This window comes from Cydia amplana, chromosome 1 (assembly GCF_948474715.1).
Source record: "Cydia amplana chromosome 1, ilCydAmpl1.1, whole genome shotgun sequence".
NCBI classification, from domain to species: domain Eukaryota; kingdom Metazoa; phylum Arthropoda; class Insecta; order Lepidoptera; family Tortricidae; genus Cydia; species Cydia amplana.
This window is the reverse complement of record NC_086069.1, coordinates 15774053-15846141: the sequence shown is the minus strand read 5'-3', so window position 1 is coordinate 15846141 and position 72089 is coordinate 15774053. Positions and strand designations below refer to the sequence as shown.

The 72089-nt window shown below is 37.1% G+C and overlaps 2 protein-coding genes across 2 annotated transcripts; one reads left to right on the top strand and one right to left on the bottom strand.

Annotated features, from left to right (window-relative positions):
• Window positions 1-33813: 33813 nt before the first annotated feature.
• On the top strand, window positions 33814-56540 carry LOC134648989 (uncharacterized). The gene is made up of 4 exons (XM_063503667.1): window positions 33814-34573; window positions 39713-39865; window positions 55778-55961; window positions 56177-56540. Exons 1-4 carry the CDS (start codon window positions 34040-34042, stop codon window positions 56455-56457), a joined length of 1152 nt encoding a protein of 383 aa, XP_063359737.1. The 5' UTR covers window positions 33814-34039; the 3' UTR covers window positions 56458-56540.
• Window positions 56541-61484: 4944 nt separating this feature from the next.
• LOC134648961 (acylphosphatase-2-like) lies at window positions 61485-69645 on the bottom strand. Its single transcript, XM_063503632.1, has 3 exons — window positions 69530-69645; window positions 63580-63706; window positions 61485-61623 (listed from the first exon to the last, which is right to left on the bottom strand). The coding sequence occupies exons 1-3, from the start codon at window positions 69591-69593 to the stop codon at window positions 61509-61511; spliced, it is 306 nt and encodes a 101-aa protein (XP_063359702.1). The 5' UTR covers window positions 69594-69645; the 3' UTR covers window positions 61485-61508.
• Between the last annotated feature and the right edge of the window lie 2444 nt (window positions 69646-72089).

Sequence of the window (72089 nt, the reverse complement as noted above, 5' to 3'; positions counted from 1 at the left end):
AACCTTTTGATTTATAATTGTCAAGGCAGTCTGCCTGTCACCGTGATAATATCAACATCTTTGTGCTTTATTTATTAATTAAAATAATTTATTATATAACGTGTTTCCATCATCTCATCATCTCATAATACAGTCCACCCCATTAGCTATCAGTCAGTCATTAGATAGCTAATGGGGTGGACTGTATAATATATATATTATCCCAACACATACACTCTATTGACTACTACCGTGCTTATAAAATAAAATAAAGAGTGCCAATATAACGCTAAAAATAATGTTGCTTTGCAAATAAATTGAAAACTATCAATATTATTCTTGCCTGCGTTGAAACGCGCTTAACGTTGCCGGCGCTCGCGTACCGAGCGCCAACGCCATCTATCGAGTGTTATTTCGCGAAATCGGTTCACGCTCTTAGGAATAAGGGCTCTTAAAAGTATGTAGAACTATTAGGATTCACGAGTATCCAATCTTAACTGATATTTTTATCACTGGCTGTAGTGTTGACGAAATATAAAATGAGCCGATCTCTCAAATAAGTTCGAACAAGATCGGCTTACTTTATATTTCGTCAACTTTACCTTTGTTTCCAAGAACTGTGAATTTTAACTGTCATAATAAAATAAATACATACTGTAAAGGTCTTCCAAGATTATTTTCTCGTAACAGAACGGGATTTGGTTGCTGCTCTCACCAATCCATTCAAAAATATACAAGTGTATACAATTATACATAAATGTAGGTACTTAATGCAAAGAAATATTGTTTCGATGAATAGATACTCTCAGTAAAAATCTATAGATGAGGCCATAGCTGTTAATAAATAATAACGGAGAGACCGGAATTTGCTCGGAAAATATATGAAAACTCAAAAATGCGCGTTTTTCCAGAGATAAGACCTAGCTAGATCGATTTTCCGCCCCCGAAAACCCCCATATAGGTCACTTCATCGAAATCGCTAGAGCCGTTTCCGAGATCCCCGAAATATATAAATATATATAGCTGGTCAACCAAATCTTGTCAGTAAAAAAAGGCGCGAAATTCAAATTTTCTATGGGACGATATCCCTTCGCGCCTACATTTTTCAAATTGCCGCCTTTTTCTACTGACAAGATCTGGTTGACCAAGTATACAAGAATTGCTCATTCAAAGGTATTACTTACTTACGTACTTTGTAATCTCTATACTATACGCCTTACTAACTCTATGTGCTTTAAAGTGAAAAAACAAAACACACCGACAGTGAAGAACGGAATTCTTAATTTAAATTTTTACATATAAACTCTAATAATAAATATGATTCATACTGAGCACATTGAGATATTCTTTTGGTTGGAAAGCCCGTTCGAAATTCAAACTTATTAACATTTTAACAAGGTTGTATTTTGTAGACCTTTTTCTCACTCATACTTATAGTAGACTATTCAGAAAAAATTTAATATACCACAAAAATAAGCAAGCAGAATTAAACTTTGTGTCAAGCACATAAGTCATAAATTGTAAATGCCAAAGTTGGAAGTTAGGATCTTTCTCGCCAAAACTACTTCCATATATGAAATGACCAGTGTTAGCTAGTAACCTTAACCCTAATAAGTAAGCGATTTTGACTTATTAACAATGTTAGTGGTGGTAGTTGCTATAACTGTTCCAAATTTCAGCTATCTACGTCAAAAGGTTGCTGAGAAAAACACATTTAACTGATTTGCAAGACCGATGTGATCCCATAAGTGTACCGCGAACAAAGTTTGTGCGGTACACTAATAAGTCACGGCAATACAAAACTCTTTACCGAATATGTTATCTAATACCTTTAAACGAGCAATTCTTATATATTTATTTATTTATTTATATATATATATATACATATATATATATATATATATATATATATATACAGCGTGGAATTTGACGACGGACCTTTACGGATATGGGAGATAGTTTAGCCTTAGCTCTATATTTTCTCCATAGAAACTATGTTAATTTGGACAACCGTTTCTGGATTATGATTATGACCTTTTAAACATCCATGCAAAAAACTTCTTTGTTCTAACCCTAACAGGTGACAGGGTCAATGAACTTACTTGTAAACAATTGTTAGACGACGAATTGTTAGGTAGGTTTTCTTAGGTCTTCTGGCTACTCGGTAAGAATCGTCGCAGGATTTATGTAAACGATTCCAAGCGTGCTCCCCTTGGTAAGTTTTTGGGTGTAGTATGTACCTATGTAATTTCTCAATATTAAATAGTACTAACGACAATAAACAGTGCAAATGGTGACATTGACAATCACTCAAAAGTACTCAATCGTCATAAACAATAAAAAAATATCCCATCAAAAACATGACATGTAAAAAGGTGCAAGTCTCGCAAAGCTTCTACTACAAAAAAGTTTTGAGATGTAATGTGAAACCAAGTCCAATTATATGTATTACAAATTAAAGATATCTTATTGATACGGTTTTAACATCCCCTGGCACTGATTAAAATAACCGACTTGGTTTCACATTACATCTCAAAACTTTTTTGTAGTAGAAGCGTTGCGAGACTTGCACCTTTTTAACCGCCTTCAAAAAAAAAGGAGGTTCTCAGTTTGACCCGTATGTATGTATGTATGTATGTATGTATGTATGTATGTATGTATGTATGTATGTATGTATGTATGTATGTATGTATGTATGTATATTTGTTCGCGATTATCTCGCGTTTGGCTGAACCGATTTTGATGCGGTTTTCAGAAAAGTGTTTCTTACATTCTGGAGAAGGTTTTAGTATACATAGATCTGAGCTGATGCTGAACCCTGGCTGTACCTAGTGGAACTCGGGTTTGGTGCAACATAGGCTCACGCTGTTTTGGTCATCCGACACGCCTTGATGAGCACTTGGGAGAGCAGTACCCAAGATAGGGCTGATGCTGAACCCTGGATGTACCTAGTGGAACTCGGGATGTACCTAGTGGAACTCAGGTTTGGTGCAACATAGGCCCACGCTGTTTTGGTCATCCGTCTCACCTTGATGAGCACTTGGGAGAGCAGTATCCAAGATAGAGCTGATGCTGAACCCTGGCTGTACCTAGTGGAACTCAGGTTTGGTGCAACATAGGCCAACACTATTTTGGCTATCCGTCACATCTTGATGAGCACTTGGGAGAGCAGTACCCAAGATAGAGCTGATGCACCAAACCACCCTGGCTGGCAGGGTTCGCCCTGGCTGTACCTAGTGGAACTCAAGTTTGGTGCAACATAGGCCCACGCTATTTTGGTCATCCGTCACATCTTGATGAGCACTTGGGAGAGCAGTACCCAAGATAGAACTGATGCACCAAACCACCCTGGCTGGCAGGGTTCACCCTGGCTGTACTGTACCTAGTGGAACTCAAGTTTGGTGCAACATAGGCCCACGCTATTTTGGTCATCCGTCACATCTTGATGAGCACTTGGGAGAGCAGTACCCAAGATAGAACTGATGCTGAGCCCTGGCTGTACTTAGTGGAACTCAGGTTTGGTGCAACATAGGCCAACGCTATTTTGGCCATCCGTCACATCTTGATGAGCACTTGGGAGAGCAGTACCCAAGATGGAGCTGATGCTGAACCCTTGCTGTACCTAGTGGAACTCAGGTTTGGTGCAACATAGGCCCACGCTATTTTGGTAATCTGTCACATCTTAATGAGCACTTGGGAGAGCAGTACCCAAGATAGAGCTGATGCTAAACCCTTGCTGTATCTAGTGGAACTTAGGTTTGGTGCAACATAGGCACACTTTGTTTTGGTTAACCGACTTGTCGTCGTTTGCCTATGTTGCAGAGGTCCACTAGGTGGGTCGATGAACTTTTTTCTAACTGCCTTTAAAAAAAGGACGTTCTCAGTTTGACCCGTATGTACGTATGTATGTGTGTATGTTTGTTCGTGATTATCTCGCGTTTGGCTGAAACGATTTGGATGCGGTTTTCAGAAAAGTGTTTGTTACATTCTGGAGAAGGTTTTAGTGTACAGTACATGGATGGTTTGAAAAACCAATTGGACCCGGTAGGTGGCCATGCTATCGGTATTCGGTATACCTACCAACAAATTTATGTTGCTAAAACCGATTTAGATAAAATAGTGGGAGTGGGAGTCGGACTCGGACTGGGACTGGGAATGGGAGTGGGAGTGGGAGTGGGAGCAATATACATACAAATCGTTTAGCACCAAAACGTCATATTGTGTGTCGCGAATGTCGCGATTATCATCGAGTTAGGCCATCACCAACATTAGTAGACTAAATAGAGAGCCTAACAAACTAGTATTTTAGCCCAAAACCTAAAATAAATGAAGTACCTACCTATCACTAAAAAGTAAAAAATAAAATAAAATAAATAAAAAATAATTAAAAAATTAAAAATAAACAAAAATAAAACCAAAATAAAATAACTTAATATAATATCTTTTTTAAAAAAAGGGAACCGCCTTCAAAAAACAACCCACTGAAAAATACAAAATAATTTTTATATGGAACCCCTTTACGTGTCCAGTCCCTATCCCACGGCGTAAAGCAATTTTTTGCCAAAAAGTAATTAATACCTAATAATAAGAAAATTAATAATCATCCGGGTAATTACTTAGTTTTTGAAGGCGGTGCCAAACCAACAAAAACAGTCTTTACTACCAATCAGAAAAACAATACGAGTACGTAGTACTTAACCTACAAGAACTAAATTAATGAGTAAACTAAGTATGTATTTATAATGCAAGTAAGTGCAGCGTTCTTCGTTGTATAAAATATCGGTTCTCAAAAATTTTGGTTTGGCACCGACTTCAAAAACTAAGTAATTACCCGGATGATTATTAATTTTCTTATTATTAGGTATTAATTACTTTTTGGCAAAAAATTGCTTTACGCCGTGGGATATAAAATTATTTTGTATTTTTCAGTGGGTTGGTTTTTTGAAGGCGGTTCCCTTTTTTTAAAAAAGATATTATATTAAGTTATTTTATTTTGTTACATGTAATGTTTTTGATGGGATCTCATCTCTTTTTGTAGGCAGTCCTTCTTTTCGGGTCTCATACCCATACTATGTATACACATATCATAACTAAACACATCTTCATTCATACTCACATCGTACATCGTAGTGTACCTTTACTTTACCTACTATTTGTAGGAACTGAAACAGTAACTTTGTAATAGCATATATTTTTATGGGATTACAAACTTACTTATGCAGTTTTTAGATCTTTATAACGTGATGACTGATATGGCAATATTTTTAGGTTTTCTATGGTTTGATAAGCTGAAAACTACTTATCTTTAAAATTTGAAGCTTGTGGGTATGCTAGAAGTACCTTAGAATTATGATGATCGTGAGTGAGTGAATCAGTGTCGAAATTTAGGAATTTTGACATACAGTAATTCTTAAACTACAAATTCAAATTGAATGTTTTTGAGAATATATCTTAAGAATATTAAGCCCTATAGATTACTGAAAATTCAGGGTTCTAGCTTCAGCCAGCACAAAATTACAGGACGTCGAAAATGGCCTGAAACGCTTCGAGAAAAGGATGGTACGGCCGTGCCTCTTTGTTTTGCTCGACTTGGCGGGGGCACTGCCGTGCCCCCAGATATCGTAACCTCTTTTACCACGAACATGGAGTAAAAAAAGGTTTGACATGTTTCATAAAATTGTTTTCGAATAAATTGAAACCGTGGCCAGGTTGAACAGGATTTTATTTCATGTAATAATTGTGTTTGATTATAATTTTGGTTTAAAACGTGCATGAGAAATATAAAATACTAAATAATTGAATTTCCTATAATTAACGAACCTCTTTGCGTGGTTGAAAATCAACACTATGGATAGAATGTAATTGTCATTAACCTTACCTAATGTCATATTCGATAAAAATGCCTTTGTTGATTGTTTAAATTTGCTTTTATCATACGCGACATTGAACTATAATGCGGCTGATTCTTATAAATAAAGAAACATATCTGGGCATAGGACGCATCACACTGGGCGTAGGACGATTTTACGTGCTTTGGGTCGACTTTTCGATTGCTGACAATCAGCCCATTGTACCACGAATAAGCTCGGAATGACCAACAAACGTTGATGATGAGTTGATCAACTGCATGGCGGCTAGACTAGAAGAACGAATGCGGTACCTATTCTGAACGGAATCCAAAGGTTAATGCATACACTATGTCATACTCGGGCACGGGCTGCATCATTCATTGTAAGAGGTGGAGGATCATTTGAACGCCGTATGTGAATTTGAAGATAGTGTTAGATATGGTTAAAACTAATAAAGATCTTAATTGATTTTAATATTTTCGCACTTATTTCATGAATTTAAGAATTTGACATATTTAAAATGCGTCATTCACGCATTAGCGTGATTACGTCAACGCTCGGAAATAAACAGCGATTCCACAGTGGTATAGGGTTATCACCACAGTTGAAAATTAGTGAATTTGTTATTTTTAATTTTTATTTAATACATGATTCTGGCCCTTACTAATCTATTCTATATCACTTAAACGACGCTATATTTCCGGGAAGGTCCCTCGTTACCTTCCACCCTGTATATATATAAATATATATATATACCTATATACAGTGTGGAAAGATAAGTCGGGACCTGGAGGGAAACTACCTTAAATCCTTAAGCTGGCTCATTTTACTCAAAGGAGACATTCCTTTATTTTTGAAAAGAAACAAAACTGCATTCAAAGATTTTCTAAAACTCGCTTGCCTCGCCCGGGACTCGAACCGACTAAAAATTCCAATAAATAAAAACTCGCAATTTTATTCTACTAGTCGATACAGTTAATGTTAATGATAACATTTCTCCAAGAAACATTAGGTCTTAAACTCGTCTGTCGTACAAAATATCCATAAAATCTAATATTTAGTACTCAAGATTTTTTTAGACAAGCCAAATTGAAGAAAAAAAGAAAAATACTTTGAATGCAGTTTTATTTCTTTTTAAAAATAAAGGAAGTTATTTAAGTAAAATGAGCCAGCTTAAGGATTTAAGGTAGTTTCCCTCCAGGGCCCGACTTATCTTTCCACACTGTATATATATATATATATATATAATATATTTCGGGAATCTCGGAAACGGCTCTAACGATTTCGATGAAATTTGGTATATGGACCGCCATTCCCATTTCGGGGCGAAAAATCTATCTAGCTAGGTCTTATCTCTGGGAAAAAGCTAATTTATGAGATTTTATATGTATTTATTACTAATTATAACTCGGAATAAGCTTCACTCAGAAAATTTGGTTTTACAAGACCTTAACTTTAACTTTTTTTTTTCGTCATGTTTGTCATGATTTGTTCAATAAAGGTAACTTTAAGGTGACATTTTAACATAACTTTAAGGTAAAATTTTTCAAGACTTACAATTTATAAAACATATTTTTTGACCCCTTCTTTACAAAGAAAAACCGATAGCAAGTTAACTGTGATGTATGTACTTATGTAGGTAGGTATAAATATCAGTATAATATGTACCCACCGTCAATATATATAATAATTAACAGTCTTGCATGAACGCCACTGTGTTTCATTGAATACATCCTAACTGGCGACGAATTGGTGAATTTCAGTTGAAATTAGTGATGATGCCTACGGAAAGGTACACGAATTCGATCTACATGGTCCAGGAAATTGGGACGCGTACGTACGGCTCGTGGAACAGTATATTTTACTGAATGAAATAAAAGACGAGTTCCGCGTGGCCACGTTAGTAACGCACGTCGGCTCTGCGACCTACGAATTGATGTGTGATCTGTGTGCACCTGATCATCCAGAAACGAAGGACTTCAAAAGCCTAGTGGAGCTGGTAAAAAACCATTTGGACCCAAAAATATCTGAAATAGCCGAGAGGCATATTTTTCGACAGCGGCGGCAAGCGGAAGGCGAATCGGTCGGAGTTTTCCTTCAAAATTTAAAACATCTCGCGACATATTGCAACTTAGTACAAAGCTGGAGGAAAATATACGCGACCAGTTTTTCTCGGGCCTCAGAAGTGAGTGAGGATATGAGGTCGCGCTTGTTGGCGGAACCCACATTGGACTACAAAAAGGCGGTGGAGTTGGCGCTCGCATTGGAAGCGGCCGAGCGGCACGCTGAGACAGCGGCGACCGGCGGCGGCGGCGGCGGGGCGCTGGCGGCAGGACTCGGGCAGGGCGCGGCCGGCTTGCACCGCGTGGGCCAGGCGCCCGCGCCCGGTCGCTACAAGACATATACACACTTGCAACCTGTGCAAGGACAAAGGACACTTGTCTACAGTGTGTAAGAAAAGTGATTGGTGATAGTTCGGACGACGACATGAGTGATGTACAAGATTCTATCAGTAAAAAGTAAAATAAAAGATGGACCTTATCATTGTGAACTTAAGGTTGACACTTGTAATATTTTATTTGAAATTGATACGGGCAGTAGAATATCGGCGATATCAAAACAATTCTACGATAAGTAAACATTTTTCATACCTAAATTTACAAAAAAATTACGATAGGTTCCATTCATATACGAAAGTACCAATAATCCCACTGGGGTACATCCGAGTGCGTGTTACTAGCGGAAGCGAGTCAGCTGATTTACCGTTGTCTGTTATTGATAACAGCGGCCCGCCCTTGTTAGGCCGATCTTGGTTGCGTAAATTAAATCTCGCTTCGATTAAAATAAACAAGATATCTGACAACAATGATCCACTGGTGCTTCAATTAAAAAATGAGTTTCCAGAGGTCTTCGATGACAAATTAGGTACTTTTAAAACAAAAATACACTTGCATTTGAAAGATAGTTCTCCGATATTCTGCAATGCCCAGCCGTTGCCTTTAGCGCTGCGTATGCCAGTCGAACGTGAGCTTGAAAGGTTGCAATCAGAAAATGTCATTTATAAAGTCGACACCTCAGAATACGGGACGCCCATACTTCGTTCCCGTAATCAAGCGCGACGGTTCAATTCGCATATGCGGTGACTAGAAGGTCACTGTAAATAAGGAGTTTCACTATACCCTGCCTACCTGCCTGCCACTATATTGAACAATTGTTTGCTGCTTTAAGCGGAGGAGAAAAGTTCACTATATTTGATTTAAAGAACGCATATTTACAACTGGTTCTCGATGATGACTCACAGCCTCTGACCGCTATAACAACACACGTAGGTACTTTTTTGTACCGACGGGCTCCATTCGGTATAAAGTGTTTGCCTAAATAAAATATTTCAAAAACTAATCGAAGAGACGCTTAGCGGGTTGGAGGGCGTAGTGGCATTTATCGATGACATTTGTGTTACTGGTAGAAATAAAGATCATCACATGAAAAATTTTAAAGCAGTGTTAGCTCGACTGAGGGAAGCGGGGTTGCGTATTAAAGTGAGTTCTTTAAAGACAAGGTTTGTTACCTCGGTTATAGGATAAATAAAAATGGCCTTCATACGTACGGACAAAGATAAAATAGCCGCAATTGAAAATTTACCTGTGCCACAAAATGTGTCACAGCTTAGAGCCACTTTGGGTCTTGTCAACTATTATGCACGATTCATACCCAATATCAGTACTATTTTACACCCACTGTATGCTCTACTTGCCAAGGGAAACCGGTGGCAGTGGTCACATTTGTGTGATTAGGCTTTCAAACAGGTCAAAGGTGAGTTGCTGAACAGTCCAGCGCTGGCACATTATGAGCCTTCGCTGCCGCTAGTTCTCTGCGTGGACAGCAGCGCCTATGGACTTGGCGCTGTGCTGGCTCAGCGGTATCCTGACGGGACCGAGGGCCTCGTGTGCTGCGCGTCGCGCACGCTTAGCGAGACCGAGCGGCGCTACAGCCAGATAGACAAGGAGGCGCTGGCCATCGTGTACGGAGTGAACAAGCACCACCAATACCTGTTTGGCCGTAAGTTTACCCTTCGAAGCGATCATAAAGCGCTCACATACATTTTTGGTCCGAAGCATGGCATACCTCAGACGGCCGCGAGCAGCTTACAGAGGTACGTAGTGCGACTGGCAGCATACGACTTCACTATAGAATTTGTATCGACGGACAAAAACGGTAATGCGGACGGTCTTTCCCGTCTACCGCTTCCTGCAGGGTCGAGGAAAAATGACGAAGACGACGCGGCATATCTACACTTTGTGGAAGAAACTTTCCCTCTTAGCCACAGGGACATGGCGAGGGAAACAATGCAACGTGTACGGGTACATCATGAGCGGGTGCCCTTCGGATACGGAAATCGAAAATGAAAAACCGTATTTCCACCGCAAGGACACGCTGCACATCGATCATGATTGCATAGTATGGGGGTATCGGGTAGTGATCCCCAGCGGTCTACGGGCACAGGTGGTGGAGGAGGTTCACGCCGGTCATGTAGGTATGGTGCGCATGAAGCAGATTGCACGAGGCTACGTGTGGTGGCCGGGACTGGACGCCGACCTGGGGCGGCGCGCGCACTCCTGCACCCCTAGCACATGATTGGCGCGACAGTATCTCGCGGCGAGATAGACTACCCGTCTTTTTCTAACTGTGTTAATAAAAGAGGGACGGGTAGTCTATCTCGCCGCGAGATACTCTCGCGCCAATCATGTGCTAGCCCGGCTGCGACGCTTGCCGCGCTGAGTACCTTTGTGAACTTGACACCCGACCTTGACCAATTTTTTATTTATATTTTTTTTCTTATAGTATTTTGTTGGTAATTGATTGTAGTTAATAGTACATTATTGCAGAGGCCGGGAAAGGGCAATTCGTGGATGAGTTTCGATTTTGTCGGACGACGCGTAGCGGAGTCCGACAAAGAAGACGAATCCACGAATTGCTATTCCTGCCGAGGCATATATAGTGCTTTTCTCCAAATCATGCGAGGAAATAAAGTAAAATAATAATTATTTAAGCATCGAGCATCACTCAAATCGAAACTTCACATCAAAAACAATTTCCCTCTTTAATTTATTTTTAAAAGTTAAAGGCACATACTTATTCTGCCATTCAGTACCATTCAATATTCGTTCATTGAAAATATAGTTGGTCAAACCAAATTGTCAGTAAATAAGAACAAGAAAAACTATACTCATCCTTTTCTTTCGGGTACTGGTGTAAGACAAAGATAGAAACTATAATTGTGCAATATAAGCTTTATGAACACGGATGAGATCCTTAAAAAAAATATAAAAATAATCTTTGATTTTATTAAGCAGTATTCGCACGATCATACACGAGCACAATGGTCTTGTAAGAACGAGACATGTAAGGTCGTTTATATTACTATCTCACTCTATCCTATAGCTTGAAATGATAGCTGATCGCGGGTCGTGTAGACGCGGCCCGCGGCTATAATAATTGGCTGTTTGCGTTTTTTATTTAAAAAAAGTAAAAAACACTACAGTAATAAGTTATTACTGTAGTGTTTTTTTACTTCCCGTCCGCTAGAACAGGACAGCGATAGTTTTATTTTTTTAAATTAGAGTTTGTCAATAAAGAAGTACTTCCGGTACTATTTTTGCTACAATAAGGTGAACATTTCCGAGCATATTGGAGAAAAAGGATTTTATTTGTAGTTGCCCCAAAAAAAAGTTATGGGGGTGAGAAAAATCCCAGCACCCCACTTTTGAAATCTTATACTTTAATTGTTGATCCTGGCTTAGAATCGTTTGTAGTTGATTGTAGTTCTTTTATTTTCATTTGTAGTAGCCAATCATCTCCAAAAAATAAAAAAAATAAAAAAAGCCTTATGAGCCCGTTGATGTCTTTTCCCGATAAAGAGCTTTTTGGTGAAATTAAACACGAGAGCGCGTTTATGTCTTTTACAAGGAAAGGACAAACGGTCCGTTGTACCAAACCGTCAGTCACCGTTAAAGTGTTCTCTAAGTTATAATATAATGGTAATTACACACCATCACTACTAAGTGACGTTGAACAGTCTGTCAAGTGTGGATGCTGCAACTGACCATAAGCTGTGTATACATTAACATTTCTTTTTATTATGACATTGTTTTATTTGTAAATTTTATATTCTTTTTTTTTCTGTTTTTAATGTTAAATTGACGATCTTTTAATGAAAGTTCTTTGTTTTATCCTTGTGTGTAAAATACTGTGTCTTTTTCTTTAAGAAATAAATATATCAAATCTAATGTAATGATCAATCCTACACTTTCCTGGTTGATTATTGTTCAGAATCGTTTGTAGTTATTTGTAATTCTTTTCATTTCATTTGTAGTTGCCAAACAACCCCACAAAATTCGATTTGATTTCACTAGAGAGCTTTTCTCATGACAATTGAATAATATGTGAAAAACTTGGAATATCGTAAGCGTTTATGATGGATTCTGGTTCAGAATTGTTTGTAGTTATTTGTAGTTCCTTTCATTTCATTTGTATTTGTAAACAACCCCACAAAAATCGATTCGATTTCACTACGATAGTTTTCTCATGACATTTCACATAACATCCTCTATTTCCGTCTTTTTTTTGTAACTCATTTTAAGTGTAGCAAATTATTTCTCCGAGTCCGAGTAGTTTATAATTTCGAAAACACTTAACCCCGGTATATAATAGGTACTGACGTATTGATAAGTAATATATTAAAAATATGGTAAAAGTTGTAACCAAATAAGCGGTACATACATAGACTAAACTAATTCGATCTACACCTGTAAATAATCATAAAGGTATCCGAACTATTCAAAATAAAAGGGTGTTCCAAAGGTTTCACGCTAGCCGCGATGTAATAAATGCTATTAATTATATTATGGATAGGCATTACAGCAAACACTAAATAAACCAAACTGTTGGTCTTGTAGAATAAACTTGCAGTATAATGCTCTCGAGTGAACGACTAGGCCGAAATGGGTTTACCCAATTATTTTGTTCTTGATAAAATTAACGATGTATTTTTTTCTAAGCGCCCGTTAAAAAGAAACTAACTAACATAGGAAATATGGGCCCAATTCGGATTTTGAAATAGACATGTGTTAGATATCTTTTAGACATCGCCAAGATACGATAGTGATATGTTTAAGATCTAACCTGTCAAATTTGACATTTGCGCGATTCTGGAGATACTCTTGAACGATTTACACAAGATATGGCTTAGAGATCCAATTCACATCTAATAGATATCTACCTCTATCTAACGTAAATGTGACATTGGTTGCCCGAATTGCGCTGCAAAAGAGAACTAGTTGAGATCTAACTAAACTATAACGTATCTAGAATGGATCTAGTACGTGTCGTCTCTTGTGAATATCTTGAAGTTCGAATACGGCAGTATGAAATTATAGTTAATTTCAACTAAACAAAAACCAATATAGGTGTTACTAATATATGTATAGGTATATAATTATGATAAGTAATAATAATTTTACACCACTGTTACTATTGTAAGAAATTAATTGGGCAATTAAGCTTTAACTCAATCAGTTCTAATATTAATATCTACATAATATAATACATTCAGGAATACCATACTGACTTGTAGGTACTTACCACTTCTGATACGTAATAAAAATTCCTTCTTACATAACAACAATATATTTCTTGATCACAATATTCCGTTACAGTTCAATTTCCAATCACCTCCCTTCACCTCTGCCCGTAACCGAATGCCCGTTAACCGCCATGCCAGTCTTTTTATTCTTTCTTCAAACTACCTACTATTTACAAAGGTTAACTATCAATAACGTTACTTTTAAACTTATTAAATTATAGATTGCAATGATTATTCAACTCTTTATTTCATTAAATATGTTTCAGAAAATAATTAGTAATTTTAATAAATCTTACACTAGGTAAAAGCCGCGAGCCATTGTTCTTTCTTATCTAATTTTATTTGACCGAACGCAATCATAAACAACTTAATGCAAATAAATAATGTTTTAGTGCAACGTGAAAAATGTAATCAATTTTGAAACTCAAATTCATAGATGTACTGATAAACTGATATTCATCATTAAAATATCAACTCAGTTAATATACATATGTAACGTACAATCAAAGATTCATTGATTGATTTATGTACTTATGCAAAATAAGTACCTACCTATTCCGTAAATTTCTACCGGCCCATATCAGGAAACTACTCAAAATTTTCATTTGATTAGATTAGATTAGATTAGATTTATTTATTTCACAACATATGATTACAGTACAAATTACATTAATTAGTTTATTACTTTGCCAGTTTTCAATCAATCAAGAGAGCTCTTACCAGCTGATGTGTAATATTTTTAAAGGTATTATTTTGTAGGTACTGCCAGTAAGTGTGACTAGACAATAACTAGAAATGTTGTGAAGGGTTTGATTATGATGCGAACTTATTAATTTTAGCTATCCTCTTATATTTTTTAAGTTTTTTAACATATACAATATATATATATATATATATATATATATATATATATATATATATATATATATATACTTATATATAATTCTGGTCATCCTATTGAGTACGTAACTTTTAGTTAGGTAATAAAATTAATTTTTAATGTCACATGGCGAAAACACAGAGAAAAAGCGGGTAGAGCTGCACAGTGACAGTGATAATAAACCGCGAGCCATTGTTCTTATCTAAACTTGCAACGCTAAGTGTGAGGCCTGAGTGGACGCTCGAAGCGGTGCGTTCGGCGGGGCGTGCAGCGTGGCGTCGGGCTCACAAGTAATTTGAGCAGCGTGCACTAAGGCCGCTACTATACGCTTGCATTTGTTTAACATGCACGCCGCACGCCCCGCCCCACTGCACGCCCAACTCGAGCGTCCACTCAGGCCTTACACTAATCGATTTTGTGGGGTTCTTTTGCAACTACAAATGAAATGAAAATAACTACAAACGATTCTGAACCAGAATCCATCATAAACGTTTACGATTTTCCAAGTTTTTCAAATATTATTGATTTGTAATGAGAAAAGCTCTCATAGTGAAATCGAATCGAATTTTGTGGAGAAATTTGGCAACTACAAATGAAATGAAAAGAACTACAAATAACTACAAACGATTCTGAACAAGAATCCATCATAAACGTTTAGGATTTTCCAAATTTTTGAAATATTATTGAATTGTCATGAGAAAAGCTCTCATAGTGAAATCGAATCGATTTTTGTGGAGTTGTTTGGCAACTACAAAAGAAATGAAATAACTACAAATAACTACAAACGATTCTGAACAATAATCAACCAGGAATTGATTGAAATTGATCAAGTTTTTTCCTAACTTAGTCCATTCCTTGTGAAAGACATCAACGCGCTCTCGTAGGGAAATTATTTTTTCTCCCGTTATTTTGCTTTTATAAAGGAAAAGAAAACACTAAAATCATTAACAAACGATTCTGTACCAGAATCAATCATAAAAGTAACGAATTTTCCAAGTTTTTCTCTTATTATTGAATTGTCATAAGAAAGCTTTGGCACTAGAATACAATTTAAATTTGTGGGGTTATTTGGCAACTACAAATGAAATTAAAAGAACTACAAATAACTACAAACGATTCTGAACCAGAATCCATCATAAACGTTTACGATTTTCCAAGTTTTCACATATTATTGAATTGTCATGAGATAAGCTCTCGTAGTAAAATCGAATCGATTTTTGTGGGGTTGTTTGGCAACTACAAATGAAATGAAAAGAACTACAAATAACTACAAACGATTCTAAACCAGAATCCATCATAAACGTTTACGATTTTCCAAGTTTTTCAAATATTATTGAATTGTCATGAGAAAAGCTCTCGTAGTAAAATCGAATCTATTTTTGTGGGGTTGTTTGGCAACTACAAATGAAATGAAAAGAATTACAAATAACTACAAACGATTTTGAACCAGAATCCATCATAAACGTTTACGATTTTCCAAGTTTTTCACATATTATTGAATTGTCATGAGATAAGCTCTCGTAGTAAAATCGAATCGATTTTTGTGGGGTTGTTTGACAACTACAAATGAAATGAAAAGAACTACAAATAACTACAAACGATTCTGAACCAGAATCCATCATAAACGTTTACGATTTTCCAAGTTTTTCACATATTATTGAATTGTCATGAGATAAGCTCTCGTAGTAAAATCGAATCTATTTTTGTGGGGTTGTTTGGCAACTACAAATGAAATGAAAAGAACTACAAATAACTACAAACGATTCTGAACCAGAATCCATCATAAACGTTTACGATTTTCCAAGTTTTTCAAATATTATTGAATTGTCATCCATAAAAGTGGCAATAAACATGATATAAAAAACTATCGGGGTATCTCTAAGTTGTCGGTTATCCCTAAACTGTTCGAAAAAATTATCTACGACTCACTGTTTTACATGGGTAAATCAGCAACATGGGTTTATCAATAGACGCTCCACTGAGTGCAATTTATGTCAGTTGATTGATTATGCGACGAATGCAATGGATAAGGGCTATCAGGTAGATGTTATTCATACCGACTACTCCAAATCATTCGATAAAATAAACGTTTACGATTTTCCAAGTTTTTCACATATTATTGAATTGTCATGAGATAAGCTCTCGTAGTAAAATCGAATCTATTTTTGTGGGGTTGTTTGGCAACTACAAATGAAATGAAAAGAACTACAAATAACTACAAACGATTCTGAACCAGAATCCATCATAAACGTTTACGATTTTCCAAGTTTTTCAAATATTATTGAATTGTCATCCATAAAAGTGGCAATAAACATGATATAAAAAACTATCGGGGTATCTCTAAGTTGTCGGTTATCCCTAAACTGTTCGAAAAAATTATCTACGACTCACTGTTTTACATGGGTAAATCAGCAACATGGGTTTATCAATAGACGCTCCACTGAGTGCAATTTATGTCAGTTGATTGATTATGCGACGAATGCAATGGATAAGGGCTATCAGGTAGATGTTATTCATACCGACTACTCCAAATCATTCGATAAAATTTCTCATTCTCTGCTTATTCAAAAATTACAAACTTTTGGAATTCACGGTAATCTTTTGAGATGGCTTACTTCCTACCTGCGCGACAGAACACAAGCAGTTGCTATAAAGGGGTACACTTCTAGCTTTGTTCCCGTATCTTCAGGCGTACCTCAGAGATCCCAGTTGGGTCCATTATTATTCAATATTTACATTAATGACGTTGTTGATTGTTTCAAATTTTCTGATTTATTATTATATACCGACGATACTAAAATATATACTATTATAAAGAATAGAGATGATTGCACGAAACTTCAAGCTGATCTTGATAGACTGACTTTATATTGTTCTGTGAATGAACTGTACTTGAATGTCGAAAAATGCTGTGCTATTACGTTTACAAGAAAACGCAATAAGATAGAGTATAATTATTCTTTAAACAACACAATTTTAAGGGTTGTGTCTGAAGTGAAGGATCTGGGTGTAAATCTCGATAGTGAACTACAATTTATTTCACATATTGACAAAATTTCTGCGAAAGCATACAGAATGATGGAATTCATTTTCCGCCAAAGCAAGGATTTTACAAACCCAAAGACTCTGCAACTTCTATTTAACGCATTTGTTAGGTCAAACTTAGAATACGCGACTACAGTCTGGGATCCTTATTTCAATGTTCACATTCATACAATTGAAAAAAAAAACAAAACGAATTTATTAGAACAATGAAATATAAATTTAAATCTTTTAGCACTAACAATTTAATCTCTTTAAACACGTAGAGAAATTCGAGATCAGATTTTTTTGTTCAAAATCTTACATGGCCTTATTGACTCACCTAGTCTTTTAATTATCTAAGATTTCGATTCGATGTCCTAATCGGTGAACTCGCTCCACAAACCTTTTTGCAATTGACTTTGGGCGCACTACGTATGCAAGAAATAGCTTCTTAGCTAGAGCGTGTAAAACTTATAACGAAAACTTTGCTGATATTGATATATTTCATTTATCATTTTGTTTCTGCAATAAAAAGTACAGTTAATAATAAAAATAATATCCATTAGTAATTATATTACATCATACTTGCCAACGTTTACATGTTGTTGTTATGTGTGTTTTTTCAACAATTTAAGTTAGGTATTTGAGTTTTGCATGTTGTAAATTTATTAGAATAATGTTAAAATAGGTTTAAGTTTAAATTGTATTAATGTTAGCTTCTGAGCAACATAACTGTTATTATTCATTAGTGGAAACTGTGTGAGTTGTGAATGTGTTATCTGATTTACTATATGTGTTGTTTTTGCCTGTTTGTTTCCCAAAGGTTTAAATAAATAAATAAACAAGCTCTCGTAGTAAAATCGAATCGCTTTTTGTGGGGTTGTTTGGCAACTGCAAATGATATGAAAAGAACTACAAATAACTACAAACGATTCTGAACAAGAATCAATCATAAACGTTTACGGTTTTCCAAGTTTTTCAAATATTATTGAATTGTCATGAGAAGAGCTCTCATTGTGAAATCGAATCGATTTTTGTGGGGTTGTATGGCAACTACAAATGAAATGAAAAGAACTACAAATAACTACATACGATTCTGAACCAGAATCCATCATAAACGGTTACGATTTTCCAAGTTTTTCAAATATTATTAAATTGTCATGAGAAAAACTCTCATAGTGAAATCGAATCGATTTTGTGGAGTTGTTTTGCAACTACAAATGAAATGAAAAGAACTACAAATAACTACAAACGATTCTGAACCAGAATCCATCATAAACGTTTACGATTTTCCAAATTTTTTACTTATTATTGAATTGTCATGAAAAAAGCTGTCGTACTAAATTCAAATTCAATTTATTGAAGTAATTTGGCAACTACAAATGAAATGAAAAGAACTACAAATAACTACAAACGATTCTGAACAAGAATCAATCAGGAAAGTGTCGAATTTTCCATATTTTTTAGTTATTATTTCATTGTCATGAAAAAAAGCTTTCGCACTCAAATGGAATGATTTTTTTGGAGTAATTTGGCAACTACAAATGAAATGAAAAGAACTACAAATAACTAGAAACGATTCTGAACAAGAATCAATCATAAACAATTACGATTTTGCAAGTTTTTCACATATTATTGAATTGTCATGATAAAAACTCTCGTTGTGAAATCGAATCGATTTTTGTGGGGTTGTTTGGCAACTACAAATGAAATGAAAAGAACTACATATAACTACAGACGATTCTGTACAATAATCAACCTGGAAAGTGTAGGATTGATCAAGTTTTTTTACTTATTATTAAATTGTCATGAAAAAGCTCTCATAGTAAAATAAAACAAAGTTTAGTGGTTTAATTTGGCGACAACTAATGAATTTACAAATAACTACAAACAGTATAAACGCTTTTACCCATAATAAATCAAGACAGCGTGGGATTTAAAAATATATAACCTACAGAAAACACTGTTGAAAACCATTGTGCCTAACAATATAAAAACAAAACATAGTGATGGCTATTCCCACCTTTTCCAATTTTGTAACGTGCTTCCCGTACAAAACCTAGTCAAGTTAGCAATGCTTAAAGAAAATTGCAAGGATAATATATCCGATTTAAAAGAATACAATCGTAACAGTAGGTTAAGAGGTTTACCTAACTCACATCGATTTATATTACCACCAACAAAAAATGTCTGCGGTATGAGAACCAACTATTATTTGCTTCCAAAAATATTAAACACCCTTCCGAAACATTTACAAGATTTATACCTAACCAATCCTGAATCAAATAAATGTAAAAAAATACCTGTTATCATCTAGTAATTATGAATATATTTTATAAAACGTAACTTTAATGTAACATGTGTACAATTTTATAACATAAGTACCTATGTAGTGCATTTAGTCCGAACTCTAGCTGTAAACAAGCCATTTTTGGCTTAGCAGTTAAGATACATGAAACTCTGCGATTCATTTAATTGTTTAGAACTTTAATAAATGAAAAAAAAATATCAAGTTTTATCATACTTAGGGTCAGTTGCAGCATCCACACTTGACAGACTGTTCAACGTCACTTAGTAGTGATGGTGTGTAATTACCATTATATTATAACTTAGAGAACACTTTAACGGTGACTGACGGTTTGGTACAACGGACCGTTTGTCCTTTCCTTGTAAAATACATAAACGCGCTCTCGTGTTTAATTTCACCAAAAAGCTCTTTATCGGGAAAAGATATCAACGGGCTCATAAGGCTTTTTTATTTTTTTATTTTTTTTGGAGATGATTGGCTACTACAAATGAAAATAAAAGAACTACAATCAACTACAAACGATTCTAAGCTAGGATCAACAATTAAAATATAAAATTTCAAAAGTGGAGTGCTGGGATTTTTGTCACCCCCATAACTTGGGGCAACTACAAATAAAATCCTTTTAACTACAATCAACTACAAACAAAATAATATAAGAAAGACTACAAATATAATGACCACCAAAAAATACTTTGGTACCCTAAATAAAAAAATCATGCTTACCAAAAAAAATTACTGAACACCAAAAAAATAAAACCTAAAATTACAAAAGTACCACCGTTTTAATTACGACTGCACTTCAAATTATATTCAAATACCAAATATATTGAACGATTACCAAAAATCATTAATGATCACCAAATCTTGAAGACCAAATTAATGCGGTATTTTCACCTAATTAAACCACTATGATTACCAAAAAATGTATACATATTACCAAATAAAGTAAAATGATGCCAAAATTACTAGCCCCTGTCTGTCTGTCTGGCTGTCTTGGTCTTACAGAAAAGAAATGCTATTAGAAAAGTGGGTTAGGTTAGGTTTGAACTGCGACCCTTACAGAAAAGAAATGCTACTAGAAAAGTGGGTTAGGTTAGGTTTGAACTGCGACTCTTACGGAAACGAAATGCTACAAGAAAAGTGGATTAGGTTAGGTTTGAACTGCGACCCTTACAGAAAAGAAATGCTACTAGAAAAGTGGGTTAGGTTAGGTTTGAACTGTGACTCTTACGGAAACGAAATGCTACAAGAAAAGTGGGTTAGGTTAGGTTTGAACTGCGACTTACAGAAAAGAAATGCTACTAGAAAAGTGGGTTAGGTTAGCTTTGAACTGCGACCCTTACAGAAAAGAAATGCTACTAGATAAGTGGGTTAGGTTAGGTTTAAACTGCGACCCATACAAAAACGAAATGCTACTAGAAAAGTTGGTTAGTTTAGGTTTGAACTGCGACCCTTGCAGAAATAAAATGCTACTAGAAAAAGGTGACGAAGTGGATTAATTAATTTAATAGGATAACAATATATTAAATATTTGCACATTTTTAATTAAAATGTGGTTACAATTTTGGTGGTCATTTACTATTTTTGGGTTTACAATGATTATTTTGGAGTCATTTGCTTTAATAGGATAGCAAGATTTAAGAATTTGGTTATAATTTTACATTAAAATGGGGTTCTAATTTTGGTGGTCATTTAATATTTTTGGGTTTACAATGATTATTTTGGTGTCATTTTCTTTAATAGGATAGCAAGATGTAAAAATTTGGTTATCATTTCACATTAAAATGGGGTTTGAAATTTGGTAATCATTTACTATTTTTGGGTTAATAATGATTAGTTTGGTGTCATTTCCTTTAATAGGATAGTAAAATGTAATAAAATTGGTAATCATTTCACATTAAAATGGAGTTATAATTTTGGTGATCATTTATTATTTTAGGGTGGTAAAATACATTTTTTTGGTATTAAATTTTACTAAATCTGGTGGTCAGTTAAATAGCAGCCTATAAGAAAAAAATATAAATAAAAATTGGTCAAGGTCGGGTGCCAAGTTCACAAAGGTGCGCTGAGTTGGACGCGCCGCCGCGCGCCGCCCCGGCGGCATATGCCCGGCCCGCCGAACCCTGGGTAAGACTTCATGCCGACTTCTTACATCATAATGGCCGAACTTATTTTCTTCTTATTGATGCTCATTCGAAATGGATCGGAGTATTCTCAATGACTAGCGGCACGACAGCCGCGCACGTGACGATCAAGTTGCGGGAGGTCTTCGCGAGGTACGGATTACCTATACAACTGGTCACTGACGGCGACCCACCATTTACCTCCCACGACTTCGAGTTGTTTTAAAAAAAAAAGGCATCTTTCACGTTGTTACAGCTCCATACCACCCGTCGAGTAATGGAGCCGCAGAAAACGCAGTCAAAACTGTTAAAAAGGTACTCAAAAAGGCCACCACAGAAGGTGAGAACGTAGATACCGCTCTTTTATAGTTATTTTCGATACAAGTGCGAAAAAGAGGAAATTCGAAACAAGTGGCGACACGAGTTGCGAATTACCTAGTCGCACGTGTATCGAACAACGTTTTACAGTACATATGGCTCTTTAAAGATTCGACATTCGCACGAAAAGTGCTATTTTACGCACTAGTGCGGAAAAGTAGCCCCATAATTATACTGTACTGTAATTTTTTTTACTCCCTTCGGTCGTGTTTTAATTTATCGCCACTCGTTTCGAATTTCCTCTTTTTCGCACTTGTATCGAAAATAACTATTACTGCAGCATCGCAATAGCCAGCACAGCAGCACGGCGCGCGAGCCCGCCGTGGCGATGCTGCTGCGCACGCGCCCTGACTTGCTGCGCGCCGGCAGCGCCGCGCCCGCCGCCCGCGTGCAGGCGGCGCAGAGTGCACAGCTGCGCCACGCCGGCGGGACCACGCGCGAGCTACGTCAAGGGGACCAGGTATTGGTTAAAAATTATTCTAAAAATGGTCCAAAGTGGACAGAAGGCTTAGTAACAGAGCGCACTGGCACTGTCACATACAATGTGAAGGTTGGGAAACAAGACGGAAGCAGACACATAGACCAACTTATGAAAAGAAAAGTAGTACGTTACTCATTACCCAGTGACAATTTATCATCTGAACCCGATATTCCGCTGCCTTCACCGAACCAGCAAAATGAAATTCCCTCCAGACCAGTCCCCAGAATTCAAAGATGCAGAAGCATCAATGGAAAAGGATGAGTCGAATAGGGCGCTGCGCCGGCGTGTTAAAATCAATTATAAAATTTAGGTAGGCACGAGTAGGTAAGGTAAACGCACGGTAACACCATTCATAAAAAAACTGCCTTTTATCTCTGTCCGTATGTACCTAAACCCGATATTAATAGTGAAGCAAAATAAAGTAATAAGAGTACCTACTCCCATACCTATGTATAAATACATTTAATTAGTAATACTCTTAAGATACAGACACAACACGTGCACCTACCTATTATCTGTAGGTATTATTTATATTTCATAAAACTGTAAATATGTACTTACTACTAAATTTACAACAATGCCCTAACCAAATTTAATTCACATAAAGTTGTGTATATTTTAGTTGTAAGTTAAGTACCTAGTTTTAACGTTGTAAGTACTAGTTTATTGTACCTCACACCTGTCTGCAGGAACAGATACGGGTTACTATTGTATGTTATAGGTAATAGATAAGAGTATTGTACTAATCATAGTTTAATAAATCTTTTATTACTTAACACATAAAGTTCCGACTGATGTATGTATAACTGGATAGTAACAAGCACTTGTCGTTGTTATAAATCAATTATTTAAAAAAGCGGCCAAGTGCGAGTCGGACTCGCCCATGAAGGGTTCCGTATTTAGGGGATTTATGACGTATTAAATAAAAAACTACTTACTAGATCTCGTTCAAAACAATTTTGTGGAAGTTTGCATGGTAATGTACATCATATATTTTTTTTTAGTTTTATCATTCTCTTATTTTAGAAGTTACAAGGGGGACACACACACACACACACACACACACATTTTACCACTTTGGAAGTGTCTCTCGCGCAAACTATTCAGTTTAGAAAAAAATGATATTAGAAACCTCAATATCATTTTTGAAGACCTACCCATAAATACCCCACACGTATGGGTTTGAAGAAAAAATTTTTTTTTGAGTTTCAGTTCTAACTATGGGGAACCAAAATTTATTCATTTTTTTTCTATTTTTGTGTGAAAATCTTAATGCGGTTCACAGAATACATCTACTTACCAAGTTTCAACAGTATAGTTCTTATAGTTTCGGAAAAAAGTGGCTGTGACATACGGACGGACAGACAGACGGACAGACGGACAGGCAGACATGACGAATCCATAAGGGTTCCGTTTTTTGCCATTTGGCTACGGAACCCTAAAAATGCACCTTACGGCGCATATCCATAAGCCTCTATTTAGATTGTTAAATTGGTAGGTACCTGCTTTGTTTCGTATATTTTTCTGAGAGGAGGAATGTGATGTATGTACTTAATGTAGGTAGGTATAAATATCAGTATATGTACCCACCGTCAATATCTATAATAAAACAGTCTTGCATGAACGCCATTGTGTTTCATTGAATACATCCTACTGTAAGATTGACAACTTCAAGTGTCAACGAAAAGTGAGTTTAATTTAAGTAACATCTCATTTGTACAGTCAGCATCAAATAAATCGTGACGGCCAAAGTGGACAAATACTTATATCGGAACACATTTCTACGTTAACACACTACGATTACGATGTATTTGGCCAGTTTGATTGTGACTACCAATTTGATGCTGACTGTACACGTACACTCACCTTTAATGCAATTGGTTCTCTATGTAGATGTGTGTGTGGGCATGTAATCACTTATCATTCACCTCACCTCACCTATAAATATATACATGGATTGTTGATGCAATTGGTAATACATACCATATAATAATTACTTGTCAGATGTCTCCGAATGCTACGGACACCCTGCTGCCGCAGCAGAAACCTCCTCAAGTGCAACCGGCGAGGAGTCCTTCGGCAGCCGCAGATTTAGAAAAGGCTGCCTCTACAGAGTCTTGCAAGGATATTGGGGTCACAGAATGCACCTGCAGAGAGATGGAATTGGGAGCAGGTAAAAATGCATCCATCACTTATACTTACTGTAAATCGTATTATAAGGGCAGCCTCATTGATCTGTGTAAAATCTTCCTATATTATCTTTTAGACATGCATAAAATGTATTTCATCTATTAGACATAAAAGAAACACAAGATTAATACCCAATGACACTCTTTATTGCATTATATTAACCTATAGTTAAACAGGATGAATACTACTAAGGCAAGTACTATATTTAATCATTAACTAATTCATTTATTAAATACAACATGTAAGCAACCTCAGCACATTAGAACATAATTTAAGTAGCTACTTTACTATTAATAATGGATACGCAAAGCAAAAGGCAACATTTAGCTAATTAATACATATACCTAATCAGGGTAAGCAATACTTATGTCTACAACTCGACGTCCGGTTGGCAAGAGAGAGCTCCGTTGCAGCGACAAGGTTTATATAAACGACGATGATGTGACGTCACCGGAACAGGTATTGACGCCGTTCGTGTTGCCAGCACTGGAACTGGCTGTGTTGCTGCTTGAAACAAACTCGGCGACTACAGACACGCATGTAAACACGTTGTATATATGTTATGAGGTATATGCCTGAGGTACATTAGGCCTAATACTGAATTGTTTGCATGATGAATTATTTTGCATTGAAATTTAAACTCAAAATATTAGTTTAGCAATTTTAGATGACATTGAATAATTTTACGGTTTAGACTCACTTGTCGAACGAGCGAGCGAAGTGAAGTTCTTACATTCGACTTGGGACACGCGGCTGGCTAGGGGCACGTCCCGGCATTTCGACGGAGAGAATCATACTATCTTTGTCTTACACCAGTACTAGCACCCAAAAGAAAAGGATGAGTAGGTATAGTTTTTTGTTCTTATTTACTGACAAATTTGGTTTGACCAACTATATTCGCACGCGTTTTTAATCCATTGTCGACTTTGTCCAGCCCGCAGACGTTCGGAATTTTCCGAACGGAATGACATTTTTCATTTTCTAGTCAGGTCAGTGGCTACACGCGTATCCCTCGCCTAACACCGGCACCTTTATAGACCCAGAGACGCTTCGCATAGCCGCTGGTCTCCGGCTAGGAGTTGCTGTCTGTGCCGACCACAACTGCGCTTCATGTGGATCTGAAGTAGATAGCCTCGGTCATCACGGGCTCGCCTGTTCTTCGGGTGCCGGCCGCCTGTCTCGCCATTCCGCCCTCAATGACATCCTGAGAAGGGCGCTCGTCAGTGCCGGCGTTCCCGCCGCTCTGGAGCCCCAAATAGTGCGGAACGACGGTAAGCGCCCTGACGGGATGTCACTGATTCCCTGGAAGATGGGTCGTGCGTTGGTATGGGACGCCACTTGCGCTGACACGCTAGCGGCGTCCTACGTCCCATCGACCAGCAGGCGTGCTGGCGCGGCGGCGGACACTCGGGAGCGTCAAAAGGTAGCCAAATACAGCTGTCTCGGCGCTCAATACGAATTTGTCGCATTTGGCGTCGAGACGCTTGGTTCGTGGGGCAGAGGCGCACAGATGCTCCACAAGGCGCTCGGGAAACGGCTGAGGGAGGCAACGGGCGACCCCCGCGCGGGCAGCTTTCTCGCGCAGAGAATTGCAATCGCAATCCAGCGCGGGAACGCTGCCTGCGTATTGGGCACCCTCCCGAGGGCACCAAATTTTGATAGGTATTTTTAATTTTTAGTTTTGGTTATTTTAATTGTAGTTAGTTTTAGTTTTATATTCTATGTCTTTTAGTAATTTATATTTTTTGTAGAGCGACGTCCTGTTCCCACCTGTCATTCCGTACGGAAACCGAATGAAAATTCTGTGGAAAATTCCGAACGTCTGCGGCCGAGGTAAGTAGGTGCAACAAAATATAGCCGATCAATCAAGTTTGTCAGTAGAAAAAGCCGCGAAAATCACCATTAATGAATTTTCTATAGGAAGATACCACTACTGCGCCTACATTTTTAACCGACTTCCAAATCTAAAAGGAGGTTATTAACCGACTTCCAAATCTAAAAGGAAGAGGTTATCAATTCGGTTGTATGTTTTTTTTTTTATTTTTTTTTTTTTTTATGTTTGTTACTCCATATCTTCGTAATTACTGGACCGATTTTGAAAAATTTTTTTTGATTGTATGTACATGCATACAGATTGGTCCCGTTTTTGTCAAAACCCAGTTCTGATGATGGGATCCATGAGGAATCGAGGGAACTCCTCAAATCTTAAAGGCATACGTATAGTGATTTTTGTGTTTTTATCAACAAATCAAGCATATACATTCAAAAAAGTGATATTTGATGAAGTGGAACTGCTGATGATGATCAGAACGGAACTCTTCAGCGACGCATAGTACACGTTTGACGATTTGTCCTCTTCGTTATGTTTGTTAAGCAAGTTAAGTTTATAAGCCACATTTTTGTCAAGCTCGAGTTCTGATGATGGGATCCATAAGGAATCGAGGGAACTCCTCAAATCTTAAAGGCATGCGTATAGAGATTTTTGTATTTTCATCAAAAAATTAAGCGTTTTCATTAAAAACTTTCGCATTTGATGCAGTGGAACTGCTGATGATGATCAGAACAGAACTCTTCAACGACGCATAGTTCACGTTTGGCGTTTTGGCCTCTTCGTTATGTTTATTAAGCAAGTTAAGTTTTTAAGCCACATTTTTGTCAAGCTCGAGTTCTGATGATGGGATCCACGAGGAATCGAGGGAACTCCTCCAATCTTAAAGGCATGCGTATAGAGATTTTTGTATTTTCATCAGAAAATCGAGCATTTTCATTAAAAACTGTCGCATTTGATGAAGTGGAACTGCTGATGATGATCATAACGGATCTCTTCAACGACGCATAGCTCGCATTTGGCGATTTGTCCTTTTCGTTATGTTTGTTAAGCAAGTTAGGACATCAATGTCAATCTCAAGTCCTGAACATGGGATCCATGAGGAATCGAGGGAACTCCTCAAATCTTTAAGGCATACGTATAGAATTTTATATATTTTCATCAGAAAATCAAGCATTTACATTAAAAACTGTCGCATTTGATGAAGTGGAACTGCTGATGATAATCAGAACAGAACTGTTCAACGACGCATAGTACACGTTTTGAGATTTTGAATTTCGATTTTGACTTGGACTGGGTCCCGGACTCCGGACTCGGACCCGTACTCGGACTCGGACCCGGATTCAGATCCGGACGCGGACCCGGAGCTTGACCCGGAAAACCACTATGATACCTAAACTAAATAAACCACTATGATTACCATGAAATGTATACATATTACCAAATAAAGATAAAAATGGATTATTACTGAACCCTCTCAAATCAAAGTTCATAGTATTAGGTTCCAAATCACAAAGATCAAAAATTTTGGATCTTGACCCAAAGATAAAAATAGGAGGTTCATTAATAGAACGAGTGGAGGAGGCTAGGAACTTAGGTCTCGTGATCGACAGCCAGTTGCGGTTCGAAAAACATGTGAGAGAGTTGGTCAATCGTGCTTTTTTCGCCTGAAAGTCTTATACCAAATTCGAAACCTCTTAAGTGAGGAAGTACGTAAGACTCTATGCGAATCACTAGTTCTCTCCAAACTAAATTACGGGGACATAGTGTATGGGCCACGTCTATAAGACAAAACTCGTCGTCTTATACAGCGAGTTCAGAATGCCTGTTACCGTTTTTGTTATTCAGTCCCGCCTAGGAGTCACATTACACCGCATCTAAATAAGGCTTCAATACTTAATATGACATCTCGCAGACACCTACACCTTGCAAGTCTTTTGTTTAGTGTCCTGAACGACAAAAAACCGGAATATTTATATTCGAAAATACACGTTTCTTCATTCCACAGACGACATGGTACTAGATCCACCAGGCGTTGTCTTTTAGAAACACACCCACACAAAACTGTCGCTTTTACAGGCTGCTTCCGGTATCTCGCAACCAAGTGCTGGAATAATATCCCTCCACCATTAAGATGTCTTAAAACAAAACAATCGTTTAAGTTTCATTTTAAAATATACCTTTTAAATAAACAAAATATAGGAATTCCGCACGGGTATTTGGTTGCAGATTACCGGATCTAGTCTGTACCTATGTGTACAATACTTTATGTTATTGTAGGCCGTTTTCTATCCCCCATCTGATATCATACTACATATACACTAACAGGCACCACACTTTTACACAATCCGTAGCTAATTATTATTTAATAGGCAAGTTTCTAAATATTTTTGTATTTTTGTATTATTAATTTTTACTCGATAATCTGTCCGTGATCTGGGTTCTAGCAGAATTATCAGTGCTTCACCCGAAAGAGTGGAGCGTATTACTGAGCCAGAACCCTTTTGTTTTGCTGCAACGCACACAACACATTTATTGATACATCTTGTTCCTGATTTTAGTTTTAGTTTGATATTGTTATATATTGTTTCTGTTTTTTTTGTCAATGTGTGTATTGTGGCAAGCTAATAAATGGTTTATCTATCTATCTATCTAAAGTATAAGCGAAGTTAAGTGGGTTAGGCTAGTAGTTAGAGAAGTCGGTTTTTTTCTATTAAAGATTATTTAAATTTGACGCTCTTTTTGACTGAAATTTACTTGATAGAGTATAAATCACATGCGATTTGCGTGAGTGGCGAACTATCATCGATCATGAAAATATCGAAACTCGTGTAGTCCAGACCAAGCTAACTGCGCAGTGATTTTTATAGCACAGACTGTGCAGTGTTATTGTAAACGTCATAATTTCATAGAAGTTTTACGTTTAAAATAACACTTGCACTGCGTGTGCTATCAAAATCGATGCAGACTCCTCTTGGTTTTGGGCCATTTTTTATTTTTTTGTTTCATTTTGATAAAAGTTGGTATGTTTGAACTTGAAGAGCTCAAATGTAAATTTGCGACGATAAAAAAGAATAGGTATGTAAATTCCCATTGAGTTGTTGTTGTTACGTAAATTCCATACGTTTTCGTAACTCAGTGGAAGATTTTGTAGGACATACGATGTAATTGCGCTTATGTTGTACAGACTGGGGAACTCTACTATCTACCAAATTATTTCAAATCTGAGACAGAGATCTTAAAATACAGTTCTTTGCGAAACGCGAGTTCTCAGTTCGGGGCGAACTACTAGTTTTAAGTCACCCGCGCGACATGTTCATGGGATGGTCATGTTGTCATGCGAAGTGAGTCTAAACCGTAAAATTATTCAATGTTAATATGGGCCCGATTCGGATTTTGTAATAGATATCTATTAGACATCGCCAAGATACGATAACGATATGTTTAAGATCTAACCTGTCAAATTTGACATTTCCGCGATTCTGGAGATACTTTTGAACGATTTCCACAAGATATTACTTAGAGATCTAATTCACATCTAATAGATATCTAACACGATCTATCGTAAAAGTGACATTGGTTGTCCGAATTGCGCTGCAAAAGAGAACTAGTTGAAATCTAAACTATAACGTATCTAGAATGGATCTAGTACGTGTCGTCTCTTGTGAATATCTTGAAGTTCGAATACGGCAGTATGTCTCACAACAGTATTTAAATTCGAATTTTAGATGATTTCTGCATTCACTTACTTAAATGTCATGCTGGTTTTGTGAATAAATAAATAACAATACGAGTAGGTATAAAACTCAGTATTAATCGTTACAAAACCGTTTTTATTCCTACAATATAATTCTATATCTATAATCTTTATAATAAAGTAATATATATGTCAATGTAGTTAAAATAGGGCTTAAAATATTTTTTTCCTGAGCGTGTCTGAATATAACTCCTTGTGTTTCAGGAGACGCGGTGTTTACGTGTTTCGTGGTAGCGCCGCTGGTTGTGAGTGTGTGGCGTGGCACGTGGGGCCTGATGGAGCTGGCGCCGGACTACTTCCCCTACGCGCAGACCTACGTGCTCGCCATGATCGTTCACGTGTGCTTCGCGTTACTGAGGTTAGTAAACAGTGTTCTTGTGGTGGTTTCGCTGGTCGTGGGTGTGTGGCGCGGGACGTGGGGCTGATGGACCCGACGCCAAACTGTTTCCCCTACGCACTACGTGTAGACCTACGTGCTCGCCATCATAGTGCACGTTGGCTTCACGTTACTCAGAGGCCTACCGCGAACCACGTTCGACGTGTTGCCTCCCTGTCACACTTACGTACGAATTCACAAGTGCTACAGAGAGGCAACACGTTGAACGTGGTTCGCGGTAGGCCCTCAGGTCAGGTGTCTGCTCTTGTAGCGTGACGTTATTATCTATAATTCTATATCTTTAATGTTCTCGTTGTCGAATCACGACTTCACTGTTTCTACAGCCGCTGCTCAGTTTTTATTCAAACGCAGCAGGCCGAAAAGAATCAAACCTGCACGATGTGAATGTAAGGGAATTAACAAAAATTCTGTTCTGTCCCTAGATCATACCTGCTAGACCGATCAGTTGGAGCCTGGGGCGAAGAGAAACGCGCGGGGCGGTGGCTGAGAGAGCGCGCTCTGTCTCGGCTGTACTCCTACGTTTTCATACTGGCCAACGTTATGCACTGGCGCGGCGGCTGGGGACTGTTTGATGGTGCTGTGGCGCTCATTGTACCTTCAGAAGACGATAAAAACAGGTAGGCTTGTATACCTACGGGATTCCAATAACAGTTTTGAATGATTGACGGTTAGTTTCACTAGACTTATCGACCGATATGAACCGTGATTACCGGATTATTTTCGAGCTCCCGATATTTCGACGCAGTTACATGCATCTTGTTCACGGGTAACAGAAGATGCGCTCGGTCTATTCTCAATCGTGCGCGTCGGGTGCGTTCGCTTTCAACGTTACCAGTGTTACCACTGGTCGCGTTCACACTTGGTCTATCCAAGCACATTACACCAATGAGTAGTATATAACACTCACAGTCACCACGCGTGTTTGTTTCCGATACCTATCACTGTATTTTTACACAAACAAATAGCAGGATTCCACACATTTGGCAGTTAACAAATTAACTATGAAAATAAAAAAATATATAACTAAAAAATGGGGAACTAACACTAATATTTTCAATGTACAAAATTGTTTCAGGCCCGTCGTGATCGCCACTTTTTTGCTGTTATTCTACGTATGCGTGTTGGCATTGCGGGCCTCAAAGAATATCCTGGCGTCCCCATACTTTCTAGTCACGGACGGCAAGGAACCCACATACATCTTTACCACGCGTTTCAAGATCACAGTAAGTTGATAACGGTAGGAGTCACTTACTCGTAGTAAGCTGAAAATACACCTGCTACCTAACACCTAACGAGTTCTAGGCCAAAGATAATAAAAAAAAAAATTCATGATCTGAAAGTGGATCATTACGTACATGTTTATATGAGATGCGGGTTGAACGTATTACCTACATTTAGAATTTAGGCTTTATTAGGGTGGGTCGGCATATTCCTCAGTGTCCTTCTCCCATGAGCAACTAGGTGGAAAGTTTGGAAACAAATGGAAAAATATTGTCCTATTTTCCCGCCCTGAACAATTAGAATTTGTTCTCATTTTTCTCATCCCAGCATTGAATCTATTTTATAAAAAAAAACCGGACAAGTGCGAGTCAGACTCGCCCACCGAGGGTTCCGTACTTTTTAGTATTTTTTATTACAACGGCAACAGAAATACAACATCTGTGAAAATTTCAACTGTCTTGCTATCACGGTTCATGGGATACAGTTTGGTGACAGACAGACAGACGGACGGACAGACAGGAGGAGAGGAGTCTTAGTAATAGGGTCCCGTTTTTACCCTTTGGGTACGGAACCCTAAAAATGATGTAAACAGGTCTCTACCTGTTTACATCATTTTTAGAGAGATCATTTAATTTTTTTTTGTTGAATTGTACCTATCTTATAACGAGATAGTAAGGCGGAAACCAAAAGGAATACACTTATACACCATAAATATTTTTTTTTGCTTAAACTTGCTCAGTTAAGAATCTCCAGAAACTTTTTATTTAAATATAATATAATATAAAAAAACTGCTTACTTTACTCATTAAATTTCAGATTAGGTACATTCACTTGACAACTTGTTTTTACTCCCTTTTTTAACCTAAATACAGGCTGTCTGTCGTTCTGGACCTTACTTTAAATATTGGTTAGATCTGAAGTCGTAAATATCTGCAATTATTACAAATACAAAAAAATACCCTTACCAGCATTTGAACTGCTTCGGAGGCCGGGTCACTACCAACTAGGCTAGGAGGTCGTGTCATATAATGTCCCTAAGCATATTTATTGAACGTTTAAGCGCTGTCTCCACTTTGACAGCAAAGTGCTTACGATGCTGAATTCCGGCGTAGAGGAATAGTTGTAACAAATCCCCAACGAGTTCAGAGACGACCAATGTCAAGTATGACTTCTATACAGGCACAGTGCGTTTCCTTGCAATATCTCAACGTAATACATCATTATCCACTTTACGTGCGCTTAATCACAATAACTATATAATTGGCTGTACTTATATTAGGCATGACAGTAAGGTCAAGGTCCTAATGATGTCCACTTGAAGCCAGCGGTTAGGAAGCAGTTAGTTGTCGTTCCCTAGTCCCGATTTGCTATTACCTCGATTAGTCTGAGGGTCACTAGCTTTACCTACCTCTCGCTCTCTATCAACGTTCCGCTAACTACTATATTGCTATGCCGGATATATATATATAGAGGTATATTCGATTAATTCCTTTACTGCGATATTTCTTAAATTCCCGACGGGAAAACTTAAATAGTATTGAACGAAAACCGCATGATTATTACCAAATAGTTAAGTAGGAAACGTTAGCACTGCAAGCAACTCGAAAGTATTGACCAAAAAGCGGAAAATAAAAAATAGGTACCCATATCATCGTCTGATTTATGAGACGACCGCACAAGACGTTCGTTACGAACGTACGTTAAAAAGTAATTCTTAAGGCTGAGATAAAGGCCATTCAATTGAAATAAGCTCGAAGAAAACAATTTAATTGCCGGTATCCCGTCTTGTGCAGTTGCAACCAGCCGTCGAACCTTTATCTCCGAGGTGTACCGACAGCTCACTAGGATCGAGTCGTTATCGCGTCGAACCGCGCGGCGCGTCGCAGCAAACAAGTTAGTTGTAGTGCGTCACGGCGGGACGCGGTGATAATAGAATTACTAGTTGAAATACAGTCGCGTTCAGAACCTAGAGAGCCGCAGACATGCGGGGCAGCACCGCCGGCCTCGCGGACACTCTCGCCAGTGGGTCCCGCGCACATGCCGTCCTACTAGAGCTCGCCGATGCGCTCTTCGCGAGCATCGTCGTCGCTCCCGCCGTGGTCGCCTACTGGAAGGCCACATGGACGCTCATGGACTTGTATGTTTTACCGGAGAACAGTGTCGGCTCCGCGGCGGTGTGCACCGCCTTCGGATTTTGCTGTGACTTATTGTTTTGCTTGGCGCAAAACCAGTTGAGCAGGTACTTGTGTCCGGACCGGGGCAGGTTGACATATTATGTGTTGTCGAGACTGTACACTTGCTTGGCCGGGATGGCGTGTGTCGGGGCGTGGCGGGGGGCATGGAACCTGCTGAACGAGTGCACGGGTGACAGCGCGAAGACGCTGCTGTCGACGACGGCAGCGGCGACGCTGTCGCTGGCGGCGCTGCGCTCGCTGCGCAACATTTGCGCGGCGCCGTTCGCGGTGGCCGTGGACACGCCACAGGATTACTTTGATGTCCCCACCATGTTTAGAACGGTTGGTATCGCAAATACAATATATTTCATCTATATAATCTATCTAATACCTTTAAACGAGCAATTCTTGTTTATTTATTTATATATATATATTTCGGGGATCTCGAAAACGGCTCTAACGATTTCGATGAAATTTGCTATACGGAGGTTTTTGGGGGCGAAAAATCGATCTAGCTAGGTCTTATCTCTGGGAAAACGCGCATTTTCGAGTTTTTATATGTTTCCGAGCGAAGCTTGGTCACCCAGATATTGTCCATAACTCTACCTATTATCTCTATTCAATTTCATAAATGACAACATTAAACAGATTGGTCTGTGATGATCATTGGACAAAATATATATTCATTATCAGAGGTAGAATTTCGTTTCTGCAATGCAGGTAATCGAAAAATCAGTGTTCAGTACCAATTTAAGTACAGCTAGACGATAATATGATCTGTAACATCGGTTTAATTCTACTTACCTACTCGTAGAGTCTGTTCTGAAAGAGAAGAGTCGTGGAATGTATTGGGCCCCATACATATCACGAATCTTCTCTTTCCGCGCAGACTCTATTAGGGTTACCTACGTTATGTTCATGATAGAGACCGTCTAATTTAGAAAAAAATAAAAAATTAAAAAAAAAGAATTGAGAATTTTTAAAAGCTCTCTGCGCCGATTTCGCAAAAAAAAAAAACAAGTCTGGAAGCGACCACATAAACGTGAAATTTCTAAGAAAATATGGCGCTTTATAGTGGTGCTATGATGTCAGATCATTGTTTTATACTGTTGGCCTTACTCACATGTAACACGTAAGTTTTCTCTCCTCACCTTCACAGTTGACCTGAAATTACCAATGAAATCAAACATGTTTGGTTGGGTAGCATGACGGTAGGCGGCATAACGTTAAGCAGATATTCCAAAATTTATAATCTTGTTCTTGTTTATTTCTTTTACAAGGGGGTAGTTGTCGTTTCACCCCTCATGCTAAATTCCGGGTTGAATGGTAAACATTTTTTAAGTAAAGATATTTTTGGATAAAATATTTTTTTCCTGTGATTTATTTGACAAAACAAAAATTCATGTAAAACATCTGGGGAAAAAACAGTTGACTTATAAAAGTTGTAAAGTAACACTTTGAGAAATGATCATTTGTCGAATTTTTAGTTTGTCAAATGTTTGTAAGGGATATATTGAGTTGACAAACGTGCAGTTGGTAAAATTTGATTGGGAAACGAAATTTGGCCAAAAAAGTTTCGGTACATTAAATGGATCCATCCCCCGCCGCGTCTGTCTGTTTGTGTGTTTTTATATTCGCGATAAACTCAAAAAGTACTGAACGGATTTTCATGCGGTTTTCACCTATCGATAGAGTGATTCTTGAGAAAGGTTTGTGTATGATTTGTTAACCCGTGCAAAGCTGGGGCGGGTCGCTAGTATTTATTAAAAATTAAAACAAATACATGTAGGTACGTAGCGTATTTTAATTACGAGTGTATTAATAATTACAGAAAACGTTAAAATCTATATTTTATTGATACAGTTTTTATTTTCACATTTAATGCTTTCCAGTACACTATATTATTATTATTCTACTTGTTTGCTTTAATTATCTTTATACTAAACGGAATATAAACGGAGTATTAATAATATAATACTCAAACTAATATTTTCTGGATGCAGGCGTATTCAAACGAAATTACTTTTATTTAACCATCAAAATGAGACACGAGATCTAACTATTGGAAGTCCAAAAATGAATCCCACTATATACTTCGTTTTTTTTAGCATTAAAAATAAGGTAAACAATCTTGATGTGTCTTTTAATTGAAAAACACATTTTAAAAATAAGTTACGGTAAATATGTAACAATTATGAATCTAATACGATCTTTTGTAGTCTTCTGCTTTCATAAGTAATAGTTATTGATTTTTAAAATTAAAAGACATGTCAAAATCGCTTACCTTCTTTCAAGTTCTTTCTAATGCTAAAAAAAACGAACTATAGTTCGGACAGGCCTCCTGAAACCGCTTACTTACGGTGGCGCCTACGCGCTTAGCTACGCGGTTACGCCGCGCCGTAGTTCGTAGCGCTACGGAAACGAGCGTGGCGCTCACTCGGCCAGCTCGGCCTTCGAAGGGTGTCCGTTCACCTCGCTATATTGGCTTAGTGTAACGCCAAGACGTACACTTAAATTATATTATGTAAATATAACTATTCTGTGTGCATACTATTTATGAGATTGAACAGTGTTAACTCTAGTCAATATTTAAGTGCATACTTGCATAGGTATTGACTTTGGTGGCGTTTTATTGTCCATATTTCACTTGCCAAGCAACTTTTCGCATGTTTCGCATATTTGGCATCATCGTTTCCTTTAACAAGCCATTATTCGGCCAATTTTTATTATAAAAATGATTAACTTGGTATAATTGATTAATATCGTTAAGAGATTATTACTATGACACATAATATGTAATAAATTTCATTCGCGAAATTAATCAATTGGCCAATTATTTATTAATAAGTATAATATATGATTTCAAGAACTGTTGACTTTCTTAGATTCGACTTGCTATAAGACGTATAACATCCATATTAATAGCGTTTAATTAATAAAATATATGATGATTTCAAATTCGTGCCTAGAAAACGAGGCACGGAAATTGGGTTTCGTAATAAATAAAATCATCTAAAATCTAATTCGCATATTAGAGAAATTCTATTCTATCCTCAATATTGAGATAGAAACGGGCTACGCCAAACTAGTGTTCGTTAACGAAAAGATATTTAAAATATATACATTGTTGTGGCCATGGAAATTAGAAAAAAATTGTCGCCCTACCCGTTTTTATAGTTTTGTCGTTTTCTAGAATCCTTAGTGACTTGTCAAAATTGTACTTATATTATCTGTTAGAAGACGCATGACAGAACAAGAAAAGGGAAGTAAGTCAAGGCTTCATGTGTGATGTTGATTGGCTTTGAAATTTTTCGACAAAAAGTTACTCTCGATCTCGGACAAAATTTAACCGTCGATCACGAGTTATTTATCACAAAGAAGTTAATGTTTTATATGCTCAGTGATAGTAAATAATAATTATCTAGTTTAAGGATTTAACATTCAGTATCACTAATGTACAATTTTTAGTAGGAATTTTCATTATACTTAAAAACAGATTCCGGACAGGGCACGGGAGTAGTAATTTTAGGCTTTAGGTATTTATAAGTGTACCCTAAAAACAAATTAATCAGTGAATTCATGTTGAGCTCAGTGTGGAAATGTGACTTCTTTATGAAAAAAAAAATGTTACGTAGGTATTATCGGATGCTTCCTTCCGATTTACATCTCGGACACAAAAAAACGCGTCCAGAAATTGACCCATCCGAGTCCCTTGCCCGTGTCATGGGATGCATGCAGAGGCAGCACCCGCCAGGGTGTAAATACTTATTATTGGAAGTTGGTGAAAGCGATGGACAAGTACTATGCTATGGGCTATGGGATAATAAGCCGAACGCCTGCCTAATACAACGGTATGTAATTTTATTTAGCTCGCGCCCACAAAAAGTGACATCTAGGATGGCTCAACGGCAACACCGGTATGAGGGCTGAGAGGTGTCACTTGACTTTAAAAATATAGTCAACTCGCCACTTACGTTTCCACATCTACCCTCGAAAACGCAGCTCTCGCGATCGCGATCCGCTCGGCTAAGTCAAGCCAGAGGCAGAGAATCCTGTCCCACCCAATTATTCTAATTGTTACGTAATATCACTAAAATAAATATTGCCAATTTTGTCCTTCGCCAGTTGTACTCAGGGCCGGATTAACCCTAAGTCAGAGTAGGCAACTGCCTATGGGCCCCGCCTCGGACAGGGGGCCCCGCCTCGGCTAGGGGGCCCCGGCGGCCCCGCGCGCGCCAAAAACAATATTTGTTTCATATGGCCAAAATTCATAAATATTGTTTTTATGGTACCTAAATATTTATACCTAATGTCCAATATCAGTTTCTCAGATACACAATCATTAGATGATTATGTAAATTATGTTATTTTATAGATTTAAAATCTGTAATATTGAGCTCGATTTTCAGGCTCCCGAGGGCCTAATACCTCATCAATGGAGCTTCGGCCCTCCGAGTAACTCTTGCTTAACACATATTATTGTCGAGTAATATTTGACGATTGGTTCATGTCAGAGCGCTACTTTCTTACAGTTCGACCTTCGGCGTCGCTTTTTAACAAATATAAACATTGATTTCAGAAGCTTGGCCTTTTGCCTCGCATGAAAGCTCACCTCGCTGGTTATAAGTACGCTTCGGGCTTGTTAAGTAATGTGGAGAATGCTGAGCTCGATTCAGCCTCACTTTTTACCTCCAAATCTCCTCTTCTTCAGCTTAGCCTTTGGCCTCGCTGCGCCAAGCTCGGCCTGCGGTCTCGCTTTTTAATACAATGGACATTGGTTGGCGCCTGTGCTCTAGCTGAGCTTATCCTGAAGCACGACTTTGACCTCGCATGAAAGCTCGGCTCACTGGCGAACTTCGGATTTTTAGGCCCGGCCCGGCCTTTTTAACATGCTTTCACAATTTTTTCACAAAAAATTTCGCGCTCGCTGCGCTCGCGGTCTTTTGGTGCTTTTCTAGTTGACCCTGTGCCTACATGCTAGCTTGACTAGTGAATGAATAGTCATTTAAACCTATGGAATATCTTTCTTATTACGTTAATTTTAATCATGTGGCTTGGCGTATGGTCTTATGGTCGGACAATCGCTGTTCAGCCTCGCACAATATTTAACTACCTATATTTAGAAAAAAAGGGCTCTCCCCACACTTGACGCAAAAAGGAATCAGCCAAAACTGATAGAAAAAAAGCTTCATGTCCACGCAATAAGAGCGAAAAAGACATCGCTCGGCATGTTCGGATCGGCTCAACAGACAGCTTGAAACCACAAACTTACTTCCCTGTACTGAAAAACTGAACATTATGTATGCAGAATTGACTGTAAGGGTCTAAGGGGGCCCCGAGCATTACACTGCCTAGGGGCCCCGGCATGCTTAATCCGGCCCTGGTTGTACTTGAAGTTTCAGTACATTAGTACCGGTAGTATGTAGTAGGTACTAACCTAAACACGAAGGAGAATTACTTACCACATGGTTTGTTTCGCAGAGTACACGAGAGACGGCGCTGTACGTGCTGGACTGCGTGTTCTCCGTCGCTGTGGTGGGGTCGCTGGTGGTGTTCGTGTGGCGCGGCTCCTGGGCGCTGCTGGACATGTTTCTGTTCCCCGACGACCAGCTCCGCTCCTGCTGGACCTCGCTGGTGAGCCCGCTACATCTGTACATACAGCTGGTGTTGTCGGTGGTGGGTCGCTGGTGGTGTTCGTGTGGCGCGGCTCCTGGGCGCTGCTGGACATGTTCCTGTTCCCCGACGACCAGCTCCGCTCCTGCTGGACCTCGCTGGTGAGCCCGCTACATCTGTACATACAGCTGGTGTTGTCGGTGGTGGGTCGCTGGTGGTGTTCGTGTGGCGCGGCTCCTGGGCGCTGCTGGACATGTTCCTGTTCCCCGACGATCAGCTCCGCTCCTGCTGGACCTCGCTGGTGAGCCCGCTACATCTGTACATACAGCTGGTGTTGTCGGTGGTGGGTCGCTGGTGGTGTTCGTGTGGCGCGGCTCCTGGGCGCTGCTGGACATGTTCCTGTTCCCCGACGACCAGCTCCGCTCCTGCTGGACCTCGCTGGTGAGCCCGCTACATCTGTACATACAGCTGGTGTTGTCGGTGGTGGGTCGCTGGTGGTGTTCGTGTGGCGCGGCTCCTGGGCGCTGCTGGACATGTTCCTGTTCCCCGACGACCAGCTCCGCTCCTGCTGGACCTCGCTGGTGAGCCCGCTACATCTGTACATACAGCTGGTGTTGTCGGTGGTGGGTCGCTGGTGGTGTTCGTGTGGCGCGGCTCCTGGGCGCTGCTGGACATGTTCCTGTTCCCCGACGACCAGCTCCGCTCCTGCTGGACCTCGCTGGTGAGCCCGCTACATCTGTACATACAGCTGGTGTTGTCGGTGGTGGGTCGCTGGTGGTGTTCGTGTGGCGCGGCTCCTGGGCGCTGCTGGACATGTTCCTGTTCCCCGACGACCAGCTCCGCTCCTGCTGGACCTCGCTGGTGAGCCCGCTACATCTGTACATACAGCTGGTGTTGTCGGTGGTGGGTCGCTGGTGGTGTTCGTGTGGCGCGGCTCCTGGGCGCTGCTGGACATGTTCCTGTTCCCCGACGACCAGCTCCGCTCCTGCTGGACCTCGCTGGTGAGCCCGCTACATCTGTACATACAGCTGGTGTTGTCGGTGGTGGGTCGCTGGTGGTGTTCGTGTGGCGCGGCTCCTGGGCGCTGCTGGACATGTTCCTGTTCCCCGACGACCAGCTATACACTCTCCTCGACCTCGATGGTGTAAGTTATATAACACTCTTATAACACTACATTTTCTAAAACATTTTCAACCGCCACCGTTTTGTTTTCGTATATTCATATTTTTAGATAGTAAGAAACGTTTGATTCACGTCAGCAATTAATATATTATAACTTTTTATCAAAGGGTTCTGATCTGACATATAGTTTGTTGTTGGTAGTATGTACAGCGTAGTGGTGAGTGGAGCTTTTTTGCATGTCCTTTTCACACACACACACACACACACACACACACACACGCACACACACACACACACACACAAGCACATACAATCTGATACCAAATTTACCTACATTGCTTTTATGTGGGCTATCAATGCCTATTAATTACTTATTGAAAAATACCTAATATTGTGTAATATTTTTATTTGCGATAAAGATAAACCAATCAGAGATATATATGCGTTAAAAACTCTACAGTTACATATAATCAGCTAGACATGCATCCCCCAAATAGGTAGGTATCTCAAATCCATCCTTTTTTGATGTAAGTATCTCGTGATCGTCAATTTCTGTTAATTGAACAGGCCGCGGATTTGATTGTTATAATAGGTTACGAATTTGATTGGATTTGTTATGGATATATTCTGTCAGTGTCTAATCAAATACACAAACTGCTCAGTTATGAAGATTTTGGTATTCAAACGATTTGGTTAAAACGCCTAAACTATAGTTATTTAACTAAACTAAATAAATAGACTAACATGTAAGTAACAACTGATTTTCTTTTATAATTCATGTTTCTCAGAAAAATGAATACCAAATATAAAATTTAAAATCACTAGTATTAACTAAATTCTCGCATAGCTACTAATCACGTACAAACATACCGTGACCCTGTGAAAGTACTTCATCAGTGTCTGAGGTTTAACTATAGGTATTTAGTAATATCTTTAAAATCGTGTAGTTCATTTTTATTGCAAAATACGGTGTCACACAACATTTTTAACATATAATCCTTTCCGCATGTGGGTCATATCTACTACGGCGCGCCATTGAGTCAGTGACCACTTACTAGCGGCACAATTGGCTCTTCCTTTCGCCCGTCTTGGTCCCCCAACAGAAACAAATATCTAGTACGACCTGTTGTTTAAAATTATAATAATATATAGCCATTCGTGGATTGTAAAAATAAATAATTAGGTATATACTAGAATATTAAAACAATGTTAATCGATATAAATAAGCGGGAGATATATACATGTGGCATATGCACAATCGTTATCTATCCACAAACGCAAAAAATATACACTTAATAGGTACCTATTAACGAAGCGTAGATACCTAATTTTAGAAGTTAAAGTGTCATTAATGTAAGATAGGCGGGTCAGCACAGTTCATAATGTATGAGAGCTCTACATGAATTCTCACACTAGAGATTTTTTGAGATGTGATAACCTATGTTGCAAATACTATATTTAAAAAAAAATCTCCACAAAATATGTCACATGGTTTTAATAAATCCAAACTATTATTAAAATAGAAAAAATATATCAAAACATGAATCCGACACTCGAGATTTTTTAATATGCAGTTCTCAAACATATACTCATTATGTATTTATATTTTCTCCCAGCTTGACACCAAAACCAGCTCCCAATAATTTTCTTTATTAAAAATATTTTTTTATATAAAAATAACAACTATGTGTACATAACAATTACATGTTAATTAAGCTCTGTATATTTACTATATCCTACAAAAAAATCTCTCACGTAAATTAATCCATTTAATTACTATTAACCATTTTTGTTTTGAAAATGTTTTCGTTGCTTCGAGAAAATGGACAGTGGGTTTGTTTTTCACTTTCTCAAATCTCTTTCTCATGTTAGTGTAACAACAAAAAATCTCCCACGTATATGTAATATTGTATGGAATAAAACCATTATTAAATCATCCAAGCTATTTAAATTACCCTAAATGGCGGGTACTGATTCACTGTAGAGAACGTTTTATCGACTTCCATATCTCCGTCTCACTTCAATGTTCGCGGCAGACGATTGTTCCGCTTCAACAGCCGAGAGTTCGCGATCCGGTCGACCGTTAATTCTCCCATGACTATCTTACCCAGTTTCATCGGTATGCGTTGCGCGCTTACTGAACACACCTCAGGCCAAGCTCCTATAAAACGCGCAATGCATGCATGCATTGCGGTATCTCCTATACGTCACATATGTCAGCTATGAGGCTATGACATGGCTATGACAGACTGTGGCAGTTAGTTCCAAAGAAGTATACAGACTTGTCTACCCACCATAAAGTTTAGCGTAAAGAGAATATATCACTCCTTAGTGAAAAACCATACGGTTTGTGCGAAGTTGAGCGTTATGTCAATGCTAATAAAGATGATGGTTTGACTTACGGAAATGAATAATATAATATCATTTTATTTTATATTTCCAATTCCCGTTTCATTTACACCCAATATTAAATCTTTTTCCGTAATAAAATGCGTATATAATTACTGTCATCATCTGTATTTATTTTATTTCTTTAACCCCCGTTATTCATAAACGCGCTACAAACCTCAATTAGCTAATAATAGTAATAATCGTTTGTCCTTATCTGTCACTTTAACTTATGTATTTGTAAGTAAGGGATAAACATAATTGAACTAAATCAGGCCCGTAAAGTTTATGCATAAAGTGGTTAATCTTTATTGCACAAAAGAAAAACCTTATAGTACAAGAGGCGGACTTAATGCCATAAGGCATTCTCTACCAGTTAACGATGGCTTGTCCTCCGGCCCATTTGATCGATGACCTCCTTTGATTATTTATTTTTAATGGACGCCAAAATCCAGACAGGAACTTCGATTTTGACATTTACCACAGTAATGCAGTCGGTAGCAATGTCGCGCTTCAAAATTGCTGCAGTCAACTGCATTGCTGTAGAAAACGTGAAAAAGGTCATTCAAAGGGTAATAGGGTTATATACACCGCGGGATTTAATAACCCGAAAGATTTAAACCAACGATTTTAGAGCCTAATTAGAGTATATAAAGTTATATAACACATAGTCCAAAAACCCTTAATTTAAGAGATATTAATTATTTAAAACAAATCACAAGTAAAAAAATCTCAATTCTAACACACCTTTATGCGTGACGTAGCCACCAACTAATTTTACACGCAGACGCACTAACTACATGGTTATTAGCCAGTTTCACTTAATTAAGTTTGATATCCTACAAAAGGTTTCACTACCGAAATTTTGTTCTGTTCTCAATCACGAGAGTACAAACTATTTACCTTTACGATAACTGGCCAGTTTGACGAAAATGACGAAATTGATGTCAATAAAATGACATATTTCATATGTCACACAAGATATGCGCAAGATAACATCTTTAAATTTGATTGACTGTAATAAATAAAATTCATTTAGCGGATATTCACTTTGTGTACGGATTTGGAAACCCGAAGAACTATGTGCTTCCGGCACGACGGACCCACTTCAGCCTAGAAGTTCGTAAATTGGCTAGACGAACAATACCCTGAGAGGTGGATTGGCCGTGGAAGCAACGTCCTAACCTGGCCCGCCCGGTCACCCGACTTAACGCCATTGGTTTTTTTCTATGGGGAACTCTGAAAGATAAGGAAGGAATACTCAACACCAGTGAACTCTGGAGAAGAATTATTAATAAAAATTCGAACGGCTTCCGAAGAAATAAAGAACACTTTTGTAAACCTAAATAATGAAATCCGTTTAAAATTAAATCTTTGTGCTGAAAACGGTGGTACACACTTCGAAAACCTAATTCATTAAATTAATAAAAAAGCGTAATTGTTTAACATAGTTGTTTATTTTACTTTACTCAGTATAAATCAACACATCGAGAATTTAAAATACGTACTGATAAGCATGATCGATATTTTAACAAAAGGTCATTCAAGTAATCATCCCTTTCCAGCTGTAGTATGAGTTAAAACAATAAGAGGCATGATTTCTTTCGGATATAATCATGGTTAATGGCTTTGGTTACCTCACTCAAAGGAAAAGATTTCATCGCAAAGTTTCAACAATAATAACTGCACTATACCTACTGTTGTAGTAATTAATAAAGTTTTGATACAATTTGTGGTATTTTGAGGTGCCAATCAATTGAAATAATTTCAACGTAAACATGATCCTAGACATAACCTGACACTTCTTGTCATGGAACACATGTCACTGCATTCGCCGTGCATCGTATGATATCGGAGTGATTCATGAAATGTCATGCTCGCTCTCTGTTTCTCTACTTGAGATTAATTAAACTCGCTCACTCTCTGAATAAAGGTTTGTTCACAAAGAAGCGGTAAATTAATATGATTTAATTTGTACTGTAATAGTAGTTTAATTAAAATATATAATTGGACCCATGTTGATATAACATTATTTACTCGTACTGTCGTCAAAAATACGTGATTTAAATCTTTCGGGTTATTAAATCCCGCGGTGTATAAAATGAAATGATGCATTAATAAAACTTTAGTTAATTAACAATATTATATTAAATCATTAACAACTTTGACAGCACGATCTCTTCGCAGGTAGGTGCTCTACAAGGAGTTTATATTACAACATTATTTCCAAGAAATAATCTCTCATTGTTACGAAAATGTTGGTAGGGTGGCTTTAGGTTACTTTTCGTTCATATCGTCTTGGATATGGGTGAACATGGTGTTAATACACTCAGTATCAATCAACCTGTAAAGATATTGTAGCCTGGCCTTTTCTCGAAAAGTCTTCTAGAAAAAATTACGCTCATGTCGTCTCGGATATGAGTATATTTGGTATCAGTGCATTCAGTATAATATCCTGAACACAAATATATGAGATGACAAGCGCGAAAGTGGTGAGGGTAGTTGCTATGACGCAAAGTTTTTACCATTTTTCTTTTAAACATACCATGTGGGGTACCAAATGAAAGGGCCTTGTAAGTAGATCACAAATATATAACACACTGTAACACTTTTACTACTTAATCCAACAAATTATTTGAAAACGTTCAAAAATTTCACAATGAGTTGAATTCCAACTGCTCTAAATTGACTAAGATAACTTGATCCCAAGTTTCCTTGCAATTATACGTAATCGAGGGCCAGGCTCATACTAGTTCTCATGTCGCGATGCGCTAACGCTAACAAAAACTAAGCGTTACGAATTGCTGACATTTGCTTCTTTTAGTTTTACTCTACTCCTGCTCTACTCAAGCATCGGATGACAGGATCGTTGAAAAGGGACAAACATATCCTTTGACGTTACGTTACTCTTCTCGTGAATTGTCAAATTTTAAAATTCGAAATTAGCTTTGGAATTTGTCCGGGTGGCTATTCGAAGTATAACTTGGTGGACGGTACTTACTAACCAAATAAGCTTGAGATCCAGTATCATAGATAGTTGTAAGACTTGAAGGGTCTATTTATATCTGACTGTGCATCCTGTATTCTAAACGTTTTGTGAATAGATATAAAAATTGACACCTATCATTTTTCACATAAACACAGACACTTTATGCATTGAATTATTAAACCTTAACGCAATGCCATAAGTCATAAGGTATATTTTCCTAATATACCTTGATGCTAATTCGAACTTTGTTATAAAAGATGTCATTTTATATCATTCGCGCGTGCATTTCACTCGTACTAGATGAAATATGTATTGGTGCGAGCGAGACGGTTGGGCGAATGATAACAAAATGATATCTTTTTGACATCTTAAACAAAGTTTGACTTGGCCTCTGTGGAAGCCTGGAAATACAGCATACTTCATTGACTTTTTATGCTGGAAATTGATTTAATAATTGCGAGAAAAATAAGTATGTTATTCTTCAATAACTTGTACACTTACTGTCAAAAAACTAGAAGTGTCCATTAATTGTGTAGAACATTATTTGCTGTTTGTTTCCAATATCATGCTGCTATTCTGCGAATATAGCAGTTCCTCAGGCAGATAAAGTAAACATGATCGAAACAAACACTATTAACCACAATAGTAAACTTTTCTCTCAGTGTGGGATATTCTCGGTCATGAAAAACTTACAAAGTTATTGTTTTTTTCATTAAATCTATAATTAATATTATTGCCGGGAGAAATTCTGACCGTGTAGTCGTGTAAGCTTCATAGCCCATTCTTCAAAAAATCTCTAGTGTGAAATTACTGTTTAGGTAGTATAAAATATAAAATAAAAAAAATGTTATTTCTCAAAAACGGGAACAGATATCAAGTTGTTAATTCGCAGCCGGGTATTCAATTTGATATATAATTCACCCGTGTAGAAACATTTGACTGTGCAATTAATGTAACTTTAACTTTATATTGACTCCACTAAGACTAAAATGTCAGTTTTAAAACTAACTCTACAAATATAAATAAATGTATTCATATTGAAATTATCTTGCGTTTTCTGCAATGATATCAAGAATAATAGAAATATTAAAATAAAATTAACAAACGCAATTGGCTTATTACCATCAATTTCTTTTCTTAATAGTAGTTTATGCAACAGTGATATAATAAGGGTTCTTAAAATTCAAGGGTCGAAGTTACAAAACGAGACGTAGTCGAGTTTTGTAAAAAAAGGCCCGAGAATTTTAAGAACCAATTATGAGCTGTTGCATACATTACTTTTTCTATGACAGCTGCAGCAAAAAAAAAAAAAAAAAAAAAAAAAAAAAGAGTTATTATTAAAAAAAAGAGTTATTATTTAAAAAAAAAGAGTTATTATTTAAAAAAAATTGAGTTATTATTTAAAAAAAAAAGAGTTAGTATTTAAAAAAAAAAAGAGTTATTATTGTAAATGAAAACATACCTCTTTCAATCAAGATGATCGGAACTTGTATCTTTAAAAAAAATAAAGCAGTTGTATTATACTCATAAGATGACTGCTAGCAGTCATCTTATGAGCCTATAGACAAAGCATTCAAATGACATTGCTTTAGATATCACTGTCAGTCATTTAATTGACACATTTAAGTGCTGGAGTAGAAAAAACCTTACAACAGCGTGTGCCGTATCATTTCTAAAAATAGCTTTCCACTGATCAATTATCCAATTCGCCAGCCAGAGTATAGGTAATGGGGTAAACGGTCCTCATGTTTACTAATAAACGAGTCGCCCGTCTGCCCACGTGGCAATCTGCTCAATGTCACCGTGGTAATGAACGTGAAACCGAGAAGCATCCTGGTTAACTGGCTTCTTAGAGGTCTATATAGGTATATTTCCTTTCGGATATTGTCCCATCTCACTGTGTACCTAAGTTTAGTGAAAGACGCGGAATTGTTCTTATTTTAATTCTCCGTCTAGCTAGATACGTATGGGGATCCCAATTGAATACCAACTTTGGCTAGAATAACCAAACAAGTAACACTTTTTCGCATGTAGGTAGTAGGTAGTATCATGTAGTAAAACACTTAAATTTTACCTACCTAAAAAACTAAAAACGTAAAAATAAGACAAAAATACACAACTTCAAAGGTAAGTACCTACATGAATTTATATATGGTTCAACCAATTTTGAGATTATGGCGATTAATTATTATTATGAAATGTGTATTACATAATTATGATACATTTAAATGTACCTATAAACATAATCTTAATCACAAATTGTATTCATGTAACACCGTGTAGGATTGTATTTTTGCAAAACCATTTTTCAACCAAAACCAGGGGGGTGTCACTCCACAGTTTAGGTACATTTGGCCGGCGCGCCCATCGGACAGGCGTACGGCAGTGGGCTGCCGCTCGGCGTGCACGATAGTCGTGTCACGCGGCGCTCGCGCAAAATTGAAAATACACAATGGCTTCGAAACTTACTTCCGTGAGAATCAGACATACTATCTCCGGATAAATAATGTATGTTTACATAATCAACGTTTGTAATTCCTACATATTTATCTTAAAAATAATAAATCAGTGGGTATAAAGTCTATTTTTTTATTCGGTAGACTAAAATGACATTTCATAGTATGAAATGACACATGATGTTCATACTATGAAATGTCATTTTAGTCTACCGAATAAAAAAATAGACTTTAGGTATAAAAACTTGTCAAGTGATAACCCCGTGCCGACACTCACAGCTCGGTCATAAAACTGCGGCGCGCAAAGGAGATTCACGGTTCGTGCGCGGTTATTAGTTTCAATTTTGCTTGCAGGCGGCGATATAGGTGTAATTTTTATACCTAAATCTGACTTTTATGAAGGAGTGAATTTTCTGTACGGTAGTACTATTAGTTATTCTGTGCCAAAACGTCACTTTTGACACTGACAGATCAGTATCATATCGGAAACAGATCTAATAACTAATATTCGAATACGCCTGTGTATGTTGTTGCACATTGCGTCGGTAAGGCTGTATCTAAACAAACGCATTGCTTTGCCAACAGAAGAGGAAGCAACTACAGTCTCCAAGGTTGGACTTATCGCTTATAGTTATAATTAGATGCATTGTTTTGATTATGCACTAGACGCACTGCGTTAGGGTTGCCGATTCATTTCGAAACATTCTTATGAGAGTGAAATCAATAAGGTGGGATAATTACGCCTATGAGCCTGGAACTTATTATTCATTAAAAATGACTTATTCACGTATAAATAAACTTCATAAGGGGTAATCTTTCTTCGGCCCTACAAGTGATAAGCGGCACTCGAAACTAATTTTCAAGTGTATTGATACACGTTTAAGTTCCCTTTCCTTAATAATACTACTAGTGTGTTCTTATTAGAAATACAAATAAACGGTTGAAAGACAACTACAGTGGCGCACTTTTCCTAGTCAGATAAGAAAAGTTACATTCGCTAAAAAGATATTCTAGTTAAATGTCTGTTTGAATTTCACCGTACTACATTTTTTAAAATTATAAACTGATCGGCGATTGGCTCTAGTCACACCTGATGGAAAGTGAAGACAGAGCCTAAGATGGAGCTCACCGGTTCAGTAATAGCCTATTCACTCTTAGCTTTAAAGAGACCGAATATTTCTCAGGGAATACAGATGACGGGAGCGCATTCCATTCCATTCCTTAGCCGTCATATGTCGTTTGTATTTACGTCGTTTATGTACGTACATAATAGAATAAAGCTCGATCTTAATCATATGCAGCAAAGTAATATTTAGGCACATGTAATTAAAGAGTATCTATCTAAAGTCTATTTTTTTATTCGGTAGACTGAAATGACAGTTAATAGTATGAAATGACATTTCATGTTCATACTATTAGCTGTCATTTCAGTCTACCGAATAAAAAAATAGACTTTACTCACGTATAATTTTATCGATTAATTAACATAGCCCTACAGAATTCGAATGTATCATGCGACGCATTTATCAATACACAAAGTATGTCACAGAATATTCCTCGCAGTTCATTTGCCTATTTGATAACATTATTTGGTTAGATACTCTGGGTCTTTGGAACTCTAGGAAGTTTGTTTTTAGAACAATGTTCGATACGTGGAAGATTTTACACAACGGATAAGTTACCTACTTACATCCTAAAAGCTGACTTGTGTTAATGGATTTGTTGTTTTTTACAGCAGGTAGATAATTAAGTTTCACAGTGGAAAAAAATATTATTATTTTCAAATCGGTCGTAATTCAAATTCATCCTTCAACCGTCTTGTTTGCACCTCTTCATGACAAAATAAAAACACTTTTATAACAAGTGACGTAAATATGTAATCGAACGCGTTGCATACACCTACAATTGTGATGTAAAGTTGTTAATCTCAGATCAACGGCGTTAAAACTAATATGGGGTGGAAAATACCTATTCGAATCATTGTTTAAACAGGATTAAACGAATAATATAATTGACATCATACATGTGGAAAAAAACGAACGTGACTCGGGTAAACACGACGGCCAGTCCTACGTCCTATTATGCCTAAATGTTTATACTTGCAGGTTAAATGACAATAAACCACTTTAACCACTTGTCTTTTGTTTTTATTTAAATCATTTAATAAGCGCTAACTTAGACTAAATTACAATTTTGGACATTTTTCTAGCTCTTAATCATTTTGTAAATACACTTCACAACAGTGTTTTCGTTTAAATCAGTGACAATAAAACATTAAAGTTTATTATGACTATAAACGGCGTGTTTCCGCTCTTTAGCAAACAACCTACTTATATATTTAATAGAATCAGCTGTTTACCGCCTAAGCTTGGTTGTAAAGAGCATACGAGCTACGTTGTCGGAAAATTATGCTAATTACGATTACGTCACGAGTTTGTTCAAAGATAAGAAAATTCATTACTACGACTCCCTTAAATAGATCCACTTTGTTTCAAGTTTTGTTAAAACAGCTTTTAGTTTAACTATCTGTCAAAAATGATATCGACATGATATCGACATATTTTTATTTGACAGCACGACAAGTTGTTGTTCAACACATACACTCGTACACTTACGACATAGCAATCAAAGCAAACAACAATAGTCAGAGTCTGTTCAGAAAGAGAAGAGTCGTAAAATGTATTGGGCTCCATACATTCCAATTCATTCCATGACTCTTCTCGATTCATATATTTATTTATTTATTTGGAAGTAACCGGTTTACGGAAAACCCCTTAATACACCTTATTGAAGAAACATTAGTGGTCATTTTTCGATACAAACGTTTTCGACATTTTTCTCTCTGGATTTTGGTCATTGGTGAATATACATATATATTTTTTAGTTCAATATTACCATTAGGTATGTACGATGTTACGTACTGTGTCTGTACGTTTTGCTTCAAACAGCGGTAAAATGGGCAAAAAAAATGCGCCGTAAGCGTATGCGTAGGCACTTTGTATGCTAGGCACGCTAGGCGTGCCTAGCATACAAAGTCGGCAACAATAAACGCAAAAATCAAAACGGTCAGACAGATAATTTCTCATTCTGTTCCCAAAATTTCGTTACGATTAGTTAAGTTTTGGAGGAGGAAAATGTCGGGAACAAACCACGATTTCTGAGATTTTTACGCAGGGTTTTTCGCCTACGATGCAGTTGTCCTTATCCCACAAATTTAAGGAGCCGCCCCCGTCAGTGCGACGGAGATATTTACCTAAAATTCTCAAATCTGAGAAGGGGCTCAGCTGGTAAATATTTCCTCTTAATCATTGATATAGTATAAAGAACTGGATACCCAATCAGCCGCCAAAAATGGCCCCACAAAAGTAATGTCAAAACAGATCATGCATTACTTTTTCGTTTAGTCTTGTTTGAAACGCTCAAATGTGAAGTTGTCAACAATTACGAAATGTGCCGTTAAAATATGTAAAAATAACAATGATAAAACAAGGAAAAAGGATGGAATGTATTTCTTTCGGTTAGTTCTTTGGATAGCATTACATAATTTATGTAATCAGGTGGTAATTTTATGGTTTTTAATAAATTAATTTGTTAGTACCAAAGAAGGGATGTCAAGGAACAAAAATCTAATGAGTCGATGTGAGGTCAATATTTTTTTATATTTTTATATGGAATTCATAAGGAATAATATTATGTTTAAATTCAAGATTTTCAAGAAAACCTATGCGACGTGCAAAGTGGACTGCTATTTAATTATAGCAAGAGATAGGGGTGATGAAGTTTTAAACAAGGCAAAACGGCACTTGTGTGTTCGGCCCATTTCCCTGTTTCCGACATATACACCACCAATAAGGGCTTATATCGACTAACTGTAAATGCTAAACCTGTCTGAACACAGTGACAACCACAGGATTTTTTTTATAAAGTATAGGTAGACTTTATAAAATAAATCCAATCGGTACCTAAATGTCCCCGTGCACCCGTGCTATGAGTAAATGTAGATCTTAACCCGTGGAGCGCCCCAAAATTACCATAGTATGGAACTCCTCTATACTAGTTACTGGCACACGTGTCTTGTTAGGGCGCTCCACGGGTTAAATACACAGTTATTTAATAAGTAGAATTTATTTTAAGGAAATTAGTATTTAAAGACGTATACTTACGAATTAAAAATTTAATTTGTTTGAATTTGAACCACGAATTAATTTTATTTGAGCTCGCGATTAAATTAAATTTGTTTTATTTATTACTTCAATTGGTTTTCCTGTACAGTAATACACATTAAAGTGTACCAAAGTGACTCCATTCGTTCATTATTCTCGTTTGACGTTGTTTGAAGTAAATACGTTACGTTTAGTGCCATCGGACTAAATTTTTTAACAGTGTTGGTACTTATGTTTGCAAATTTGACACTTAATGCTTACGACATTAAGCTCTTTTCTGTACGAAACATTTATCTTGACTCAAAATTTACGTAAGCGTTTTTATCATCAATGCAAATAGTGCGAAACGTCATTGGGATCCACATTTCTTGACGTTTTTGTTCTGCTTTGTGTGTCTATTTCTTTTATATTAAGTCAGTGCTCTTAATAAACAACTTAATAAAGACGAAACAAGAATTATTAAATTGTGTCACTCTTCCCCTTGGCATTTTTTATACCTACTTATACGGATTGTCGTGCGGTAAATAAACAAAAATATGACTACTATGAAATGTTAATCATTTCTCAGTAGGCACTCAAAAAAATACTCTATTATAGAAGCACTTTTTATTTTACAAGTGCAAACATGGATTAGGCAATGATATTTAAGCACTTATCATTAAGCCTACAAGTCTCACGACTTATCAGGCTCCTAAACGTACCTTACCTACTAATATAAGTCATTATTTAATTTATTAGGTATGTTTACCAAGAGGTTAAATTAAATATGATATTCACATAATAAGTTTAGTGTCATATACCCCCATTTATTCATAAAACTTTACCAGGCTCAACTAGTTTATTTATTTTTAATCTCTTTCTTGCAAATACTATACATACCTACTATACGTTTATTAATAACGGCACAGAATAAATAATAGTGCTAACTACAGAAGACTCACTCTCTAACAAAACGCGTCTGTTACGATCAGCACAGATATGACCGCTAGGTGGCGACAGCGCCACGCGCGGCTTATGGCTTTCCCCAAAATTGGGGCCGAATGGATGTACTTTTAGCTACCTGTAGCAAAGCGACGAAATCGCGGAGTGAGACACGCCTACTGATAACGGTAACGCCAGTAGTTTATAAATTTTGACTGATTATATCTGTATCTATCTATATATTGACGTTCCCCCTTCCATTAATTTTGATATGTACTGAAACATGACTGAAACGAAAGAAATGGCGCCTTGCTATCCAGTTCGCTCAAAAATATCTGAATATGCACTTTAACGTCTTGCTAATAGAGGCTCTAAAATTAACAATCTAAATATATTTGTGCACACCATGGGCGTTCCGATATATCTGATGGCGACTGTCTATGATTGAGAAAAAAAAACATATGTAATTTTAATGATTATAAAAAAGTATTATTGATGTTTTAACACGCCTTACAAACTAAGTACTTTTTCTAGTTTCTTACACTGTGTTTCAAGTACCTACCTGCCTAAATCCACGGTCATGGGATGGCCATCTGTGATAAACAACGCAAACTAATTGTGTTTGGGGTCGTTAGAATTGTCTCGATGAGTAGTCGTTGCCTGTGGAAAAAAGCAGTCAGCGATAAAACCCAAAGTTTTGGGCTAAAAAGAAATTTTAGCCAACACCTTTTTTAAAATATTAATAATAAGAGTTAAGAGATTCAGATTTGAAAAAAATGTATAAATAATATTGTATTCGCTCCTAACACTTATTATAATCAAACAATCGAATTGTAATAGTACATTATTGCAGAGGCCGGGAAAGGGCAATTCGTGGATGAGTTTCGATTTTGTCGGACGACGCGTAGCGGAGTCCGACAAAGAAGACGAATCCACGAATTGCTATTCCTGCCGAGGCATATATAGTGCTTTTCTCCAAAACATGCGAGGAAATAAAGTAAAATAATAATTATTTAAGCATCGAGCATCACTCAAATCGAAACTTCACATCAAAAACGTCAAAAACAATTTCCCTCGTTATTTTTAAAAGTTAAAGGCACAAACTTATTCTGCCATTCAATTCAGTACCATTCAATATTCGTTCATTGAAAATATAGTTGGTCAAAACAAATTGTCAGTAAATAAGAAAAAAATAAATAACTATACTCATCCTTTTCTTTTGGGTTCTAGTACTGGTGTAAGACAAAGATAGTATGATTCTCTCTGTCTATGTCAAACTATAATTGTGCAATATAAGCTTTATGAACACAGATGAGATCCTTAAAAAAATATAAATAATCTTTGATTTTATTAAGCAGTATTCGCACGATCATACACGAGCACAACGGTCTTGTAAGAACGAGACATGTAAGGTCGTTTATATTACTATCTCACTCTATCCTATAGCTTGAAATGATAGCTGATCGGGTCGTGTAGACGCGGCCCGCGGCTATAATAATTGGCTGTTTGCGTTTTTTATTTTTAAAAAGTAAAAAACACTACAGTAATAAGTTATTACTGTAGTGTTTTTTTACTTCCCGTCCGCTAGAACAGGACAGCGATAGTTTTATTTTTTTAAATTAGAGTTTGACAATAAAGAAGTACTTCCGGTACTATTTTTGCTACAATAAGGTGAACATTTTCCATAATAATTTTATCAACATCTAGAGAAGAAATTCTAGGGTCTACGTTTGTATGGAGAATCGGTCGTCCACTATATTCTATTAATAATGTAGGTACCTAACTAAGCATGATCATCATGAAGGGCCGTAATGAGTAATGATTATAAAATGTCAGTCAACGTGTTTTGTAAAGTCGCTTCCTTATTGTTAAAATTGATATTATTCTCCAACAGTTGGTGGGCTATGCGCTGGTGGTGGGGACATTCGGGCTGCAGGCGCCGGTGCGCTGGGCCGCGGCGCGGCTCCGGGGCGCGGCGCGGCTGCTGCTGGCAGACGTGTACCATCTCGTCTCCTTCCTCGCCACGGTCAACGTGTGGCGCGGCGTGTGGGGCTTGCTAGATATATATCTATTCCCTGGTAAGACAGAACTTATAGAAACAGCCTTTTTATGCAAAGTGCTATGACTTTGGAAGTGAACGACGTGTTCCGTAGACGTGCACTGTCTCGTTCTTAACATCCGTGTACCTGTAGATTATTTTTAACACTCAGCCTGCTTAGGTTTTTGTTGCTGACAGGTCAGGACAAAAAGGAAAAATTCCAAATAAAACTAACAATGTAATTTTTTTCTACAGATTCACCAAAAATCAGTAATTGGTGCACACACATCGTGAGCCTCACGCTCCTCATACTTCTGAACTGCTCCAACTCCATTATAGTGCGGGGCGTCTACATCGACGGTGAGGAGCCTGCCGGGGAATGCGTGGTCTTCCCGTGCCACTATCTAAGGCTTTTCTTCCACAAAGAGAGAACCAAAAAGAGACACAGACAAGCACTCGCCGCGGCAGCTCTTGCGGCCAATAGGAAGATAGAGGAAGCCAGCGTACCCTTACAAATGCCGGAGGAAAAAGTATAGAAAAGACAGTCAAATCCTTACACCAATCGTTTTGAGATTTTGGTAATCGACGAAAGGTCGGTCTTATTATGAATATTAAGTAATTGTTGTTTAGTTGTTACGAATTTGCAGCCGTCAGTAGGTAACCCAGTGAAACAATAGAATACTTATAGGTACATATAGATAATTGTATATTTTACATTTAAAATTTGTCTGCTAAATATTTTCATAAAAATTGTACCTAATTAGTTTTCGTTATGTTTGCGTCGTAGAAGAAGATACTCAGTAAATACTTCGGAGGTTTAATAGCAATTCAGTCAGTCACTTCATAACCGATTTAAAGAAATATTTTTTTATTGAATGTATTGAACCTAGGCTATAAAAAATGTTTACAGATCTAACTAGATTGAACTAGGTTGAAGTCTTATTTTTAATTTACCAGTTATAGTTTTTAATGACTAAATTGGTTTTACGTAGCCAGGTTTTTAAGAAAACATTTGTGAGATATTATGCTATAAGTAGGTATTTGTAAATATTATCTATGAAATGTAGCTGTAGGGTAGGTGTTCTTGTTTCTCAAGAGAGCTCGGTACTATTTGAATATATGTAGATAAGAAATTCTAATTCTTTAAAATATTCAAACTGTAGCAACAGTATTTTTAGAGTATTACTGTATTTTCAAGGACACCTTACACTTTTTGCGACTTTACAGGGTATGCATCAATAACCCGGAAGACTTTGAACATGTGTATTCCTGACGGTATTACGAATAAAAAATATTATATCAATATATCATTCTGCTATTATAGTTTAGTATTTTCTAGAACAAAATAATTAAATTTCTTTCATTACTTTTTTCTAAACAACTCCTTGGGTCGCAATGCAGCGCAGTTGCAGTCAGGGACATGAGATTAATTAGAATCAGTCTGAGCAGAAATTAAAGTTTGAATAGGTACATTTTGCATCATGTTTATAAAAATAACATAACGACCTACCTACTGCTACCCTTAAGAGCCCGTTAACGATTTTAGAGCCAAAATGTAAAATTGATAGATTTAGTCGTTGAAATTGTACACCTTTTGTTACGTAATATCTAAATAACAAGTATTGGTTTCTATTAGCACGTCTTCTCATCTTGACTTTTAATAATTAGGTCCCAAGCGTGCGTCACCGGCAATGGCGGCAATATATGAAGAGAAGGGGCAGTTTTTAAAAATTCATAAAAAATTATAGTGGTAAATTATTCAAAATGATTTATAAAAACAGTTTCAGGAAATGTTGTAGATTATTTAAGTGTCAAAATTACGCTGAAATTAAGCGATTTTCACGAAAAAGTGTCACTTGTTTTGAAGTCATTTCTGGTGAAAATTGATTTCGTCTAACTTTCATTTACTCTTGTTCAATATCATATAACAAAAATGTAGTCTATTAAAGGTGGAGTACAGGATATGTGTAATACAAAATTACCATTTTTAGCAGGCCAAACTTTAGGAAATTTACAAATAAGATCGACAAAATCAGTGCTTTACGCGCGTTTGCCTAAACGTCCGTCAGAAAAAAAAATCATTTCTAATTTAGTGAGTCTGTTTTCAAAAAAATGATGTGTCAAAGTGCAAGATAAGATGACGTGCTAATAGATACCAGTACTTGTTATTTCTATTACGTAACAAAAGGTGTACAATTTCAATCTATCAATTTTACATTTTTGCGACTAAAATCGATACCGGCCTCTTAAGATAATCATTTTTGATACAGCGGGGTCTAACGAGGAACATCAAACATTTAAGTTTCGTCTATATCCCACTGTATAGTATCAACATCAGTATGCTAGTTATATAATATGCTGTTAGTTAATCGTAGGTATATTTATTGGCAGCTGAGCTGGATTTACTTGTAAATTGCTTAATTTCCCAACACTCATGTTTTAATACCTTTTTGATAAGTTGATTTTCAGACTTAGTAAATTAAAATACATACATATAAATTATGTATTTATAATTTATTAATCTAATTTAGTGACTAGTCATCTTTTAAGTGCCTACTTTATTGTCACCATGCATTTTTTCATAGGATAGTTTATATTTTTTATTTATCAGATACTAGAGAACTAGGTACCTATAGTTTGTATGTAGATTTATTTGACCTGAATAATTTAAATTGAATAATTTTGGTTGTCACATGAAAACTTATTTGCGCATCGACGCATGACGATGATTTGTTTAACATGGGCGCGAATTAGTTTATCCCTTGTGCAAATTGAAGGCTGAAAGATTCCAAAATGAAAGCAAAATTTTAGGTATTTGAGGGTTACGAGGATTTCGAAGCACAAGACGTAAATTTTACTTTACCTCCGCTAGGAAAATATTTAACAGTAGGTATAATAGCTGTAAATCATTACTAATCTAGGTAAATCTCAACTAATACTGACATAAAGAACCACTTCAAAATGTCTTTCCGACCGGGTTGGTGAAAATTCCGTTTTCTATTTGGATTTAAGGAAATTTAATACACGTCGATACATTTATATTTATGTAAACAAATAAATTTATGAGAGACTAATGCCAAATCTCTCGTGTACATAGATTCTTATTGTAATTGTTAAGCTGTCCTCGTGACAAAAGTACATAATAAATAAACAAATGATTACGTTATCTGAAGTTTTATTCATTATTTTCAATTAACAATAATACAATCAGGGCGGCGTAAGCCATTGAAGATATTTCTGTCTTCCATTCATAAATAAAACTGTAGTTATAAAATTCTGATTAATTTAATGCTAAAATAATGACCACTTGGACAAAATTTATGGCATTATTTATATTATTTTCTTTTGTAACTTAATTCATACTTACTACAATATTCATCTTTTCGACCATTTATTATTTAATTTTCCTCCCGGTTCTGTCATCGGAATTCGTAAATATATCGGAGTTCGTTTTTTTACTTTTTTTTAGCATTAGAAAAAAGGTAAACAATCTCGATGATGTGTCTTTTAATTGAAAAACATGTTTTAAAAAATTAAATAAGTCACGGCAAATATGTAACAATTATGAATCTAATACGATCATTTATATTCTTCTGCTTTTATAAATATAAGTCACTGATTTGTAAAAAGCGTTTTTCAATTAAAAGACATGTCAAGATCGCTTACCTTCTTTCTAACGCTAAAAAAACGAACTATAGGTGCCTATCTGTGCTTGCAAAGCCTTTAAGTACCTCACGAAAGACAATATACAAATCCTAATATGTATATCCTGGAAGAAACCCAAAGGTCCTTGCCCTTACAATATGTTAAATTCTACTAGCTTTTCCTTATATGTAAATACGTAGGGTTGAAATTAGAGTGGTATTTAGTATTGCGCCAACATGTTTGCATATTCATTGAAACGTCGAAGTGATAAGGGCTATCACATGTTATTTACGCGCTATGTGCAATTGTATATCTACATTAATAAATATCGCAACTGGGTGGTCTTAAAGAAATTTAAATACCTACTAAGTTTTTTATTTACAAAGTAAAGGTTATTTTTAGATTTCTTTGTCCATAAGGAACACTTAGGTATTTTTTTTTGCCTGTCCGTCTGTCCGTCCGTAGTGTCAGTCCATTCGCAGCTTAGCGCAAGCGATACAGTGGCCAATTAGTACCAGAAGCCGATCTAAACATATATAAATGTAGCCAAGAAAGTTTGTAATAGTTTCATGATGAGAGCAGCCTGCTTGGCCCTTGACCAAATCATGGAAAACCTACATACCTACTTACGAAAAGTAGACTAAATTAACTAGATTGATACAAATCTTCCAAAAAAAATTCTCAATAAAAAAAGTCACGTGAATGAAGAATTGCGATATTTGCGACTGATAAAGACGAATAGTGGTATGAGAAACGCAAACGAAACTCCTTCATCAGATGGACGCGTCTGCGTTTGCCGTTCATGTAGAGGTGGTACAATAAAAACGTTCGGATCACAGCATAGTTACTCGTATTTGCAAGGAAAAAAAAGCTTAAAGTATGGTGATCGATCGTCTTCGTAAACGTTGCATAAAGTGCATAATATAGTCTGTGTGATGTTGAATGATGTACGAAGTCCATGAGAGAGACCTGACCTGAGCCTGAGAGACACAATGATTGATCACAATATTGTCATGAAGTAACAACAAAAAAATACTAGACTTTAATATTTATAAAATATGTTTTATTTGATACATTTCGTACATGAAGAAAAAACTCATCAAATCATAAATTATTCATAAATATAAAAATATAAAAAGGAATTACTGTAGGCAATTTATACACTTGTTCGGTGATAGTATTACCGTAATACACAGTATGGTATGATTAGCTTGGTTTTCTATGGCAAAGTGAAAAACCTAAGCCCCTTGAACCGGATTCGAACTTTAAAAATCCAATGTCATTTGTTTTTTTTTCCTATCGTGTTTATTTATTTTAATCGTATCGATGGCTGTGTTAAATAGGCGTTTGTTAATCGTTAACAGACATTCATCTAGAGCATCTCAGTCGAACTTACCTATGTTTATATGTATTTGTGCAGGCGAGACACACTGCAAGTAATCTCAAAACAATATCAAGACAAGTTCTGTTTTCTAAAGTTCGAATTCGGCTACCTACTTGTTCAGCAGATTATTTATCAAGTTTTCCGCTCCCGACGAATAGCACAGCATCACGTTCTACACATAATTAGAGGTTAAAAGAGCGTTTGTAAGATAAAGAATCCTAAATGCATAGTAATTGGTTATCTCTATGGGAAGCGGAGTTTTTAGCTCGCTCGTAAGGATCGAGGAAAAAGTCTGAAGTGGTTCACCGCGAATGCCCCCGATTGTACATATATATTATATGTATAGGAGAGAGAAGTACACTTTATTAGAGGTATTGATTATGCGAGCGTTGAATGAAACGAATAAGACACACACACGTTAAATGTAGATACATTTACGTACATACCTATTACTGTTGTTAGCTTTTACAGGTGTACTTGGACAACTTGAAAAATATAACAAAGTATCCACACATTTAAATTAACTGTGCTGTAACAATTAAGCGTCGTTAGCACCTTTCAAAACCTAATGGTGAAGTCGTGGTAGTCGAGGCGGGCCAGCTGCTGGCTGTTCGTGAGGTCGCACTTCTGTATCTTGCAGCCGGGCGAGCCCACGGTGCTCAGCCATTCGATCCTGGAACACATGTACACTCTTGTACAGATGAGAAAAAAATCTCAGCTATGCATAACAGCTTACGAGTAGTTAGAGGATATAACCAAACGGAGTAGCCATTAACAGGCGTTCCCCTGTGTTGAAAATAGGCGGCCAATATATGGGTATCGTCTTGGGTCGTCCCATTCGTTTTTCGTCAAGTTCTTAAATTAGTCCTATTGGGACGAATGTAGAATGGGTGATGAAAGCAGAATAGGACTAATTTAAAAACTTGACGAAAAACGAATGGGACGACCCGACGATACCAATATATATATGGTCATACACAATATATGGACTGACGTTTATCTGACATGGCCATTTTTACGTTGCGTGCCCCTCCCTCGCAAAATTCGGCAGACTGTTTTGTACAGAAAATTACAGACAAGGCATCTCCATTTGGTTATATCCTCCATGCATAACAGTTTCATGGTGACAACTGCAACTTTCAAATATCTTATGACAAACTGATAAACATAATATAATGCTTGTCTTTTTATTACAAATTATTATATTACGGTTTCTTGCTGTGGTTTCTTGTCTGAGACAAACTATGTTTCCTTACTTAAACAGGTTACTTAATTACCCTAGGAAATTTTTCATTTTGGTAACTTTTTGTACGTTACTTACAAGCTATTGCCTCAAAGGCGGTTAAAATGGTTATTATTGAGGTGATATTCGACTTTTATCATGATCATTGCGATTAGATTCAGTAATTTTTAAAGCAGTCTGTAAAAACCGAGGTTTCATTTATTTGTATCTTCACAAACTAACTGATAAAGATTGAACCAGCGATATAAATGTTCAGTGGTATGATATTTTCTGCTCTGCTTCGCTTGCTTGGACTATTACTAATTTGGTTTCGATTGTGCTATAATTTTTCATTAAAAAACAAGTCTGATCTGACAAGTTAGCTCAAGATAAGTCTGCAACGATTTTGATAGCACACGTACCTTGTGCAAGTGTTATTTTAAACGTATACCTTCTATGAAATTATGATGTATAAATTACACTTTCCCTGCGTATGCTATAAAAATCGTTGCAGACTTTTCTTGGTCTAACTCTAAGTACGTTAATTAAAAATAATTAATGACCAAATTTTAAAATAAGCCATTTATAATTCATTATTTTTGGCACGAGCTGCGTCTAATTATGCTTGTTTAGGAACATGACTGCGACGTGTTAAAAATGTTGGTAGATCATTAACTATCTAAAAATATTTTTTTTTATGGACAACATTATATAAAGTTTAAAGGAAAAAAGTTAGCAACTTGGGTACTTTTTACGTAGACCTTATCTCGTTGCAATAAGGTTTATGAAAGGTCGCTTAACGGCGTCCATCGGGTTAATGAATATCGATGGTCGGATAATAGGAGGGTAGGGGGTAGTGGCAGAAGAGACCCGCGTAGTTGTCCACAAAGGTAGAGGTTTTTGAAAACTTTGTGGTTCCGTTTCTCATAAAAATGTACTAGTAACTAGATGATACTAAAAGAGAAAACATGTGTATTTTTATTTTTCGCGTACTTGCTTATGTTTCAATTTGGTCAGATGAACAACTAAAGATAAATTAACTAAAAAAATATTTATCTCAACAATACCAAACTACTATACCTAGCCTCGTAAGACTTAAGTACTCGTAAGAATTTTGGCGCTTTTGAATTTGGAACTTTCTTTTATTTCTATATGAGTTCAAAACTCGAATTTAATTTGTACTTGTACAAGTACACGGGGACTTACGAGGCTAGACTTAAGTTTTATACCTATTAGTTAGAAGTAGAGTCGTAGAGAAGAGATAATGCTCCCCTATTTGAATGTAAGATCTTAGCTCGACTCGATCTATAGAGTATGATGTTTGTTTTCTAGTCACACATTCAGTGGCAATGTTCATGGCAACAAATAAATATACAACAAACAGAAAAAACCTCTGTAGATACTGACATTTGATCCATTAGGGGCTTAACCCCCTGTATTTTGCCCACTATGGTGCCTTGTTTCGAGTTCTTCACCCATCCTACGATGCCGATGGTCTCCGCTATCTCTTTGCAGTATTTGGTGAAATAACAACCTGAAATAGTGATACGAATTCAAATAAAGAGCTCCACTGACATTGCAACAAATCCCAAGCGATATATTTGATACATTACGGCGTTCAATCGATCGACTGAATTTTTTGCACCTATGTAGTCTGAAATGACTGTATCGAAAATCGCATGCGATTTCTTGCAAGGTCTGTGGATCTCTTAAAGAAACCATTTTATTAAAATCATATAATCTTATAGTTCTGACACTTAAAATAAATAAGTACATCCCGTAGTAAGACTGTAGTGTGTGATTTTTGATACATCTCATAATATCTCAAAGTCAGACTGTCAGGCTAATTCGAACGTACTCTACACTGACATCAAAATAATATTTGAATCATATTACTTAATTATCGTACATCTCGCTCACGCCAATACATGCACGGACAAGTACGAGCTAAATGTACAATCATTATTGTATGACGTCAGTTAGAGGTCATTCTGATATCAGTGTACATTCGAGCTGGCCTGTATGTCCCTATACGAACGTCTTTTCTTGAGGGTTGATTATGATTTTAGTACACCTGCATCATAATTGTCAATCTAGATATCAATATAAATTAATTAACAAAAAAGTTATAAACTAAACCAAATGTAGGAAAGGTACCTAACGAAACGAAACATATACCCAAGCAATTTTACAGATAGATATACTGAGAAGATTCTGCAGATTTCGTAGGTATGGCGAAATGTAAACTCCATTATCTTAAACCTAGCTAGACAAACTCAATTAAACATTGTATTGTTAAGTATATCTATGCTATTATTATCACAAGTCACAACTGTAATACACTCGGGTGCAAAGAAATCGGACCACCCCAGCATTTTTATCATTTTTTCAATTTCTGTAAAAACTGTATGTGCTACTGTGACATATTATATACCTAATGAAAGGTTGGCTTTTCCTCTATAAATTGATGTGCTTTTCACAGGTTTACTTCCAATATTTTCAGGCTTTCAGGGCTAAGAACTTTGTCACCCTAAAAATGCATACTGGAGTGAAACTTATGCATAATGGGAAAACTGCGATTCTAAAGATATCAAGTAAAAATTAAAACAATTTTCAGCATTTTAATACCGTATATTGCCTCCTCTAGCCCTACGACATGCAGTCATTCAGTTTTTCATTGATCTTATGAATTTTTTTACAGTGTCTTGAGGGATGCCCGCCCATTCTTCTTCGATCGCAGTCTTTAGCTCCAGTAAGGATTCAGGGGCGGGATTTCTGGCCCGGATTCTTCTTTTCAGCTCGTCCCAAATGTGCTCGATCGGGTTTAGGTCAGGACTGCGGGCTGGCCACTCCATGACTCTGATGCCGACCTCCTCCAAGTACTCCTTAGTGATCCGGGCTGTATGCGGCCGAGCGTTATCTTGCATGAGGATGAACTCATCGCCGATATAACCCGCAAATGGGACCACATGATCAGCCAGGATTTCCTCCACGTACCGACGTGCAGTCAAACCGCCTGAATTCGGTCTGGTACCTGGCCCTGTGATGAACACAATGTCCGTCTTCGCTTCCAAAGAAATACCAGCCCAGACCATGATTGACCCCCCACCATAAGCAACACGTTCCTCGATGCAGCATTGAGAGAACCGCTCCCCAGGTCTTCGGTAGACTCGTACCCGTCCGTCATTGCCAGACAAAGTTATCCTGCACTCGTCGGAAAAAAGTACGGAACTCCATTGCTGAAGGGTCCATTCTTCATGTTCGCGAGCGAAGACGCGTCGTTGTCCACGATGTATTGGGGTGAGTTTTGGGCCATTTGCAGCTCTGTGAGCTGTCAATTCCTTCTCCTTCAGTCGTCTTCTAACTGTCCATCGGCTGATAGACACATTCCTGGTCTCTAGGAGCTTCTGCTGAAGCTGAACGGCATTCAGTCGACGATTTCGTAGCGAGGTAAGAACGATGAAACGGTCATCTCTCTCAGAAGTGATGCGAGTTCTGCCAGTTCCGGGTCTTCTGGATAACGTCTGATCTACGCGGAATCTCTGGAAGACACGTTGAACCGATGACTTCGATAGGTTGAGTTGTCGAGCCACTGCACGTTGACTAAGCCCTCCCTGCAATAGGGCAACTGCTTGGCCGGCTTCAGTCGAGGTAGTATCCGTTTTTCTCCAGTTTTTCCAGGTTCAGGCGATGAGAGTAGTGTTCAGGAAGACGTACCAATCACGAATGATGCATAAACAATGATAATGACTGTTTTTATACCTAATGATAAGTGGTCAATTAGTGCATGCGCTAATGAGGCAGTTGGAGGGGGGTGATTTCCAGGCCCATATTTTGCACAATATCCATCCCCACTCCTGAATATTGATGTCATTTGATAGGGCAGAAAATTATCTACCACGTGGTATTTAAATTATCATGATCGAGGTTACAGTTTTTACACAAATTGAAAAAATGTTGAAAATGCTGGGGTGGTCCGATTTCTTTGCACCCGAGTGTAGATGATGTCGACGACCGGTGACAATTAGAGACGATGAAATTCACAGTAGCTCGTAGGTACTTAAATTATAGCTCCTGTCAATAGCAAAGTACATATAGGTAGGTACTAAACTAAAAAAAAGTGTTTTTACTTAGGAGCTTGGACACTAAACTTTATGAAGGGCGGCACTAATACAGTCGACTCTCGTTAATTCGAAACTCAAAGTAGGTACTTTTAAAATATTACGAATTATCGAGAGTTTGAAATATCAAATGGTTCGAAATTTTTGAGAGAAAAAATATGAAAGTTCGAATTATTGAGTAGGTAGGTTCAAATTAACTGCAATTTTTTTTTTACTATACCTATACATAAAAGGTTAGTTTCGGAAGAAGTCTGAAACATATTATGAGTTTACTTCAACGCACATTGCTGAGACTGATTTGAAAATTCTTTTGCAACATCACTTGTCTTCCCACCTACCTCCACTTTTTCGATTAACTCCTTCTTTTCTGCAATCGTCAAGCATTTATACTGTTTAGGACTCGTAACTAACACTAACTTTTAATATGTACACATAAGCAACGAAACAGTGCAACGACGAACTTGAACTTGTCTCAATATGTGCGGTCTATTATTAGCTCTGTGAGGTCTGCAATCTGATAACTTCGAATTGTAGAGTGTTTGACGCCTATGAGTTCGAATAACCGCGTCGCGCGTCGTTTTGTTACTTAGCGTTGATTATTTTTGTTCGAATTACCAAGAGCTTAAAAATGTATTGATTTATTTCGAAATATAAAGAGATATTCTAGGGAACTCGTGATAACTTCGAATTATAGAGAGGTTCGAATTATCGCAGGTTTGAATTAACAAGAGTCGACTGTAATACATCGCAAGGCATTTTGGGTGCAGATGTCATTTATTAAGTTCCAGCCCTTTTCGAACAGCATATTCTAAGACTAAATTGAAAAGCATAGGTGACAGGGCATCGCCTTGCTTTAGTCCAGTAATCACAGCAAACTAATCCGTGAGGTGGTTGTTGAGTTTTTGACCCTGACCCTCACCCTGCTTTCTCTGGTGGCCATGTCGGTCAAGCCCACCAACTTGTTTGAGATATTAATAACGGGTCCTCCAGTCTGTCATATGCCTTTTTGAAATCCACGAACAATTCATGCTTTAATAATGCTCAAGCGCATTCCCATCTCTTCTTCATCAGTAGGTAGTTTTAAATGGAATATTTACACACATAACACACAACAGTAAAGTAGGTATAATAAATAATAACTGGTGGTTCTGAAGGCTCTATGACCCTTGCAATACATCGCATGTAATTTACGACACATTGCGGCATAATTAGATCGATCGATTGAATTCGTTACACCTACTCTCATATCGAAAATCGCATGCGATTTATTGCAAGTTCTATATATATCTAATTGAGCCCTTTAGGGAAGCCTATATGTAAGTATATTGAGCATTTGACCTCTTTCAGCTGATGTGATACTATATAATGAGCTATGTAGTTAGGTACCTACCTGTCTGCAGCAAAACAAAAGAAAAGGTTGACTCTGGGATATTCCGTCAACTATTCGTATACTTTGTGTTTATGTTTAAATTGAGTTTGTAGAGGAAACACGTGCTTTGAAAGAACCAATGAATCCCGAATGTCCCAATCCCAATCGCTGACACCGACCTACATGCGTACGCGGCGAAGCTAATAATACTACTCTGATTAGCCGATCAACCGTCGCTTAATAATTAGGTGCTAAGTATGTAATGTAGGTACCTACTAGTTATATTAGTATAACAAGCCGAAAGAATCGGACCACACACACTTCCATAGTATCACATCAGCTGAAGGGTAGGGTATTATATTATAAGTAGACCATGCGATGTCGATACGTGAGTTTGGGTGTAGGTAGAGTCTGTTCGGAAAGAGAAGAGTCGTGGAATTGGGCCCCATACATTTCACGACTCTTCTCTTTCCGCACAGACTCTAGGTAGGTGTAACGAATTTAATCGATCGATCAAATGCCACAATGTGCCATAAATTGCATGCGATTTATTTTGTTGCAAGGTTTACAGAGCCTTCGGGACTGCCAACAGTGCCACCGTCATCAGTTCCTAGTCGAATAACAGTTAGCCAACCGTCTCTGTGGCCTTCTCAGCCCATTTTAGGTATGGATATGGTTCGTAGTTACTTTTCTTTACCTTTAGATTCTACAACAGGTTTCCCCAAAAGTTGTCTAAAAAAAATCGTTGTAACGGCAACAAGATTTGAAAAGTATAGTTATATTATTTTATTTAATGCGGATGTAGGTAAAATTAAATAATAAAGAAACCAGATTAGTTAAATGTATAGACATTTTTAGACTTGCAAAGCGTATATTTTGGAAAGTATTTAGTTAATCAAAAATTGGTTTATAATTAGGTATAAAAACCTTAAAGTTATATTATATGAAGATGTGCCACACGTTGATTTTACCTTATTATTTTTCACCTCAGCAGCTCGAACAAGGGTACTTTGCTACTTAAAAACAGTGAGCAAAATCGTCATTTTGCTCACTGATAGACAAAATGAGCAAAATGCGATTTTGCTCACTCAGTGAGCAAAATGCGATTTTGCTCACTGTTTTTAAGTAGCAAAGTACCCTTGTTCGAGCTGCTGAGGTGAAAATTTAATTGTTGGTATATCTTAAGAAAACATGAGTGAATAGAGGTAAGTGATGAAGAAGGAATACATTTTTCGGGTTCTCTAATATGTTCTCACTGCTGAGGTGAAAAATGTTGTGTACTACACGAGATCAAAGTTATTTACATCTCGTGCGCTTTTGAGTCCCTTACTACGCTCAAGATTCTAAATTAGATTCACTCGCTACGCTCGTGAATCTATTATAGAATCTTTCGCTTGCACGGGACTCAAAATAAGCACTCGAAGAAATATCAAACTTTGATCTCTTGTTGTACAAATAACTATTTTCACTGTAAATATGTATGTATGGTATGGAGTCCCCCTCTTAAAATCCATTTAAAAAGATCAACATTTAAAGTGTCGACCACATTCAAACTTTCGCCATTATTTACCAAACTTTCTTAATTAACTTTACCCTTTGATAACTTTGTTTCAAACAGTTTTGTTTTAGAAAGCCGTTTAGACTTGAAATAACATGAAAAATGAGGTAGGCTTGGACAGGTAATAAGTTTAACCTGCCTTTAACTTACCTGCTTAGGTATTAACAATAAATGATAACGTTATTTTAACTATCGAAGAGGTTTATTGACAACTTACAAACATATCTACAAGTATTAGTGTAGAATGTAGATGTAGGTGGAAAAATTAACTAACTACCATAATGTATTATAAATAAGGTAAATACTCACCTTGAACCTGCCCAAAGACTTCAAACTCCGTAGAGTACAACTGATTCGGATCCTCAGTGCCCATTGTGAAACACACACTTAAATCTTTAAGCAGGTGAAATAACAGCCAAATAAACAGACACTGAATGCAAATATAAAAACTTTATAATTTCACGCTCCCTGCCCGCCCACGCCGGGTGAGTGAACGCCGCCCAACGCGCCCAAGTCGCCCAAGTGCCAATGTTACGTCGCTGCTCTGGCTTATCTACTAGAACTATTTATAACATTGAAGTGCATTATATATGCATGTGATCGTAATCACTAATTACCCGTACGCAATTTAGGTTTTAAATATAACATATATTTGACTTTACTAACAGACTATAGTTCGTTTTTTTAGCATTAGAAAGAACTTGCAAGAAGATAAGCGATCTTGACATGTCTTTTAATTGAAAAATGCTTTTTAAAAATCAAAAACTATTACTTATGAAAGCAGAAGAATATAAATGATCGTATTAGATTCATAATTGTTACATATTTGCCGTAAATTATTTTTAAAATGTGTTTTTCAATTAAAAGACACATCAAGATTGTTTACCTACCTTATTTCTAATGCTAAAAAAAACGAACTATAGATAAGACGAGTAATTAGATACCTACTCAAAAGTTCACGCTAAATGTTTTTATCTGTTTCGCATAGCGCCTATTCATTTTATTCCATTAAAGGTGGCAAGTTTGTGTAATTTCGCCATTAAAATAGTTATTTGTACAACAAGAGATCAAAGTTTGATATTTCTTCGAGTGCTTATTTTGAGTCCCGTGCAAGCGAAAGATTCTATACTAGATCTGATTTAGAATCTTGATCGTAGTAAGGGACTCAAAAGCGCACGAGATGTAAATAACTTTGATCTCGTGTAGTTCATAAAACTTTTCACCTCAGCAGTGAGAACATATTAGAGAACCCGAAAAATGTATTCCTTCTTCATCACTTACCTATTCACTCATGTTTTCTTAAGATATACCATCAACAATTAAGTTTTCACCTCAGCAGCTCGAACAAGGGTACTTTGCTACTTAAAAACTGAGCAAAACCGCATTTTGCTCACTGAGTGATCAAAATCGCATTTTGCTCATTTTGTCTCACTCAGTGAGCAAAATGCGATTTTGCTCACTGTTTTTAAGTAGCAAAGTACCCTTGTTCGAGCTGCTGAGGTGAAAATAATATTGTACCGAAGCTGTTATGTAGAATGTAACAAATCGTAATACTAATGGTTATAAATAATGTCATTGAATAGGTACTAATAGTACTACTAATCGCACAGCACACTTTATGCGGTACCTAAATAATAAAATACGCCTAAAGTGTTTTAGGTGTTAATACACAGACAGACATATTTTCCTGTTCCCCCATGGGAGATAAGGAGGCAGTCGCTCAAGTATTTAACTGGTCTTGCCCTTGGGATACGTACCCCCCAGCTTTCTTCAGGATGCAACCGGGAAAAAAACACTTACCTACTATACCTTCTCTAAACTTTAGAACCATTGTGTGAAAGACAGTAAGTAAAGATAAACCTTGTCGCTTTAGCACATAAAACAGGTAGGTACTTGTACCCATCTTGTACCCGTCTATAGCTCAGTCTATATTGTACCTATTCAATGACATTATTTATAACCATTAGTATTACGATTTGTTACATTCTACATAACAGCTTCGGTACAATATTATTTTCACCTCAGCAGCTCGAACAAGGGTACTTTGCTACTTAAAAACTGAGCAAAACCGCATTTTGCTCACTGAGTGATCAAAATCGCATTTTGCTCATTTTGTCTCACTCAGTGAGCAAAATGCGATTTTGCTCACTGTTTTTAAGTAGCAAAGTACCCTTGTTCGAGCTGCTGAGGTGAAAATAATATTGTACCGAAGCTGTTATGTAGAATGTAACAAATCGTAATACTAATGGTTATAAATAATGTCATTGAATAGGTACTAATAGTACTACTAATCGCACAGCACACTTTATGCGGTACCTAAATAATAAAATACGCCTAAAGTGTTTTAGGTGTTAATACACAGACAGACATATTTTCCTGTTCCCCCATGGGAGATAAGGAGGCAGTCGCTCAAGTATTTAACTGGTCTTGCCCTTGGGATACGTACCCCCCAGCTTTCTTCAGGATGCAACCGGGAAAAAAACACTTACCTACTATACCTTCTCTAAACTTTAGAACCATTGTGTGAAAGACAGTAAGTAAAGATAAACCTTGTCGCTTTAGCACATAAAACAGGTAGGTACTTGTACCCATCTTGTACCCGTCTATAGCTCTCATATAAATACCTAATGGTATGACTATATATTAGGTGGATATGGGTTGGCCGGACGCCCCCCTCGAGTAGTCTGTTCCGCCGAACAATTACAATTAAATGATTGACCACAGATTGGCCCAGCTTCCTCATCAACGATGTGACGTCGAAATGGGTGAAGGATTTTATTTTTATATAACAACTACGTAGTCGAGAGTGGAAGACCTAAACGACGGCGTTGCATAAACAAAAGATTTCCTTTGGCAGGATTGGTCCTTA

Bases quoted from the DNA above. Each gene is read 5' to 3' on its own strand.
- LOC134648989 (XM_063503667.1), top strand. From the start codon at position 34,040: ATGCGGGGCAGCACCGCCGGCCTCGCGGACACTCTCGCCAGTGGGTCC. The intron at 34,574-39,712 runs GTTGGTATCGCA...TTTGTTTCGCAG, and splicing joins TCCCCACCATGTTTAGAACG to AGTACACGAGAGACGGCGCT. The intron at 39,866-55,777 runs GTGAGCCCGCTA...ATTCTCCAACAG, and splicing joins GCTCCTGCTGGACCTCGCTG to TTGGTGGGCTATGCGCTGGT.
- LOC134648961 (XM_063503632.1), bottom strand. From the start codon at position 69,593: ATGGGCACTGAGGATCCGAATCAGTTGTACTCTACGGAGTTTGAAGTC. The intron at 63,707-69,529 runs GTGAGTATTTAC...TCACTATTTCAG, and splicing joins AGTCTTTGGGCAGGTTCAAG to GTTGTTATTTCACCAAATAC. The intron at 61,624-63,579 runs GTCAGTATCTAC...CATGTGTTCCAG, and splicing joins AAGCCCCTAATGGATCAAAT to GATCGAATGGCTGAGCACCG.